Raw genomic sequence first — 71,172 nt, 5'->3', positions numbered from 1 at the left:
AAACTGTCTGTCTGACTGTCTTCAGCTATAATACATCCACAACAATGAATAGTGCATTACTGGGCTATTAGACTGGAAGAACTTGACTAGACTCTCTCTGTCAGTGTCGTCGTCCTCTGTTGTCATTATGTTCTTCCTCTCAGTGTTTCAGTGAGGACAGTCTCTGTTTCAGCCTCTGGGAAATCACTTCCGCTGTTTCCCATTGTCCCAGATGTCATAATTCTCTGTTTTTATGGCCATAATACCCAGGCCTCCATTTAGTTAATAGAGCTGGAATACCTTTCATGTTAAAAATGAAATTCTTAGGAAATTCAATGTGTTTAATTATATCAAGACTGGAGCACAATGTGTCCGTAACAATTAACTTCTGTCCTATAGGCTGAATCCATGCTACAGCCTACATCTGTAGACTACTACAGAGCCCAGTTATTGCTCTTTAGACCGCACTTCTCTCACATGTCCTTGTTAGTAGCTTTACTGACTGGATCGCTAAACAACCCACATTAAAAAGTAGCCTTATTCACAGCATTCTGTTCAAACCGATTAAAGTGAAGTGTTGACTCACTTAAATGTTTATTTTCTTTAAACCTGGAAGGCAGGGCTGTAGTTAGACTCAGACCAACATAGACAGACAGCGGAGCCAACAGAGCTACTCCCTAGTTGTTCTCCCTGCTGTATAACTGTGACCAATGCTGCATTGTCACATCAGTATTGTCAGTATAGAGCAATGTGTCTGCTGTAGCCCCAAAGCCTCACTGTTATGTGTAACTAGTTGTTGTCATGCTGATTTAAGACTGTGTGATAGGGAGGACATGACTAAAGGAAGCCTGACCCCATGGAGCCAGAGGCCCCCAGGCAGACCTCCAGCCTGATCCCCCCACTCCTAACCCTGTCCCAGCCTGACCCCCCTACTCCTACTCCTGTCCCAGCCTGACCCCCCTACTCCTACTCCTGTCCCAGCCTGACCCCCCTACTCCTACTCCTGTCCCAGCCTGACCCCCCTACTCCTACCTCTGTCCCAGGCTGACCCCCCCTACTCCTACCTCTGTCCCAGCCTGACCCCCCCCTACTCCTACCTCTGTCCCAGCCTGACCCCCTACTCCTACCTCTGTCCCAGCCTGACCCCCCTACTCCTACCTCTGTCCCAGCCTGACCCCCCCTTCTCCTACCTCTGTCCCAGCCTGACCCCCCCCTACTCCTACCTCTGTCCCAGCCTGACCCCCCCTACTCCTAACCCACTTCCCTGACCCCAGACTAACCTTCACTCCCTGCCCCAGCCACGGAGACCACTGACCCAGCCTTACACACTTCTGGAACCAGGCCTCTGACTCCTGCCTTTCACCTTTACAGCCAGGCAGACTCCCAGCCCTGACCCCCCCTACCCCTTCCCTTTTCCAGCCTAATTGAGCAGGTGGACTCCCAGCCCTGACCCCATGTAGCTCCAAACCCTGACTACCAGCCCTGACCCCATATTCGGACCATGCCCCATCTGAACTATCACAAACTACTGATTCAGACGATGCCTAGAAACCCCTCAGAGGGAAATGAGCCCATACTTTATTTGCCACTGCTCTGCTCTGTTCTGTTGACATCATGCCATTACAGCATGCAGGCCAGACAGTCAGACACTAATATGAATTCCAGCAGCATTTTGATAGTAACCTCATATTATAATGGTGACTGTGTTGGACTGAGTGGGACTGGGTCGCTGCTTTGCTGTTATGTAACAGTGTGGAACTGAGGGACAGTCTGAATGGGTTTGGGCCTAATGCTTTCTACAGCCTGACTGGATGAATTACACAAGAACAGGAAAACAGCTACAGAACTACTGGTATCTACAACAGAGACGTCTCAGACAGAAAAAGAAAGAAAGAAAGAAAGAGTCAGAGCTGGGACAGAGAACAGAGAAATAAAGGACACACACCCACCTGGCCCAGGCCCCTTTTAGCTCTGTAGGCCCCCAGGCAGACCTCCAGCCTGATCCCCCCTACTCCTACCCCTGTCCAACAGAATTTTGCCGGTAGCACTGTGTAGCTCAGTTGGTAGAGCATGGCGTTTGCAATGCCAGGGTTGTGGGTTCGATTCCCACGGGGGGGCAGTATGAAAAATGTATGCACTCACTAACTGTAAGTCGCTCTGGATAAGAGCGTCTGCTAAATGACTAAAATGTAAATGTAAATAATGGTGACTGTGTGGGACTGCCCCCCAACCCATCTGCATCTTCTCATTCTCAGCTGGATGTGGTTGTAGTGAAGAATGTTTTTGCCATGCACAATGCACAGAGCCAGGGTGGGTAACAGGTAAAAGTCTCACTTTCCATTGCAGATATAATTTTAGAGCTCCTTACATGTATATTCATTTGGACTATTCAAGATGTTACTGATACACTGTGAAAGTCACTCAAAATATTAAATGTTTTTTACGTTTCTAAAAGAATGAAAGGCTACACACAGTTATTTAAGATTTAGGAGTCTGTTTCAGAGTTTCACTTCTTAGTCTCCAGCACCGCCCCTCCTCAGCTCTCCTCCTCTCCTCTCCAAGCGTCACCCACTCAGACACCCTCCTCCCCAAATAGTTTTTACCATCCATTATTTCTTATCCCTTCCATTCCTTTCAGCTGCACAGGGGAACAATAGTGCTCTGTCGGAATACCAAGAACATTTTTATATATTCGTTATTTTATCCAAACAAATTAAAATATATATATTTTCACAAAAGCAAGGATTTTGACTTTTTTCGGATTGTTTTCACCTCTTATTTTCAATGGATAAAGTTGTAGCCTATTGAAACGTCAGTAACGTTTTGAATGCCAATAGTATATAATTAAACAAACCTGGAATTACATGAATGCGAAGGCGCCGAATCATCATTTGGATCAAAATGAGCACTTGAAGGGATTTTGTCTATAAAGAAATGAAGAATCTTGATATCGTCGGTTTGAAGGATTGCGAGGTAAATTGACAGTTATCATTCTGAGCTCCCAAATTAAATGCCTATCCTACTATTCATATTATGACGGGGGAAATTGCTGTGAAATTGCCGCCAGGTGCAAAAACGTTTTTCAACTAAGTATTTCCATGCAATGCAAAGTTGTAAAGTTGTATCATACATATTTAAGCACCGAGGAAAAAGTATGATTGTCTTCAATTTCATCACTCTCTGTGGCAGCTGGTTTAGCAGTCAGTCAAAGAATAGAGAAAGGTCAGTATCCGTATAGAGGTCAGTATCCGTATAGAGGGAGCTCAGTATCCGTATAGAGGTCAGAGGATGATCGTTAACTGCTCGCCTGTGGATTATTAAAGGACAGGTTCTATGAAGCAGATTCGCGCGCAAAACAATAGGAAACAGTTTTCGTAGCCGCTCGGATTTGATGCGTTAAATTCAGCCTATTAGTTGCTGACTTTAGATAACTCATTCTTCTCCTTTGTGAAGGATAACTTGAAATGTCAGAGCAATGTCAAAGATAGCGTGGTCGTTTTCACTGCTGGTCAGGACGTTAGAATAACCAGACTGAGACTGTAGCCTAATTTGCACGGGAATGTCAGCACAAGCCTTGAGAATGTGTATCAGTGCTGTGTGTGTCAGTGCCATCATGCCCTCTGTAGTACACTGGACAATTGAACACAATTATTGACCCAGTGTTTAGGAATGCAGAAACTATAGCTGCATTATAGTTGTTACTGCAGAGACTGTGTGTGTGTGTGTTTGTGTGTGTGTGTGTGGCATTCCATGCATGCATGCCTTTGTGTTTGTGTCACACTGATGTATATATTTCTATATCGGCAGTGAGGGTCCCTCCTATTGAAGATGGTTCCCAGTGTGTGTGGTGTGTCTCTTGCTGTGGTGGTGGTGTTGGTGACCCTGGTGTCTCCTGGTGGTGCCTGCCCTCGGCCCTGCTCCTGCTACCAGCCCACTGAACTACACTGCACCTTCAGGTCCCTGCTCACCATACCACAGCCTCTACCGCAACACACACTACACATCAACCTAGGGTAAGGCTTGCGCACAAATGCACACACACACACACACAGAGGCATTCCATTGGCTGATGCTGTTTCTCTCTGGTATCTGATAGGTTCAACAGTATCAACAGGATCCCAGACAGCTCATTGGCCGGTCTGAGGAGGCTGGAGCTGCTGATGCTTCATGGGAATGACATCTGTGAGATTCCTGATGAAGTGTTCCAAGATCTGTCCTCCCTTCAGGTACTGAGGCTTATAGAGTTGCCATGGAGAGGAGAGGGGTCGAATGAGCTAATAATTGGAAGCAAATGTCCATAGTTCTATTGAGCTTAGACACACTCTGCTATTGTATTGTGTTATTGTGTTCATTTGACTCACATTGATGTGTATGTAGGAGTGCTGGAGGAGTTTATACCATGTATTTTCAATTATCATACATCCCTCTCTTCCCCCCAGGTCCTGAAGCTGAGCTATAACAAGCTGAGGGAGATCTCAGCAGAGAGCTTCTCAGGCCTGTCCTCACTACTGCGCCTCCACCTGGATCACAACCGGCTGCAGTTCCTGCACCCCCAGGCCCTGCTCTGCCTCCCCAACCTCAGACTGATCCGACTGCAGGGGAACAGGCTCCACCAGCTGCACCCCCAGGCCTTCTGCACTCTATCCCTGCTGCAGACATTCTGCTACTCCACCCTCAGGTGGGTTTTCTTTTGCCTTAATTGTGCATTTATTAATCTATTCACTCTTAGTCTTAGGTCACACCTAACAGTAGTGCACTAGAGTAGTGCACTACTTAGGGAATAGGGTGTCATTTGTGACTGGACTATCCCTCTCCTCTCCCAAGGCATCTGGATGTGTCCAACAACAGTCTGACTATCCTGCCTAGAGACACACTGAGGACTGCCCCTCTTCTGGAGTCCCTGGCTCTGCAGGCCAACCCCTGGACCTGCGACTGCAGCATGGCTTGGCTGCAGGCCTGGAGCATCTCTCACCCAGGTGACTATCACACTACACTAACCCCTAATCCTACACAGAGTCTTAGGGATGTAACATTCACCAATATGCATCGGTCGCCAGTCATATTAGTCCGCGGGATCCCAAACCATAGCTGTGGGAAGATATTTGAGGATGGGGGTGCTACAGACGGCTATATTGACGCACTACAGATGGCTATATCGGTCCGCTAACATAGGACTAGTAAAAGCCAGTGCACTACTTTAGTCTTTTTATTTTTTGTATATATTTTTTTATTCCGATTTCTTAGTGGGTGCTGCAGCACCGTCAGCACCCCTACTTCCCACGGCTATGTCTCAAACCGATCCAAATGTAACATTTTTGCCTCAAATTACTTTCTTTCTACCTTCCGAAAAACCTCTCATCTTTTGTGACAACTGAGTCATTCCACCTCAAAAAGCACAAGAAAGAGGATTTCGACAACCACCATCTCAGATTGTTCTGGAATCATTTCTGTTAGAAAGAGAAGATTAGCATTCCTGAAACATTATTTTGTTTAAATATAATTTGATCTCTGAGAAATTAAGCTAATTGATTGCACCCAAATTCGCAATTTTAATTTAAAGGATTCATATCAGAGGAGGCTGGTGGGAGGAGCTATAGGAGGATGGGCTCATTGTAATGGTTGGAATGGAATTAATGGAACGGTATCAAACGTTTGACTCCGTTTCATTTATTCCATTCCAGTCATTACAATGAGCCCCTCATCCTATAGCTCCTCCCACCAGCCTCCTCTGTTTCACATACTCTTCAATAAATATAGAAGTAATCCCACCCTAACAAATCAAATCAAATCAAATTTTATTGGTCACATGCGCCGAATACAACAGGTGCAGACATTACAGTAAAATGCTTACTTACAGCCTTTAACCAACAGTGCATTTATTTTTAATAAATATAAAACAACAACAAAAAAAGTGTTGAGAAAAAAAGAGCAGAAGTAAAATAAAATAACAGTAGGGAGACTATATATACAGGGGGTACCGGTGCAGAGTCAATGTGCGGGGGCACCGGCTAGTTGAGGTAGTTGAGGTAATATGTACATGTGGGTAGAGTTAAAGTGACTATGCATAAATAATTAACAGAGTAGCAGCAGCGTAAAAAGGATGGGGTGGGGGGGGCAGTGCAAATAGTCCGGGTAGCCATGATTAGCTGTTCAGGAGTCTTATGGCTTGGGGGTAGAAGCTGTAGACTTGGCACTCCGGTACCGCTTGCCGTGCGGTAGCAGAGAGAACAGTCTATGACTAGGGTGGCTGGAGTCTTTGACAATTTTGAGGGCCTTCCTCTGACACCGCCTGGTATAGAGGTCCTGGATGGCAGGAAGCTTGGCCCCAGTGATGTACTGGGCCGTACGCACTACCCTCTTTAGTGGGTGATGGTGATTTCAGATCAAAAGTGGGGGGCACAGCTAAGGTGCCTACATACACCACAGACATATACATCATTTACACACATGCACGCACGCACGCATTTACATTTACATATACATCATTTACACACACACACACACATGCACGCACCCATTTACATTTACATCATTTAGCAGACGCTCTTATCCAGAATGACTTACAAATTGGAAAACACGCACACACACACACACACACACACACACACACACACACACACACACACACACACATAAGTCAGCTCAGACAGACTCCCAGCCCTGACCCCATATTCGGACCATGCCCAATATGAACTATCACAAACCACTGATTCAGACGATGCCCAGAAACCCCTCAGAGGGAAATGAGCCCATACTTTCTTTGCCACTGCTCTGCTCTGTTCTGTTGAATTCATGCCATTACAGCATGCAGGCCAGACAGTCATACACTAATATGAATTCCAGCAGCATTTTGGTGGTAACCTCATATACAGTGTATTCGGAAAGTATTCAGACCCCTTGACTTTTTCCACATTTTGTTATGTTAGTCTTATTCGAAAATTGATTAAATTGTTTTGTTTTTTTCTCATCAATCTACACACAATACCCATAATGACAAAGCAAAAACAGTTTTTTAGAATGTTTTGCAAATTTATAAATAAAATAAATAAACTGAAATATCACATTTACATAAGTATTCAGACCTTTTACTCAGTACTTTGTTGAAGCACCTTTGGCAGCGATTACAGCCTTGATTCTTCTTGGGGATAATGCTACAAGCTTGGCACCCCTGTATTTGGGGCGTTTCTCCCATTCTTCTCTGCAGAACCTCTCAAGCTCTGTCAGGTTGGATGGGGAGCATCACTGCACATTTATTTTCAGGTCTCTCAAGAGATGTTCGGTCGGGTTCAAGTCCGGGCTCTGGCTGGCCCACTCAAGGACATTCAGAGACTTGTCCCAAAGCCACTCTTGCATTGCCTTGGCTGTGTGCTTAGGGTCATTGTCCTGTTGGAAGGTCACCTTCGCCCCAGTCTGAGGTCCTGAGCTCTCTGGAGCAGGTTTTCATCAAGGATCTCTCTGTACTTTGCTCTGTTCATCTTTCCCGAGATCCTAACTAGTCTCCAGTCCCTGTCGCTGAAAAACATCCCCACAGCATGATGCTGCCACCATCATTCTTCACAGTAGGGATAGTGCCAGGTTTCCTCCAGACGTGACGCTTGGCATTCAGGCCAAAGAGTTCAATCTTGGTTTCATCAGACCAGAGAATCTTGTTTCTCGTGGTCTGAGAGTCCGTCTACCATAAAGGCCTGATTGGTGGAGTGCACTGTATCTGAGAGAGAGAGAGAGAGAGAGAGAGAGATAAAGAAAGGAGACACACCCACCCAGCCCTGAGAACAACAGCCGCTGTACATACAGTGAGGGAAAAAAGTATTTGATCCCCTGCTGATTTTGTACGTTTGCCCACTGACAAAGAAATGATCAGTCTATAATTTTCATGGTAGGCAGAATAACAAACAAAAAATCCAGAAAAACGCATGTCAAAAATTGTATAAATTGATTTGCATTTTAATGAGGGAAATAAGTATTTGACCCCCTCTCAATCAGAAAGATTTCTGGCTCCCAGGTGTCTTTTATACAGGTAACGAGCTGAGATTAGGAGCACACTCTTAAAGGGAGTGCTCCTAATCTCAGCTTGTTACCTGTATAAAAGACACCTGTCCACAGAAGCAATCAATCAATCAGATTCCAAACTCTCCACCATGGCCAAGACCAAAGAGCTCTCCAAGGATGTCAGGGACAAGATTGTAGACATACACAAGGCTGGAATGGGCTACAAGACCATCGCCAAGCAGCTTGGTGAGAAGGTGACAACAGTTGGTGCGATTATTCGTAAATGGAAGAAACACAAAAGAACTGTCAATCTCCCTCGGCCTGGGGCTCCATGCAAGATCTCACCTCGTGAAGTTGCAATGATCATTAGAACGGTGAGGAATCAGCCCAGAACTACACGGGAGGATCTTGTCAATGATCTCAAGGCAGCTGGGACCATAGTCACCAAGAAAACAATTGGTAACACACTACGCCGTGAAGGACTGAAATCCTGCAGCGACCGCAAGGTCCCCCTGCTCAAGAAAGCACATATACAGGCCCGTCTGAAGTTTGCCAATGAACATCTGAATGATTCAGAGGAGAACTGGGTGAAAGTGTTGTGGTCAGATGAGACCAAAATCAAGCTCTTTGGCATCAACTCAACTCGCCGTGTTTGGAGGAGGAGGAATGCTGCCTATGACCCCAAGAACACCATCCCCACCGTCAAACATGGAGGTGGAAACATTATGCTTTGGGGGTGTTTTTCTGCTAAGGGGACAGGACAACTTCACTGCATTAAAGGGATGATGGACGGGGCCATGTACCATCAAATCTTGGGTGAGAACCTCCTTCCCTCAGCCAGGGCATTGAAAATGGGTCGTGGATGGGTATTCCAGCATGATAATGACCCAAAACACACGGCCAAGGCCACAAAGGAGTGGCTCAAGAAGAAGAACATTAAGGTCCTGGAGTGGCCTAGCCAGTCTCCAGACCTTAATCCCATAGAAAATCTGTGGAAGGAGCTGAAGGTTCGAGTTGCCAAACGTCAGCCTCGAAACCTTAATGACTTGGAGAAGATCTGTAAAGAGTAGTGGGACAAAATCCCTCCTGAGATGTGTGCAAACCTGGTGGCCAACTACAAGAAACGTCTGACCTCTGTGATTGCCAACAAGGGTTTTGCCACCAAGTACTAAGTCATGTTTTGCAGAGGAGTCAAATACTTATTTCCCTCATTAAAATGCAAATCAATTTATAACATTTTTGACATGCGTTTTTCTGGATTTTTTTGTTGTTATTCTGTCTCTCACTGTTCAAATAAACCTACCATTAAAATTATAGACTGATCATTTCTTTGTCAGTGGGCAAACGTACAAAATCAGCAGGGGATCAAATACTTTTTTCCCTCACTGTAGAATCACTGGTCACTTTAATAATGGAACACTGGTAATGTTTACATACTGTTTTACTCATTTCATATGTACTGTATTCTAGTCAATGCCATCCCATTCAACTAACGCTGTATATATACTATTCTATCCTATGTATTCTACAGATATACTAAATATTCTATCCACATAATGTCTATACACACACACACACACAGAAGTCAGCTCAAACAGATCCAGCTCAGAGGCCCAGCTCATGACTTCCATCAGCAGCAGATTTGAATTTAGAATGGAAAATGAATGTGTTTATGCAAGAAATTTTTGTGCATCGAACTGTATCACATCAATCTGAATCACATCGATTCATTCCTCTAATCAAACCGAATCACACTGAATCGTTTGAAAATAAAACGTATCGTTCCTGTACCGTATCGGAGCCCATGTATCTAGATACTTGTAACGTATACGCAGGGAGTCAGGAAGCAGGTGCAGAAGGTGAGTTTAATAATAATAATCATCATCATCATCATCATGAAGATAATGCAAAACAGGAGACGCATACTGAACGTCACCAAAACCAATACTGCCTGATGACAGAGGCTACTGAGGGCTATATGAAGGGAGAGTAATCAGGGTGGTGATGAAGTCCAGGTGTGCGTAACGATGGGGAGCAGGCGTGCGCAATGACGGTTGCCAGGTGTGCAAAATGTGGGTTGCCAGGACCGGTGGTTAGTAGACCGGCGAAGTCAAAACGCCAGAGGGAGGGAGCCGGAGTAGGCGTGACAATACGTATCGAGTATTCATGAAAGGGAAAGATGCAAATCAAATTCAGACTTTTTATCCCCGTTTCGTTCCATTTGCTTCCATTTAAGAAACGTTTTTCAACAGAATCGGTGGAATGAATACACCTCTGATCACGTGTAAACACAGTTCACTTTCATAGCAGCCACGTTGTATTTCTTCTCGCATCTATGTGGTCTCCTCCTCTCACCTTTTCCCTTCGCTTGTGGACTTCAATGCACAACACATCAGCTGTATGTGACCAGGCGAAAAAACCTTTCTAAGCCAAACCATATCATAACCGCTACACACAGCCTACATCGTTGACACCATATTACCTAAAGAAACGTCATAGTCAACATAGCTAATAGAACTAACATGTTAGTAAACCCGCCACAATCATGCAGTAACGTTATAGTGTACAGTCAGTAAGCAGTTTAGCACTTACACCAGTGGGCCCCAGTGGCAATACATTTGTAAAACCAAAAGCTTACCTTGACTTGGAAGAGTTCCAGTGTTGTGTTGGATAGTCATAGCCAGCTAGCTAACATAGCATCCCTCTGTTTGAGCAGGGTGTTGGAGTAGGCTAAACTAGCTAGCTGCATTAGTGAAGTGAATCTCTTGCTTCTCCTTCATTTTGGAATAGATACATTTGTTCAAAACTGTTCAACTATTGTCTTTGTCTCTCTTTGAGTCAACTACTCACCACATTTTATGCACTGCAGTGCTAGCTAGCTGTAGCTTATGCTTTCAGTACTAGATTCATTCTCTGATCCTTTGATTGGGTGGACAACATGTCAGTTCATGCTGCAAGAGTTCTGATAGGTTGGAGGACGTCCTCTGGAAGTTGTCATAATTACTGTCTAAGTCTATGGAAGGGGGTGAGAACCTTGAGCCTCCTAGGTTTTGTACTGAAGTCAATGTACCCAGAGGAGGACGGAAGCTAGCTGTCCTTCGGCTACACCATGGTGCTACCCTACAGAGTGCTGTTGAGGCTACTGTAGACCTTCATTGCAAAACAGTGTGTTTTAATCAATTATTTGGTGAGGTGAATATATTTAGTATAGTTTTATCTAAAACTGATGTTAAATGTTTTACAATTTAAATTTTTATGGAATTCACTGAGGAGGATGGTCCTCCCCTTCCTCATCTGAGGAGCCTCCACTGCTACCTACTGAGTCTCAATCAGAATCAATTGAATTGGGATGCTTATTTGGGTGAGGAAATACTGATTCTTCTCTTCTCTCTCAGGGGTGTTGAAATGTCCGGGGCCGCAGTGCCCGGTCTGTGCCTCACCCAAACACATGAAGGGTTGTGGCCTTTTGCAGCAGAAAGACCTATCCTGCACCCCGCCTGTAATCTCCACCAATCCCAGAGCCTCATCTCAGGAGGATGGCGAAGTTCAACCAATAGAAACTTTTAGAGAAGCTTTAGGCGATGCCTCCCTGGGGATGTCCGACCAACAGGGGAATGCCGTTGATCTGAAGTGTAACATCACACACTCCTCACAGACTCCTGACATTACCTCACCACACCTTTCCTCCTCCTCCATCCCCCTCTCCCTCTCCCTCTCTCTCTCCCTCTCTCTGGACTGTGGGGTGGATGTGCACAGCTATGAGAGGCTGTGGAGGCTGCTGGCCTACTACAGTGAGACGCCTGTCAGGCTTCAGAGAGAAATCATGTTGAGTAAAGCCCCAAGACTTGCCTACAGGTATGAAAATACATAAACACACAAGACACAATCCTGTGTTATTATCCTCTTTACCTGTACAATTTTGTTTTAACCCTAACACATAGATCAAATATGTCCTTTCTTGTCCTTCAGGTACAGACAGACAGCAGAGAAGGAGGGCTACTACCATACAGGGGTCAAGGCCAATCTCCAAGCCCAGCCTGCCTGGTTACTGCAGCCCCATGTCAGTCTAGAGCTCAACAGAGCTCAGTCCAGTGCCCACAGGGTTAAACTGACCCTGTCCACCCTGGTATCTGCCCCCCCAGACCCCCCATCCCCACACTCCTGGGTCCTCATCCAGACCAACCACACCCACACAGCTTTTACTGCAGCTGCAGACAGCCAGATCCACCTGCCCTGCCCTGTCCTCAGTTCTATTGCAGACCTAAGCTCTCGAGACCCCAGGCTCCAATGGGTTTTCCCAGATGGTTCAACAGTCTCCTCTCCCTACCGCAGCTCAGATGGTAGGATCCGGGTGTCTGGCCAGGGGCTGGTCCTGCAGAGAGTGGATCACTCTGATGCTGGACTGTACTACTGCGTGGCCCGGGCGGGGGGAGATGTTGATGTTCTCCCCCTCCGTCTGGCGGTGGTAGAATCATCCAACCCTCCCCCAGGGGAGGAGCTTGGCCCTGCTGTGACTGGATTGGTTGGAGACCCTGTCAGTCTGCCGTGCGAGGCCTCTGGTACACCGAGGGTTGAGGTGAACTGGGTTCTTCCTGGCGGGAGAGTGGTAGGGAGTAGGAACGAGGGGAGGAGAAAGGGGGCGGCAGGGGTGAATGTCTTGGCCAACGGTACCCTGTCTCTCCCCCTCCCTGCGCTGGGAGACGCAGGCCTGTACCGGTGTGTAGCGGTGAACCTGCACGGTGTTGACTCTCTCTCCACCAGACTGACGCTCATCCCGCATCCTTCTGACACCTCATCACGCATGAGATATCCCATGAGGCCACAATCTGCGTTGGGGGTGTCCAACAGGGTACCAGCCCCTTTGAGTGAGGAGGTTGAAGAGGGGGGGTCAGGAGATGACGAGGGGGAGGAGGAGAACATGCTGCCCACCAGGGCAGGTTACAACAGGACACGGCGCCCCCCCATCAGATCCCACACGGTGAGGATGGAGGGAAGCAGACCACCCCAAAAGGGCAAGAGGCCCTTGAGGAGAGGCTTCCCTGTGGAGCAGAGGAGGAACAGGCTGGAGGGCCGGCGGAGCTTTAACCTGGCCAAGCACAAGATAGACCCTCAGAAATGGGCCGACCTGCTGGCTAAGATACGTGAAAGGACTGCCCCTAAAGACTCCCTGTATGTACCACCCCCAACGAGATCACATACTATCACCTCAGCCCCAACTGAAGCACAGACAACCACCCCAACTGAAGCACAGACAACCACCTCAACCCCAACTGAAGCACAGACAACCACCTCATCCCCAACTGAAGCACAGACAACCACCTCATCCCCAACTGAAGCACAGACAACCACCTCAACCCCAACTAGAGCACAGTCAACCAGAATACAGACAGATAGCAGACATATAGAAAGCAATGACACAACCAGAACGCAGACAACCAGAACAAATCCAGGCAGCACACAGCCAGAAAGTACACAGACAACCAGAAGAAAGCCAGGCAGCACACAGCCAGGCAGCACACAGCCAGACAGAATACAGACCGAGAGAATACAGACAACTAAAACACAGACAACCAGAATACAGCCAGACACCACACTACCAAACAGCACACCAGAGGTAACAGTGGGAAGAAACTCAGATCAACGTCCTGTATTGGACTCAGAGGCTGATTCCTCAAAGAGTTCTTCCATAGATGTCCCCAGTCTACAGGAAGAGGGGTTAAACGCCGTCCACACATCACTATTCCCAGACCTGCTAACAAAGGATAGAGTGGCCCCAGAGACACCAAACACTGCAGATCCGAGCAATAACTTCCCTCAGACCCCTCAGTCAAACACAGAAACAGAGACAGGGACAGAAACAGAGACAGAGAGTTCTCCTAAAAGCACAAAGCCAACCTACAATGTCAATGACATTAGCACAGAGGAAAGGAGACAGAGTGTTACTCCTGTAAGGACCACAGGGGAGGGGGAGAGGACTGGAACACCAAACTCTGGAAAGGTAATATTCTCCAATTCTGATCCGTCACGACCCAGAAGCCCCTGGAATGCCAGCAATAGGCCTGGCCAGAGGAGACGCATCAACAGACCCAGAGGACGACCCACGCCCCGCCAGAGCACCCCAGGTCCAACCTCCCCTCGCCAGAATACCCTAAGTCCCACTACCACCAGAGCAGCACTTACAAAGCCCAGCGAACTGCCAGTAGCTACTACTACCATTACTATAAGCACTATTACAACTACAACTACTACTCCATCCTCTACTAGGATCACTGCTCCATCAAGCACATCTGTCTCCCCCCCTGCCTCCCTTCCTGCCTTGCCCCCTTTGCCCCAGACACACACAGACAGGGTGACTCACTCAGCAAACACTGCTGCTCGGCTCCCTGACAGGTCCCAAACGACTGTCACACACACAGGCAAACATACACCCACAGTTACTCACAGTCACACAGAAAAACAGAGTTATGCTGAAACAGAGGGTCAGGTCGGGGCCACTCCAAAAGAGCAGGATCCATCTGTCTTCAACCAACACAACCCAGAGGATGTCAAAGCAACATCCCCTCGGTCTGGAACCACACCAGGTGGAACAACACCTACTGGTACTGAGAAAGAACCCAGTGAGATAGAATCCAGTGAGATAGAACCACTCTACCCAGAAACTGAGGAAGAACTCAGTGAGATAGAACCACCAGCAACTGATGAAGAAGAACCCAGTGAGATAGAACCACCAGCAACTGATGAAGAAGATCCCAGTGAGATAGAAACACCAGCAACTGATGAAGAAGAACCCAGTGAGATAGAACCACCAGCCTCTGAAGAAGAACCCAGTGAGATAGAACCACCAGCAACTGATGAAGAAGAACAAAGTGAGATAGAACCACCAGCAACTGATGAAGAACCCAGTGGGATAGAACCACCAGCAACTGATGAAGAACCCAGTGGGATAGAACCACCAGCAACTGATGAGGATCCCAGTGAGATAGAACCACTCTACCCAACCACTGATGAAGAACCCAGTGTAATAGAGGGTGTCAAAGCAACTCCCCCTCAGTCTAGAACAACCACACCAGGCAGAACAACACCTACTGGCACTGAGAAAGAACCCAGTGAGATAGAACCAGTCTACCCAGCCACTGAGGAAGAACCCAGTGAGATAGAACCACCAGCCATGGATGAAGAACCCAGTGAGATAGAACCACTAGCAACTGATGAAGAACCCAGTGCGATAGAACCACTAGCAACTGATGAAGAACCCAATGAGATAGAACCACCAGCAACTGATGAAGAAGAACCCAGTGAGATAGAACCACTAGCAACTGATGAAGAAGAACCCAGTGAGATAGAACCACCAGCAACTGATGAAGAACCCAGTGAGATAGAACCACCAGCAAGTGATGAAGAACCCAATGAGATAGAACCAGCAGCCACTGAAGAAGAACCCAGTGAGATAGAACCATCAGCATCTGATGAAGAACCCAGTGAGATAGAACCACTCTACCCAATCACTGAGGAAGAACCCAGTGAGATAGAACCAGTCTATCTAGCACCTGATGAACCAGAGGAGAGACAGCCAGAGTCAGACATAGACAGCTCTTTTTCATCTACAAAACAACTACTGCCCCCAACTACAGCTAATACAGCAGCTACCACGGCTTCAGCCATCACCTCCTCTACAGTCATCACCTTTATTAGAAGAACTACCACTATAACTATTCCTACAACTACAACTACTACCACTAGTCCTACAACTGCTACCACTATTCCTACAACTACTGCCACTATTCCTACAACAACTGTTTCTACAACTACCACTACTATTCCTACAACTACTACCACTATTTCTACAACTACTACTACTATACCTACAACTACTATTTCTACAACTACTACTACTACTACTACTATTCCTACTACTATTCCCACTACTACTACCACTCCTACTAGTACAACAGTCTGGAGGAAACCAGGAGTAAACTCCATCTCAGACTCACATGGTAGTCGCTACCGCCCCCCATCTTACCCCACCTACTCACAACACTCCAGCAGCCGGCACCCCTATGTCATCACTAGGCCTGACCCAGTCAGAACTCCACTTCAAACTCCACCCCCTATAAAACACGCACCCTCTCTACCACACCCTGTCAAGCCAAAACTTCTTCTCCCAGATGTTTTAGAGACCCCTTCCTCTGCAGTCCCCACCAACAGAGCTCCCTCCAGCCCCCCAAAGGCCTCCCCACCCACCACAGGCACTCAGGCTGGGCTCAACCCTGCCTCCACCCCTCCTCATTCCCTTCCAGCGTCTCCAGACCGTAGTATGACTGCCCAACGCCCCCCTCAGACCTCCGTCTTGCGTGTCCGGCCCCGTATCGCTCCCCCTCACATGCGCCCCATGTCTGTCCCAGCTGAGATTGATGCCCTCCTGCCCTGCGAGGCCATTGGACAGCCTCCTCCAACAATCACCTGGACCAAGGTCTCCACAGGTACGCTATACACTCTACTCTCAGTTATACACACAATACATGCTACTGTCACTCACATACACACAATATGTACTTTGTCATACACACACGTTACTCAATACACTCACTACTGTCACTCTTACACACAATATGTACTTTGTCATACACACACGTTACTCAATACACTCACTACTGTCACTCACATACACACAATATGTACTTTGTCATACACACGTTACTCAATACACTCACTACTGTCACTCACATACACACAATACGCCACTCAATATGTATTTCTGTCTGTCCTAGGAGCTGTGATGTCACTGGACTCCAAGGCAGAGCGTTTCCAGGTCCTACCCAACGGAACCTTTCTCATCCGGAGTGTGCAGGTCCAGGACCGGGGGACATATATCTGCAGCGCACAGAACTCTGTGGGCCTGGACCGTGCCATGGTGACCCTGGAGGTCTGGTCCCGCCCACCCCACATTCAGCTACCCAACCACAGAGATGCAACGGTGCACCAGGGGGGTGAGGTGAGGTTGGAGTGTCGGGCTCAGGGGGTGCCGGTCCCTCTGCTGTCCTGGGTGCTACCTGACCGCTCCGTCCTAACCCCCGACCCTAACCCCAACCCTGCCCTTGGCCCTCACTCCCGGGTGTCTATATTCCCTAATGGTACTCTGCGTATCTTGGTGGCCGGCCCAGCAGACAGAGGACTGTATCGCTGTGTAGCTTCCAACCCATCAGGGGCTGGCAGTCTGTCAGTCCGACTCCATGTGTCCTCCCTGCCTCCAGCCATCCAGCAGCCCAGAGAGGAGAGGATAACCCGGCCCGCTGGTATGCCTCTCTACGCCCAATGCTCTGCCCGGGGAGCCCCCGCTCCCTCCATCCGCTGGAGGACCCCTGACGGCACCCTTCTGCGCCCATCTCAATTCCTCAACGGGAACCTGTTTGTCCTCCCCAATGCCACCTTGCTGATACGCAAGCTGGCCACTAAGGACTCTGGGAGCTACGAGTGCCTGGCGACTAATGCGGTGGGTGGGGATAAGAGGACGGTGAGGGTGGAGGTGACTGGAGATGGAGGAGTAGGAGGAGGAGAAGTTGGCTCCACGGATAAAATGACCTTCTCTTCCATTAACAGTAACTTTGAGCTTCCCCCCTCCTCCCCTGTCCTTAACCCTCCCCTCCCACCCTCCTCCCCCCTCAGTAAGGCTAGGATTCTCTCCACCTCTCCATCCAGTTCTATAGTCATATATGGTGAATCTCTGCTCCTTCACTGTTCAGCAACCGGCAACCCAGAGCCTAGAGTGGTCTGGAGGACACCTGGCAAGAAACTAGTGGATGCCCACTACAGGTGTGTGTTTGTCCATATTGATTACTGATCTGTTTTTCTGACAAAACTATCGGTAGAGTTGAAAATGCGATGGAAACACATTGAACTTTAGATTGTTATTCGGTACATGAAAACTGAAGCGTAAAAGTATATTTTGTGTGCACTGTCATCACGCACTGATTTTTATCCGCAACAAGTCCATTTGGTGGAAACATGCCACTGCTGGGAAAATGTACATATTTTCTTTATGCGGATTCTAGAATATTTGCATGAAAATCTGTCGCCAATTGGATGGAAACCTAGCTACTGTCATGGAAAGAGCAGTTGTTCCTAATGTTTTGTACACTCAGTTTCTGTGTCTTGTGCTTATCTAACCTTATCCTCTCTGTGTTGTATTTACAGTTTTGACAAGAGGATGAAGGTGCACAGTAATGGAACCCTGTATATCCAGTCCGTGACGGAGAAAGACGGGGGGGGCTATTTATGTGTTGCGCGAAATAAGATGGCTGACGACTACCGCATCCTCCAGGTCACCGTGGTCACAAAGCCTGCTAAGATTAAGCCAAAGCAGCCATCCAATCAGAAGGTGGTATCGTATGGAGCAGCTCTAAAGGTAGACTGTCTGGCGACCGGCCAGCCCGACCCCGCGGTAAGATGGAGCCTGCCGAATGGAACCTCAGTGAAAAGTGTCCTGTTGCAGTTGGAAGAGAGAAGGGGGCGCAGTCGGCGACTGGTGGTGTTTGACAATGGAACACTGTACCTCCCCTCAGTGGAGATGGGGCAGGAGGGGGAGTATGTCTGCCATGCTGAGAACCATGGGGGTAGGGACACTATGAGGGTGATGGTCAAAGTCCTCACCTCACCCCCCTCCTTCCCCAGCACCAAATATGAGGTAATCAAGGTGCAACAAGGGGGCCAGGTGGCTCTGAACTGTGGGGCCAAAGGACAGCCTGTCCCTACGATCACATGGCTCTCTCCAATGAATCGTGTCCTCCCAGTGGAAGGATCAGGTCCGGTTGTGGTGCGGCAAGATGGGTCCTTGGTGATCCAGGGGGCTAGAGGGGCTGATGGAGGAAATTACACCTGCCGAGCCAGCAACGCTGCTGGGGAGAGGAGCAAGGTGATGGGGGTGGAGGTGATGGTGACCCCACCCAGCTTTACTCTGAATGGGGCTGGGGGTGGGATCAATGGGGCAGACAGACAGACAGCTGTTGTTAGTGGTAGTGGACTCAGTGCTGTGATCTCCATCAGTCAGTCTGCAGGGAGGGATCATAGGGTCAGTGCAGGTAATTGTGTCAATAATAATGGAGACAGGAATGTAGGGGACCAAAGGGTCTCAGCAGTTAGAGGCCAGACAGTTCTTCTGCCATGTCCATCCCAGGGCTTCCCTCCACCCCGCCTGGCCTGGTTGCTGCCCGGTAACGGGGTTCTCCCGGTGCCCTACTATGGCAGCAGACTCACCGTGCACCGCAATGGAACCCTGGAGCTGAGGGGGGTGAGGGCAAGCGACGCCGGCATGTTGGTGTGTGTCAATCGCAGTGAGAGGGGCGAGGCTCGGATAATGGTACACCTGGAGGTCTCAGACACAAAGGACACACCTCACTCCAGAGGCTCAGTGACCACCGAGAAACCTTGCCCTGTAGGCCCAGTCAGCACAGAGCAACTTCGCACAGGAGGCCCAGACACAGAGGAGACACCAAGCCCCAGAGGCCCAGTGACCACAGAGAAATCTCGCCAGGAGACACCTCGCCCCACAGGTCCAGTCACCACTGAGAAACCTCGCCCCAGAGGCCCAGTGCCAGAGGCAGGAAGGAGTGTCGTCCTGGAAAGGAAGCCTGTGGTCACCAGCATATCAGGCTCTCTGGTCAGCATCATCAACGGAGAAAATCTACAGCTACCCTGCCCCCAGACAGACAGCCCCAGTCAGGGCTCCAGCCAGACACAGTCTCTGACCTGGAAGTTGCCCAGCGGGGTGGTCGTGTCTCGGGGCCAGACAGCAGGGACGGGTCGGTACTCAGTCCTGGATGACGGGACTCTGACGGTGCAGCAGGTGTCTGTGTTCGACAGGGGGACCTACTCCTGCCGATCCACCAATCAGGACACGTCGTCTATCCTGACAGTTCCAGTGATTGTCATCGCCTACCCCCCTCGCATCACCAATGGCCCCCCTCCCCTCACCTACACCCGTCCCGGGGTTGACGTTCAGCTAACCTGCTACGTCATAGCAACCCCCCGAGCGACCATCACCTGGGAGATGCCAGACCAATCCCAGCTCAGGGTCACAGGTCAGGCCCGTCTCTATGGCAACCGGTACCTGAGTCCCCAGGGTTCCCTGGTGATCCAGAACCCGACCAGCAGAGACACAGGGTTCTACCGTTGTTCTGCATGGAACGTCATTGGAGCCGACACCAAGGCCACTTATCTACATGTGATCTAACAGAACACACACACACACACACATCATTTTTGCCCAAAGAAACTGCAAAGTTGAGTGCAAAAAATACTGTTAAACTAAAGACTGAAGTGTTGATAAAAGGTTGTAAATAGAGAATTTAAAAAACACATGCATCTTATAGCCAGAGTGTGTTAAAGTTGGAAAAGCAATCAGCAGCTCTGAGAAGCACCAGCATCCATCAGTAATAAATAACAGTGTCAACACATACTATATCAGGCAGTAATAACATCAGCTGTTGAAATACACATCATGCAATACAACATATTCAGCTCTGTATTACAACCTGTATGTTTATGTGAACCTTTACCTCCATAATATCTTAAAGCGGCCTAATTTATCTTGCTGTATAGTTGTGTATTGATGAGCAGAGCAAATGTATGACAGTGGTCACAGAACTCCTCCAGTGATAGTTCTGTGGAGCCACAGGAGTCTGCAGTGCTCTGTTTCTGCAGCGCTCTGTGTCTGCAGCGCTCTGTGTCTGCAGCACTCTGTGTCTGCAGCTCTCTGTGTCTGCAGCTCTCTGTGTCTGCAGCTCTCCAACCCTGCAGGCTCGACCACTCCTCCAGCCATAGGCTGTACATACATCCCAGATCATGTCAAATAAACACAACAGATGCCAAGTCTTTGAAGATGGTATTTGTAGTAATTACATATGTTTAATATACAGTAGCAAAGATTTGTGTGTGGCTCCAGTGTCACATCAAGCATGTGTAATATCCATGTGAAAGCTGATATCATTCATGTTTTTATAAACACTCCTTTTGTGTTTTCATTTCATTTAAATTATTTGTCTTGTAAAGACTGTGATGTAAAGTTGTTATGTTGTGCTTCTAGTCATAAAGAGAGAGATGTACTGTATATCTAATCTCTCACTAGCCTTTTTTAAATTATGCTTTATTTTCAACTGCTTTATTTTACGCTCATCAAAGCGTGGTCTGTTGGGTGTGTGTGTGTTTGTGTGTATGTGTTTGTGTGTGTCCTGGGGGGGGACAGAAACAGTGGGTTTGTTTGGGAACATCAGGCTTTGTATCCCATGACTCTCAGCAGAAAAAACAGGAAATGGGTCTTAAGGACAGATAAGTCGTGCTTGTGACATCATCACACCTACGCTTCCCTGGGAGCCCATTTTCCAAAACACAGTTGCTTCCTATTCCAACTCCATTACTCTCTTATTAGACATGTATTAACTCCATTACACCGGTATTATAGAGATATTTTCTTTATTTCAAACAGTCTAAAATCTTTATCAAAAATCGCTATCTGTGTTCCTCTCACAGGACATTGCAGCTGCATTATAATACTAGTGCAATGCTGTTTCACCTATAGACAATATGTTACACTTATCTACATATTTGATGGGAAGGGTCTGTAGACATGACAAATGTAGATGTAACCAAATCAATCCAGGTGGATGAAAGTTTTTCATCAGTTTTGATAATTTCAGTCAGCAAGTGGTTTCAGACAGTCGGTCCACTAGACTTGACTCAGTCACCATGGGAACCCAGACGATGACTGAAACGATCCAAACATACCAAAGTCTATTGAATCCCATATAGCACTGATACCAAAACAGAGGAGTGAGAGGGTTGGAGGTGGTGGAGTGGGGGGATTTAGGGAAAACACACACACGCACACAGTGAGACCTGGTCCTGCTTCTCCTTGTGTCTGATTGAGGTGGATGATTCCGGACCCTCCCTGACCCTGATGTCTCCCAGTGCTGGACTGTGTGGAGTGTGGTGCGTGCGTCCATGTGAGCGTATGTCTGTGTGCATGCTTGCGCACCTGTGTGTGTGTGTGTGTGTGTGTGCATGTGTGTTGTGTGTCTGTGAAATGTTATATAAAATCTAGGATGTAACATATATGTGCAATATAAGACAGCCGGGTTGCATTATTCTACATCAAAACATGAGGATGTTTCACAACACCTGGGCCTTCTATAAGGAGGGTTCTGCTGTTGTTCTGGTATGGGGAGAGCAGCACACTGGGTTCTCACTGAATGGGCCAGGAGAAGACAACACCATCTCCACCATCTAAACCTCTAACACTTAGTTTAGGAAGAGATGGGTTAGTTAGGAGGAAATGGGTTAGTTTAGGAGTAGATGGGTTAGTTAGGAGGAAATTGGTTAGTTTAGGAGGAGATGGGTTAGTCAGGAGGAGATGGGTTAGTTTAGGAGGAGATGGGTTCATTTAGGAAGAGATGGGTTAGTTTGGGAGGAGATGGGTTAGTGTAGGAGGAGATGGGTTAGTTAGGAGAAGATGGGTTCATTTTGAAAGAGATGGGTTAGTTAGTAGGAGATGGGTTAGTTTAGGAGGAGGTGGATTAGTTTAGGAGATGGATTAGTTAGGAGAAGATGGGTTAGTTTAGGAGGAAATAGGTTAGTTAGGAGGAGATGGGTTAGTTTAAGGGGAGATGGGTTAGTTAGGGGATTAGTTGGGTTTAGTTGAAGAGGGTTAGGTATGTGACTGGGCTGTAGGATGAGGACATAGACACACACACACACACACACACACACACACACACACACACACACACACACACACACACACACAGGGATAGTTTAGTATGTGGGTCAGGCAGGGGTGGGGCGTTACAGTTGGACAGGCAGATAGAACCGATACAGTCAAGGCTCTGGGAGTTATTACTGTATTATTACCGTGCATGTGAGTGTGTGTGTGTGTGTGTCATGGCTCTGCTAGTTATTACTGTATCACTGTCGTCCCCTCAGCTCCATAGAAACATCTGGAGACAACTGGAGAAACTTCCCCCCTGGACAGAGGGCCGAGGTTACTAGATACAGCCTACAGCTTTTTCACTATAATACTGGATTACAGATGTAATAGTGCACATCTCTGACATTACCACTGAACAACTTAAAATATCTATTGATCTAAATGTGCATTTCATATTCATGTATGACATTTACGACACTATAGATCTCTTCAAAAATGTGGTGAGTAACCAACATATTTTATTTACTGCAAAAACATATGGACCATCTCAACCCCATAATCTAAGTTATGATTTCCCTGTAAACAGCTGGTTTGGCAGAGAGAGTAACCCATAGACCCTTCTCCACTCTCAGAGACAGTAATCCATAGTCACCTCTCCACTCTCAGAGACAGTAACCTCTCCCTTCTCAGAGAGATTCTATTTGGGCCTGGGGCAGAGCCTTGGTTGGCTTGGCTTTCCTGTGGAATCTGCTCAGCGGCCATGTTTATGTTACCTATCAATTCAATTAATCTACCGTTTCTGAAGCAGATCCCATGTGAAGACATCCAGCCCCAGGAATAATATTAAGGCAGGGGACCATAACCTTATAGGAACTCCTGATGAATAAGTAGCTACTGTTTAACCTGCTTGGAGAGGAGAGGAAAGAAGAGGAGAGGAGAGGAGCCAGTACAGTCAGGAGAGGAGAGGAGCCAGTACAGTCAGGAGAGGAGACAGTACTGTCAGGAGAGGAGCCAGTACAGTCAGGAGAGGAGAGGAGCCAGTACAGTCAGGAGAGGAGACAGTACAGTCAGGAGAGGAGCCAGTACAGTCAGGAGAGGACACAGTACAGTCAGTAGAGGACACAGTACAGTCAGGAGAGGAGACAGTACAGTCAGGAGAGGAGACAGTAGTCAGGAGAAGAGTCAGTACAGTCAGGAGAAGAGAAAGTACAGTCAGGAGAGGAGACAGTACAGTCAGGAGAGGAGAGGAGCCAGTACAGTCAGTAGAGGAGAGGAGACAGTACAGTCAGGAGAGGAGACAGTACTGTCAGGAGAGGAGGAGTAGAGTCAGGAGAGGACACAGTACAGTCAGTAGAGGAGCAGGTACAGTCAGGAGAGGACACAGTACAGTCAGGAGAGGAGCAGGTACAGTCAGGAGAGGAGACAGTACAGTCAGGAGAGGAGAAAGTACAGTCAGGAGAGGAGACAGTACAGTCAGGAGAGTAGACAGTACAGTCAGGAGAGGAGTCAGTACAGTCACGAGAGGAGACAGTACGGTCAGGAGAGGAGAGGAGACAGTACAGTCAGGAGAGGAAACAGTACAGTCACGAGAGGAGACAGTACGGTCAGGAGAGGAGAGGCGACAGTACAGTCAGGAGAGGCGACAGTACAGTCAGGAGAGGAGTGGGTACAGTCAGGAGAGGAGAGGAGAGAGTACAGTCAGGAGAGGATACAGTACAGTCAGGAGAGGAGACAGTGCAGTCAGGAGAGGAGACAGTACAGTCAGGAGAGGATACAGTACAGTCAGGAGAGGCGACAGTACAGTCAGGAGAGGAGTGGGTACAGTCAGGAGAGGAGAGGAGAGGGTACAGTCAGGAGAGGAGACAGTACAGTCAGGAGAGGAGACAGTACAGTCAGGAGAGGCGACAGTACAGTCAGGAGAGGAGACAGTACAGTCAGGAGAGGCGACAGTACAGTCAGGAGAGGAGAAGGTACAGTCAGGAGAGGTGAGGAGACAGTACAGTCAGGAAAGGAGAGGAAACAGTTCAGTCAGGAGAGGAGAAAGTACAGTCAGGAGAGGAGAGGAGAGAGTACAGTCAGGAGAGGAGACAGTACAGTCAGGAGAGGAGAAGATACAGTCAGGAGAGGTGAGGAGACAGTACAGTCAGGAAAGGAGAGGAAACAGTTCAGTCAGGAGAGGAGAAAGTACAGTCAGGAGAGGAGAGGAGAGAGTACAGTCAGGAGAGGAGACAGTACAGTCAGTAGAGGAGAAAGTACAGTCAGGAGAGGAGACAGTACAGTCAGTAGAGGAGACAGTGCAGTCAGGAGAGGAGAAAGTACAGTCAGGAGAGGAGAGGAGACAGTTCAGTCAGGAGAGGAGAAAGTACAGTCAGGAGAGGAGAGGAGAGAGTACAGTCAGGAGAGGAGTCAGTACAGTCAGTAGAGGAGACAGTGCAGTCAGGAGAGGAGAAAGTACAGTCAGGAGAGGAGAGGAGACAGTTCAGTCAGGAGAGGAGAAAGTACAGTCAGGAGAGGAGAGGAGAAAGTACAGTCAGGAGAGGAGAGGAGAGAGTACAGTCAGGAGAGGAGACAGTACAGTCAGTAGAGGAGCCATTACAGTCAGGAGAGGAGAGGAGAGGAGAGAGTACAGTCAGGAGAGGAGACAGTACAGTCAGTAGAGGAGAAAGTACAGTCAGGAGAGGAGACAGTACAGTCAGTAGAGGAGACAGTGCAGTCAGGAGAGGATGTCATCAGCCGGTCTGTCTTTCATTTGACATGCCTGTATCCTCATCCTACTTCCTCTCCTCATCTCAGAGCCTCCCCTGTCCTCACTGTCACTCCATCACACCTCTCCACCGCTCCCTCCCATTTTCAATCTCCTCCAGTCTCATCCACCCACCTGGAATCAATCTGATTTTTTGTGAGAATATTATATTGTGTGACGTCCTCTCAAACTGCTGGTAAAGGCTTCAACTAGTAGACAGAGCAGTCCTACCAACCCTCTCTGTTCAGTTGGTTCATCTTCACATGGGTTACTGTTACTGACAAGTGGCCACCCACTCTCCCCTTCTCCCCATATAGTGACCCCCCTGCAGATGTTGTTATGCACTGATTCCCAGAAACACAACCCACGACCCAGAACCTCTCTCTCAACCTTTCCATCTCTCAATGTCTTTATGTTTCTCCTGCTCTGTTCTTCCCTCTCAAACCTGTGGTCATTCATGATAGAAACAGGGTTGAACACACTCACACACACACATGCATGCATGTGCACACACTCACACTCACACACCCACACGCACACCCACACGCACGCACACACACACACACACACACACACACACACACACACACACACACACACACACACACACACACACACACGTACACAAACACACACACACAAATACTCACACAAAGACAGAGACAGGCATGGGGTAGTAGGTAGAAGTGGCCCATAAGGAACCCCTACAGGAAACTTTTTCCATTGACTATTTCCAGGATGTTACCTATTGGACACCGTTCCTGATGACATCATGGTCGCTGACAGGGCTTTGATATCTGGGGGTTATGGAGAGAAGAGGAGGAGGGGATCGCTGCATAAAGAAATCACTGGCTGATTAGCAATAGCATATGTGGGGACCAAGAAGAGAGGGGGGGGGATAAAAACAGAACTGTAATTTTTTTATTTACATTCTGAAGCATCAGCACTTAGCGTTGAGTGGATTTAAATGTGGTTTGACCATAGTGGTTGTACTATGTGCTAAAGCTATAAAAACGAAGAAAGGGAAGAACTAGAGATGTGGCTGAGGCTGCTTAGACACCGTAATTTGCTTTGAAGGATTTCCTGTGGCTGACTGCGTTGTATTCTCACACCCATAGTGCACATCTTTCCCCTGTAGAACACTGGCCAATTGAACACAATTATTGACCCAGCGTATTTAGGAATGTAGAAACTGTATAGCTGCATTATGGCTGTGTTACTGCGGGAGACTGTGTGTATGTGTGTGTTTGTGTGTGTGTGTGTGTTTGTGCATACATGCGTTAAAGCCAGACCAGTGTAGTTATCTGTCTTTCATCAGGCCCCACCTCTGTAAATACTTCATGTGTGTTTCTAATAAACTCAGTAAGCTGTGTGGGGTGAGAGCATGGTAGTTCATCAATGTGCATGTGTGTGTTTGTGTGTGTGTGTGCTTGTGTGTAACTGTGTGTCTGTGGAATATGGGACGTGTAAGCAGACGGGGTACTGCTTTGACGGGGTACTGCCTGTCTCCCAATACAACAACACAACAGATCATCACATCACCACATACGGGGTACTGCCTGTCTCCCAATACAACAACACAACAGATCATCACATCACCACATCACGGGTACTGCCTGTCTCCCAATACAACAACACAACAGATCATCACATCACCACATACGGGTACTGCCTGTCTCCCAATACAACAACACAACAGATCATCACATCACCACATACGGGGTACTGCCTGTCTCCCAATACAACAACACAACAGATCATCACATCACCACATACGGGGTACTGCCTGTCTCCCAATACAACAACACAACAGATCATCACATCACCACATCACGGGGTACTGCCTGTCTCCCAATACAACAACACAACAGATCATCACATCACCACATACGGGGTACTGCCTGTCTCCCAATACAACAACACAACAGATCATCACATCACCACATACGGGGTACTGCCTGTCTCCCAATACAACAACACAACAGATCATCACATCACCACATACAGGGTACTGCCTGTCTCCCAATACAACAACACAGCAGATCATCACATCACCACATATCATATCACATCACAATATTTAACCACATGTATTCTCACAACTGCATGCAAAGTTAAATCCCTAAAATCAACACACACACAAATACATACAGAGAGGGATTGAGAAGGACTGAGAGGGACTCTGGGGAAAAGGGAGGTAGGGAAAAAGAGGATGAGAACAAGAGAGAGAATCAGAGGGAGGAAGGTATTGATGGGAAGGGAGAGAGAGAGGAAGAGGGGAGAAAGGGATGTCTCTGAAAGCACTGAACGATCATATAAACCCAGCGAAGCCACAGGGATTGTTGTGAGTTAGAACAGAAACTAAAGAAGAGAAACACACACACACTGGGGTGAACTAGGGGTACAGAATGAAAGCTCTCCAGCTGAGTGTTTCAGTGGTCTAACCCTGGAGCATTCTCACACAGGAACCTTTTAGCCTGGACCAACACAGAAAGCTGTGCTAACTCCACCATCCTTACAACCATAAATTGACAGAAGAGTTCAATTTATTAAACAGCACTGACAAACTACAATATAACATATTCAGATGCATTTAGTGCAATGCACTACACTTATCCGGTGTGTGACAATAAAACCTACACATTTTTATGGAATGGACTGTCATCCATTGGAATAGTTCCACCAAACTAAGAGGGGGTTGGCTACACTCTGGGTACAGAGACACAGTCTTTCTTTCCTATCCCCCCTCCCTCCCTCTCTCCCCCACCCCCTTTCTTACCTCTCTCTCCCCGTCAGAAGGACATGGTGTCAGCATTTCCACTGAAGTCAGGCCTTACAGTCGATCCTCAGAGTACAGACATGTCATCATCACTCTGGTTAAGGGGACTGGGTGCAGGATACAGTATATGGAGAGGCATAGGACAAATCATACAGTAGGGCTCTGGCCAAAAGTCCTGCACTGCACTGTATAGGGAATAGGAAGCCGTAGCCAGTAGACAATGGTCTGACTGTAGTAATTTATACTGAGTCCATCTGAAGTGCCAGAGTCCAGTAATACACTACATCACTGAATGACTCCACCCAGGCACTGACTAAAAGCCATCTATGTGGATTTGGCTGACTGTTTGGTTATTGACCATTTGGCAGAACATTTCTGAGTCCACAGCAGATTTTTGACTGAACTCTCTCACTCCTGATGCCATGGCAGACTAGGGTGGCAGGTGGAGGATGGGGGAGGGAGGGAAGGATGGGGGAGGGAGGGGAGATTAAGGGATGTTGGAAGAGTCCAGGGGAGAGAGGGTTGAGTGCAGTTTAGGTGAGTTGTCAGTATATAAATTCAGGGCCAGAGATCCATATGGAAGCAGCCCTGTGAAATTACAACCATGAAACACTTTAGCTTAAACTTGCTCCATTATCTCAAACAACACTGGAACACTGCCCAAAAGCAAGGAAGACAAATGATTCCATATAGTGTGTGTGTACGCACCTGCGTGTGTGTGTGCGTGCATGCATGTGCGTGATTAGTTTTGCAGGTGGCATGGAAGCCATTGCTGTGGGTCTATCAGGCCTAAGTGGGCTCCATCCATCCCTCTTTAGAACACATGGCAGTTGGCATGATGGAGGAGTTGTTTTGAAAGAGACAAACTGGTTTAACTGTCTGCAATAAAATGCCTGTGTTTCCCTTGATCCTGTGTCTGGTTTGGTTGAAGCCATGTCTTAAAGCCACTCAAATGTTATTGTGATAGCCTTCAGCTGCTCTGCTATTATTCAGTCACTCCTCTCATTCTATATTGATTACTTTACAAAACTCTGGTCTCTGACTCCAGCCAGAGTTACAGAGACCTTTAGAAGCCGCAGTACCACTGAACTCTGCTGTCAAACATTTATTTCTCACTGGAACGAACCCTAAGCCTCCTGTGCTGGATGTATGGAAGTGAGTTCCTTCCTGTGGCTCTCCTGCCACAGCCTTTCTCTTTCTATAGAGCAGCCAGAGCTGGAAAACACACCAGTAAAGATGCTTTATGGTTTCAAGCATTTAAAGGGCCAGTGACCTTAAAGACAGCAGATAGAACCAGTGGTTGCGGTGGGCTTGTGCTGACAGAGGGGTTTCGTCCAGTCCAGGTCAGACTAGGCGAGGCTAGAGAAATATGTTCATGAAGCACTGAGTCACACCACTGGCCAGTGATCTGTTCTGCCAGGCTTGACCCAATGACCACAGGGCTGATTCATGAACAACACGGTGACTGAGGATGACAACTGACCAGGGAGCAACAATAGACAGGAGACAGCCTGGCTGGCCAGAGACACAGAGACCATAACTATACTCTATAAGAGCCCTAGACTCTACAGGAGGCCTACACACTCTTAACTCTAACCATGTCTTCTAGTATAGCTTCACAATGACTGCTGTCTGTCTATTTAGATAAGACCAGTCTTGGCCCGTGACTGAGGTAGAGAGCTATTCATGTCAGTGTGATTTAGAACACTCAAAGAATCCTGAAATAATCCTTTAATACAGAACAGAAAATAACTTGAAGGATTAACAGAATCGAGATGAGGTTTTAATCTTATCAGAAGAAAAAGATCCTTAGACAGTAGAGTAGGCTGAAACACTTGAGGTCAGCCACCACAACAATATCAGATCCGATATCAGATGCACTGTCCTGCATCCATCACTTTAATAAGAAACACACACCACTGATCAGTTGGAAGTCAGTGGGTCCACACAATACCACAGATGAAACATTATCCTACTGAACCTGGGTGTGCTGTCCAGCATGCGCATTGTACTGACGTCTATGATGCTGTTGGTCTCTGATACACATGGCTGCAGGGCCACCTGGTGGTATTATGATCCACCTACACTCCCAGAGCACAGCTCTCACAGGCCATAACTAACCATAACCTTGCCTAACTCAGTAACCCTGGCCTGTAATAGCAAAGTAACTGTGATTCAGTGGAGTGTCAGACACTCCAGACTGCTAGGAGCTAATCCAGCACAGTTTCAGGTAAACATAGATGCAGCTGAATTAGATAAAAAACAGGAGACAGCATACATGTACTGCAGCAGAAAGGAATGTTTATTCCAGGGAGGTGGCTCCACCCTGTGGTGAAGAGTAGTAACTGACAGGTGCATGCTGTACAGTCACAAACTTCCAAGAAAAAATAAATAAACAGCTTTTTCAGAATGCTTAGGTTTTAATTGTTTTAAATCAAAATCAATATTGCAAATTACAAGATTGGTCCAGATATCAAAACAACAGATAACTTATCTTTGAGCAAATTATTACCATCTTTCATATAGCTATGTACAACTGTCTAGAAGTCATAGAAAAATTATACGGTCTGAAAAATATTATAACAATTAAAAAAGCAGTTGATCCATTCAAAGTTCTTCATATTTCCCTTCACATTTCTCCGCCATCGAGGAGTGTGTGTTAGGCTAGTGTAGACGTAATGTTCTCTGTACAGCCACAGAAGGGGAATGTTCCACAGCAGGGCTGCAGCCATGGACGCCACAGAATCTTCTCCCACGTCAGCTGGTTGGGGACAGGCTCGGACCGGGGAGTGTGTGTGTCTGGTTGGGTGTGTGAGGGATGTGTGTGTGTGAGGGTGGCACTGTGCTGCTCCACGGCCTTGGCAGTCTGCTGTATAACTTCCTGGTAGCGTGGCTCAGTGTCTGGGGTCAGGGGGCGGGACTCCGAGGGGTCGGTGTGAAGGTCAAAGATGATGGGGGGGTTGTGGTGTGTCACATGACTTCCGTGACATAAACAAACCTTGGTGTCATAGCAACCGCCAGCGCCCGGTGGGGAGAAGTTAGGGGTAAAGAAGTGGACCTTATAGACGGACTCACCTGGGGAGACACACACATGTAATGAGATGATGGTGTGTGTTGTAGTGTATAGTAGTGTGTGTATGTGTGTGTGTGTACTCACTCCCAGGTGGGTGCCAGCGTACTGCGTTGAGGTAAACACCACAATAGTGGAACATGAACTCATGCTGCGACCGCTCTGTCCTCCCCTCTAAAACAGGCATCAGATCATAGCCATCTAACAACCTGGAATATCCAGACATGAGGATAGGCAGACACACACAACAAGTACACACACACACAACAAGTACACACACACACACGTACCTGTCGCTGTGTGTTGCACTGGCCAGGTGTGTGAGTGTGGGGTAGAGGTCCATGAGACTGGTGGGTGTGTCAAACACTCTGCCTGCTGGTAGCCTGCCAGGCCAACGGAATATACCTGGCACCCTGATACCTCCCTCCCATCCACCCATCGCCTTCCCACCTGTATGAGAGGAGAGGACACGACAATCAGAATGTTTTTCACGTCCGTTTCCTGTTTTCTGATTGCTCAAATGGCTCTATTTGATTGGTTGTTACCCCTGTACAGGCCTGTGATTGGTCGTTACCTTTGTAGATTCCATTCCAGCCTCCTTTCTGTCCTTGTTCATCTGCGTCTTCAATATGGCCTCCGTGGTCAGAGGTGAAATACATCATTGTGTTGTTGGCCAGACCCAACCTGTCCACTGTCTCAGTCATACGACCTGACAGAAGATCAATCATTAATACATATCAGAAACATAACTCATTCTAATCCAACAGTGTTGATGGCTAGACCCAACCTGTCCACTGCTTGTCATACAACCTGAGAGCATATAAAATCATAGTAAGATCATTAATACACATCGTAAACATAATAAAACATTCTAATCTATCAGTGTTATTGGTCAGAGCTATCACACGCACACACACAAACCGCTCACCGATCATATAGTCCACTTCCTCTACGTTGTCTCCATAGAGACCATGGCGACTCTTCCCAGCGAAGCCAGGAGAGGAGAACAGAGGAGTGTGTACGTGGGCCAGAGACAGGAACAGGAGGAACGGCCTGCCAGCATTCCTATCGAACACACACACAAACAAGCTTTGAACTCTCGCCCAATACTGACCCCTAGCCTTTACCCTGAACGTACTAGATAGGTATAGCCAATGTGGGGAAAATCTATAAAAATGTAATGATTGATTGAGTGACTGATTGACTGTTCTGACCTCTCTATGAAGCCCTGGGCCTCTCCCAGTAGTCTTTGTGATAACGTGTCTAGGTCCATGGGCTGCTCCACCACTTCCTGGTTCCTCATGATGATGCAGTTCCAGGTCATCAGGAGTTCAAACGGCACGAACCACACACTGAACGCCAGCAGACACAGACAGGTCACCGCCACGATGACAGACACACTCACCTCAAGCAGACCACACACACGCACACACACCTACAGACAGGGAGAGAGGAGTTAGACAAACCTGCAAAACTATCAAAATACGCCATTAGATGGCCTTGTTTCATAAAACCATGTGAATCATTATCATCAAGGCCAGTTAACTGTTTGAGGCTCTCAGATAGAGATTAAGTATGTAGAACAGACATGACACTGTCATGTGGAATAGGGAGTCATTGGACCCTACCAGGCTGAACAGGGCCAGGGACCCCAGCAGTGTTAGTTGCCACAGTCTGTTCTGTAGGTCAGCTAGTACATCCGTCCCCTCCCCTGGTCTACAGTCATTGAACAGGGTGAAAGGCAGGCCGTAGAAGTAGCTGAAGCCGTGTGTGTTGGGGTGGTGGCAGTGGTCCCCTCGACGCTCACAGTTCACACCCAGGTGCCATTTTCCTACAGGTACACATCAGTGTGTTAGTGTGTGTGTGTGTGTGTGGGGGGGGTGTCTTACCCACTAGTCCGGTGGTGTATCCCTGCTCCTGTAGTCTCTTAGCGAAGGTGGTCTCAGTGGGGGGTAGACCCCCAGAACCTCCCAGAAACAACAACACCTGCACACGCCCTGTACTGCCCAGACCTACACACACATTATAATAGAAAGACACACAAAGACATTCCATTAATTCCAATAATGCTTCCAATATTGTCTTTGTACGTGAGTGTGTGCGTGTTACTTGTGTGTGTTACCTGAGCGCAGTGCGTAGCGTCCTGTGTGGAAGGCAGCTCTACTGGGTGTACAGAGAGGAGCGGCAGCTATATGCTGAGTCAACTTCACTCCCTCTGCTGCTAAACGGTCGATATTAGGAGTCCTGAGAGAGAGAGAGAGAGAGAGAGAGAGAGAGAGAGAGAGAGAGAGAGAGAGAGAGAGAAACTCAGACTGCAGTATTTGGGACGGCTGCAGATTGCCTGGTTGCCTCTGTTACCTGATGGAGTCATTGCCGTAACAACCGATGTCCCCAATGCCGAGGTCGTCCACCATCATCAGGACGAAGTTGGGCTTCCTGTCCTCCTCTGACGCTGTGACATCCCTTCCTGTGGCCAGGCACAGCAACAGGGCCAGCAAGCAGAGCCTGGGGGTCAGGGGTTAGGGTTAGAGGTCAGGAGGGAGCAGTTTTACAGAACGTTCACATAGATCGGTAGTATGTATCATGTAGAACTGATGTGATCATCTGTTAGTCAGCTAAATTAATTGTGTTTCTATCTGTAACGGTTCTAAACATTTCACCTCATGGAACACCAGGGGGACAGCCTGATGGAGAGATAGATCATACCTTAAGAGACAAATGGTGCTCTATAACCTTCCTATTGACATCAATTACCTATCTGTCTGGGGTATGTGTGAAGTCAGCATTAACTTATCTCAGTGATCTACAACTTGAGGTATGTTCAGGAGTGTGAAACGGTACAGAACGTTAGTTTTGTGAACAACATATACGATTGTCCTCTTATCTTCCTCTGATCTACACAAGTAGCCGACCGACTGACTGATATCTCCTCATGCTTGTCTCTCCGTAGCTCCACGCAGATAAAGACAAAAAGTAGACTATAGCCTAATATAGTCTGAAAAATAAGTTATTTCAGCAAAACGTACACTTTTTTTCGCGTAAGGAAACAGTCACGCATTAACTTCAGTGTTGTGTAACAGTGCGAGGACTTGCTTTAGAGTTTATGGGTGAACGTCTTAGTTTATGACTGTCCAGAAGGTCAAACCATACAGTAAAAGAACCTGATAGAAACACCGGTTGAACGTTTCGAAACAAAACCAAGCCATACGGTTTATCGAGTTGCATCTACACACTTATAGATCGCTATAGGTTATAACCAATGAAAAGCATTAATGGTGCTTTTAGAAATGATGCGCTCAAGCCATACCGTCTGCCACATCACCAACTCTTACCTCATCCTGAAACACAACAACGCGATTGATTCAAGTTGCGAAAATGTAACACTCTTGTCCAACTCTCCCCCATTTACCGTAGATACATGAGTATGAGCGCTATTACACTACCGGTGTGTTGGTATTAAATGCAAAGCAGTGGGTCTGATGGGGGCAGCTGCTCAGTTGCTTGCAGAACTACAGAATCTAAAGCCTTGTTCACACTGGCAATTTTTTTTGCATATCCTTTTCGAATCTTGCTGTCTGAACAGCCAAAAAGCACATGGAATCGGATATTTCAATACAAAATCTGAATCCTGGCCATGCAACGGATAAATCAGGTTTATTATAAGTGGTTTTTAGACTGATATCTGGCATATCTTGTTGCTTGCTTGCTAGCTAACTTGCTTGTTAATTAGTGAATGTGCTTAACATATAACCTAGCTAGCTAGTTGAGGCTTTAAAAGTGTTCTTACACTACACTCTTTGAAAAAAATAAGCTACACTATATATACAAAAGTATGTGGACACCCTTCAAATTAGTGGATTCGGCTATTTCAGCCACACCCGTTGCTGACAGGTGTATAAAATCGAGCACACAGCCATGCAATCTCCATAGTTGGATCTGACTCTCAGATCCACCTCTACGCAGACGACACCATTTTGTATACATCTGGCCCTTCATTGGACACTGTGTTAACAAACCTCCAAACGAGCTTCAATGCCATACAGCACTCCTTCTGTAGCCTCCAACTGCTCTTAAACTAAATGCATGCTCTTCAATCGAACGCTGCTTGCACCCGCCCACCCGACTAGAATCACTACTCTCGGCTGGTCTGATTTAGAATATGTGGACAACTACAAATACCTAGGTGTCTGGTTAGACCGTAAACTCTCCTTCCAGACTCACATCGAGCATCTCCAATCCAAAGTTAAATCTAGAATTGGCTTCCTATTTCGCAACAAAGCCTTCTTCACTCATGCTGCCAAACATGCCCTCGTAAAACTGACTATCCTACCGATCCTTGACTTCGGCGATGTCATTTACAAAATAGCCTCCAACACTCTACTCAGCAAATTGGATGTAGTCTATCACAGTGCCATCTGTTTTGTCACCAAAGCCCCATATACTACCCACCATTGTGACCTGTACGCTCTCGTTGGCTGGCCCTCACTACATATTCGTCGCCAAACCCACTGGCTCCAGGTCATCTATAAATCACTGCTAGGCAAATCTCCGCCTTATCTTAGCTCATTGGTCACCATAGCAACACCTAGCTCATTGGTCACCATAGCAACACCCACCCCTAGTATGCACTCCAGCAGGTATATCTCACTGGTCATCCCCAAAGCCAACACCTCCTTTGGCTGCCATTCCTTCCAATTCTCTGCCGCCAATGACTGGAACGAACTGCAAAAATCTCTGAAGCTGGAGACTTATAACTCCCTCACTAACTTTAAGAATCAGTTGTCAGAGCAGTTTACCGATCACTGCACCTGTTCACAGCCAATCTGTAATTAGCCCACCCAACTACCTCATCCCCATATTGTTATTTATTTTGCTCATTTGCACCGCAGTATCTCTATTTGCACATCATCTTCTACACATCTATCATTCCAGTGTTAATACTAAATTGTAATTATTTTGCACTATGGCCTATTTATTGCCTTAGTTCCATAACTTACTACATTTGCACACACTGTATATAGATTTTCTATTGCGTTATTGACTGTACGTTGTGTTTATCCCATATGTAACTCTGTGTTGTTGTTGTTTTTATCGCACTGCTTTGCTTTATCTTGGCCAGGTCGCAGTTGTAAATGAGAACTTGTTCTCAACTGGCTTACCTGGTTAAATAAAGGTGAAATACATTTTAAGAAATAGACAAAAATTGGCAGTAGAATGGCCTTACTGAAGAGCTCAGTGACTGTCAACGTGGCACCGTCATAGGATGACACCTTTCCAACAAGTCAGTTCATCAAATTTCTGCCCTGCTAGAGCTGCCCCGGTCAACTGCAAGTGCTGTTATTGTGAAATGGAAACGTCTAGGAGCAACAACGTAAAAATCGTCTGTCCTTGGTTGCAATACTCACTACCGAGTTCCAAACTGCCTCTAGAAGCAACATCAGCACAATAACTGTTCGTAGGGAGCTTCATGAAATGGCTTTCCATGACCGAGCAGCCTCACACAAGCTTAAGATCACCATGCGCAATGCCAAGCGTCGGCTGGAGTGGTGTAAAGCTCACCGCCATTGGACTCTGGAGCAGTGGAAACGTGTTCTCTGGAGTGATGAATCACGCTTTACCATCTGGCAGTCTGATGGACGAATCTGGGTTTGGCAGATGCCAGGAGTAAGCTACCGGCCCGAATGCATAGTGCCAACTGTAAAGTCTGGTGGAGGAGGAACAGTGGTCTGGGGCTGTTTTTCAATTTGTGAATCGGAGGTGCCGGAACAAAAACTGAGCACTAGAAGGGGGTGACCTGGGGAGCTCTGAGGTACCAGAAAATCACCTTTATATTAAAGCATTGCATGCATATCATTACATTTTCATAGTGGTCTAGACTAGAGCAGTAGAGTAGAGGCACTTGCAGATTGATTTTTGTAGCCTAGGGCCCGAAAAAATGTGGCCTTTTATAAACGCATTTCATGCAATTCTATGTAATTTTGACATGACTGGAGACTGTAGCCGAATATTTTGTAATACCTCACCAATGGTTTAAATGTCAGGCTATTTTGACATTGACAAACTGAGAATATGAGATCATTAAAAACGACCTCGTCTTGAATCCATCAATAGCATAGGTTTAGGTGTGTGGAGGAGACACATATTGTACAATATGAGGAGGAAATTATAGTCCTAAAAAAGCTTTCCAGTTTCAATGACTCAACCAATGATGCGCAGCTCACTATCTCTCTCGGTTTAGTTTGTAATAATAATATGCCATTTAGCAGACGCTTTTATCCAAAGCGACTTACAGTCATGCGTGCATACATTTTTGTGTATGGGTGGTCCCGGGGATCGAACCCACTACCTTGGCGTTACAAGCGCCGTGCTCTACCAGTTGAGCTACAGAGGACCACAAGCGTCGTAAAACAATGTAAAAACAATGCTGTTCACTCAGTAGGCCTATTTGGAAGTTGATACAATACAGAGAGATACGTATTTTTGTTTCAGCAGGAGGCATTTGCCTTCAAACCTGTGCTATCCCATGACTGTATTTGAAATATTGAGAAAGGCCTGTTTTGGCTGCATGCTGTTCACTGACAGATTTACCACGCGTTCCCGACTGTAGGCAATGCCTTGTGACTGGGCTACACACAATCCAAGCTAGGCAAAAACAAAACCTATTGATCATCGGTGGATAAATTATAGGCCTACTCCTGGTGTAGTATTCTGAATTATTTCATTTATTTCTGAACAGATGGCAGTAATTCTATAACTTTGGCAAATGTATTTCAATTTATCAGCGGTGCTGCAGCACCACCAGCACCCTTCCCATGGTTATGATTCTATAAGAAAATGATTACGAACAACTCTGGAGAGATGGTATTTGCAGGCTCATGTCTATCAGAGCAGAGAGAGGGAAAGAGATCATAGAAAGTGAATCTCATTCTGGTTCTGAGAGAGATACAGGCACACTTCTCTCTCCCACCACTGCAACTGCCAGGAGTTGGTCTCTAGGGTACAATGTTGCACAAATCATAAACCCGGGCTGGCCCAACCCGAATCAATTCTTAGAATATCTAAGTTTTCACATAGGCTACGTTTTTTTTAGGGTGCAGGAGAATTACAGAGGAGGCAACTCTGATCGCTTTTATTCAAATATCTACATTGAAAATTATGTTTGATGCCACGAGAGGTACCGGATCCTGGCAAATAGGTTCCGGAAAGAAACAGTCCAAAACTTAGAGGTGCTGGATCCTGTTCCGGCAGGATCCGGCTCAAATTAAGCACTGAGTGAAGGGAAATCTTAACGCTACAGCATACAATGACATTCTAGAAGATTCTGTGCTTCCAACTTTGTGGCAACAGTTTGGGGAAGCCCCTTTCCTGTTTCAGCATGACAATGCCCCTGTGCACAAAGAGAGGTCCATACAGAAATGGTTTGTCGAGTTCGGTGTGGAAGAACTTGACTGGCCTGCGCAGAGCTCTGACCTCAACCCCAGCGAATGCCTTTGGGATGAATTGGAACACGGACTGCGAGCCGGGCCTAATTGCCCAACATCAGTGCCCGACCTCACTAATGCTCTTGTGGCTGAATGGAAGCAAGTCCCCGCAGCAATGTTCCAAAATCTAGTGGAAAGCCTTCCCAGAAGAGTGGAGGCTGTTATAGCAGCAAAGGGGGGACCAACTCTATATTAATACCCATGATTTTGGAATGAGATGTTCGACGAACAGGTGTCAACATACTTTTGGTCATGTAGTGTATCTAGAACCTAAAAGGGTTCTTTGGCTGTCCCTATTGAAAACCCCTTTTTGGTTCCAGGTAGAACCCTTTTGGGTTCCATGTAGAACCCTTTCCACAGAGGGTTCTACATGAAACCCAAAATGGTTCTATGTGGAACCAAAAAGGGTTCAGCCAATGAACCCTTTTGGAACCCTTTTTTCTAAGAGTGTATGATTTTGAACATTCAAAGCAACTGAAAAATGTCCATGGCAGGCATTGTTGTTACCGACCATAGCTTTCTACCCGACTTCTGAGTGATGGAAAGCAGGAACTACAGCCTACACCACTACGCACACATCCGTCATTACTATAACAACTAGCGTAGCAATGTCAGCAATTGACTGCTGTCTGAACACACACAAATCTGATTTTGTCACTTGTAACTTGCTGTTTGGACCGTCAGTATTCCAAAATGCATAAAAATATAAAAATAATGATTTGAGGCCTGCAGTTTGAACAAGGCAAGTGCTTTTAATACCAAATCTATGCCACCATATAAAGATGCCCTCCTTGATTGATAAAATCAAATGAATCATTATCATCAAGACCAGTGAACTGTTTGGCACTCCTTCACAGAATATGTAGTTTGGCACTCCTTCACAGACAGACACACTTCTTTGTCATGTGGAATAGGGAATCTTGTCAGTTCTACAGCAGACCTTCCTCCAGCACAAAGGTCAATGCCAGGCGCTAAGGATGGATTAGAGTTGAGGATAGGTTAGGATAGTTGACTGCAAATATTTATACGTACAATACACATGAATACATTTGAATAATAGATATTAAGATGGCAGTGAGTCTAGCCAACAGCACATTCTGACATTTCAGCTCTAATTCATTCATGTATTGGCCCAATTTAATACAATAGCCTCGATTTTCAATATTTATTACCATCACCTGTCTTGTCCTGAACTACTAAAGTGTATTAGTCTGTCGTGACACCAATTAACATATTTGTTTCTGGGTGCCGTGATCACAAGTTTATTGTCCACTTGACTTACAATCAAATATTCCAAAACACCAATGCCATTGTGCACTTGCTGATCTAATTAGCTGGCAATGGCATATGGATGATATGATGATGATATGCAGCTGTAAGGTGAGAAGTTATTCAGCGCAGGTTCCCACATATACCTGTAGTAACGCACCTGATGCCCCAGGCCTTGCTTTATGTGCCTGTCACTATCAATCACTACAACGTTGTGTGTGTGTGTGTCCGCCCTCTGATGATGAATACCTGACATATCAAGCTGTCCTGGTCATGTCTGATTCATACAGGCAGCTCTGCCTCTAAAAGCACTGATCCATATGTTACTTATTGGGTTTGAACCCGGGTTGCCTGCATGCCCCAAGACTTTGACACACCCTTCACACACAACAGACACATGTCACATAGTTCCCCCTTAACAGCTCCTTTATTCCGGTCTCCAACATTATTCACATAATTAAAAAAGAAAAACAAATAAGTGCTGAAAGATTAAAATCACACAATTCTTAAACACAAGATAAAGACAGATTCATTAAATAGAAGAGCGTAGTACTCTGTATACCAACGTGTATCATCATTACTCAAAACATGAACAGATTGGGAAAGTACTTCACCAAAAGAGGTCTTGTTGAGACAATGATATTCAGAAGAGTTAGTTGGCTAAAGTACACACAAATCATGGGACCAGGCTAATCAGAAAGTGCTTCTCCAGTTTTAGTCTTCGACTGTGAAGTGGAACATTCTTACAGTGCGTTCAGCAGTGAGCATCACCCAGGCTGACTCCTGCCCAGAGCTATACTGCATACAGTCGTATACCCTTTTCAAACTACTGAGCCAAATCAAGCTGTACTGGGCTGGCCTGGTTACGCATCCACCATAGTTGCTGGAGCCTTGTTGGAAAGGACAATATGAAAAGGAAATATGCTAGTCAGCACAGTACTGTTCGGGTCGGCCCTATAGTGTGAAGCAGGCACTGGGTTCTCCAATTCTGATCTTAGAGAGCTGCTGGGTGTGCAGGCTTTTGTTCAGACCTACGTTAACAGCACAGTACACCCAGTAGCTCTCCAGGACAAACGTTATAGACCCCTGACAGTCTCCATGGGGATGTGTGTGAAGAATGTGACAGTCCTGCCTAAGTCTAAAGCTATGTCCAAAATGGCACCCTATTACTTTTATAGCAGGGCTCCAAAAGTATTCCACTATAGAGGGAATAGGGTACCATTTCAGACTGGCACTAGTAGTGAGATAGAATCGTGATAAGGCTTGCAAGGTGAACCATCTAATGTAAGGCTCTTACAGAGCAGAACAGCATTATATTGTAATACAGACTATTTGAACAGAGCTCTTTGACCTGCATTGTTGTCACTCGGAGCATAAGAATTTCACTGTACCCTGCGATTACATCTGCGACCCTGTGCATGGGACTAATAAACTCTGATTTGATTTGATAAATGTTCACATACTTTGTTGCATTTTAGACAACCCGCCGGTAAAGGTCTCCAAGCCCCCCGAATACCAAGCAAACACACAACAGGGCGACATCTTCTGTCCTCTTACCAGCTCTCACACAGCTTCCTCTAACCAGATTTCACAGTGAACAACACTACTAGTCAGGTGGTCCAGTCTGTTGCTGCTTTAGCCAACTCCTCTCTGAGTTCCTTAATTGTCACACAAAATGTGTATGGCTTGACAATAATAGAAGAGTTTGCTACCTTCATTATGGGACCAGGCTAAAAGATTGGGCTACAGCATATTCAACATGGGACCAGGCTAAATCATTGCAAAGAACCCAACAACAAACAAAGGTAACATTTCAAATAGAGTAGCCATTTTATCCAAAATAATCTAGGAACTAATAATCATGAGCTGTGCCTATACACATTGTTTATGTTAGATCCATAAAAATTGTGCTGCCTTCTCATAGACAACATAGAATGAGGTTCTACTGATTGGTCTCACACTCTAATGTGGTGCTGAAGGTTCATAACCCCACACAACTATCTCACAGTTTTACAGCTATATCAGTTTAAGGCCTAAAGATTGAGATTAATCTGTGTTTGAGTGTGTGCGCGTGCGTGTGTGTGTGTGCGTGTGTTATGGGACTCTGCCGCTGGTCCTGTTTATTTTCCAGTAGAATCTCAGATGATCTAGGATGAATTAGTCAGCAAGTTGCTGAGAACTGCAACCAGAAAAGGACAGGCTGGATTAACCACAGACAAACACAACACCGGCAGACTAGTGGGTGATTTATTAAGACATTACGTACCCTGGGGATCCGACTGGGTCACAGCCTCCTCCTTAGGGGCACTCTCTACGTCCCCTGACGGAGAGACAGGGAATTAATTAATCTCTCTCTCTCTCTCTCTCTCTCTCTCTCTCTCTCTCTCTCTCTCTCTCTCTCTCTCTCTCTCTCTCTCTCTCTCTCTCTCTCTCTCTCTCTCTCTCTCTCTCTCTCTCTCTCTCTCTCTCTCTCTCTCTCTCTCTCTCTCTCTCTCTCTCTCTCTCTCTCTCTCTCACTCTCTGTGTGTGTGTGTGAGTATAGCTACATTAGCAGGCTGTACATTATGTAGTTGATGGTATCTCACCTCCACTGTTCTTGAAACAGAGCTTCTTCTTCTGATAGGCGAAGTATCCGGTGGCAGCTCCAACGATCGCCACGCCGATAGCACACAGAATGCCCACAACCGAGCCAGAGCTAGCCGCTATAGAGACAACAGTACACTGGTTATAACACTGCCTTTAATGCATGGTTCTATTAGGTGGTTTTGTACAGTATTTTCACAGCAGATATGCAATACTGTATTTCGTAACAAGTAGTGCAGTGTGATGCTGTTTCATTCATTCACACATAAAGAAAAGTTTGTTCATCAAATGTATTTATTCATTAGATTGATTGATTTCTTTTCATGTTATGTTTGATGTGAAGGGGAGCAACAAAAACTGCACTGTAGTGTAATTCAGAGAAGTTTATCATGTGATGTCATGTGTGTATAGATCTACATGGCTTGTGTCTGTGTATAGATGTACATAGTTGAATTATTAAGCGGGAAAACAGCTTCTCTGTCCTATTGGACTATTAATACTAGGGGTCATATAGAGCCTGGAGCTGTATCTGTCATCACTCTGTAATACACACAGAGACGGAGGACAGCGAAAGAGAGGGAGACATAGGGAGCGAGAAAGCGACAGAGAGGGAGAGAGAGAGAGAGAGAGAGAGACAGAGAGGAACGTGCTAAGTAGTGTCTCAGAGGACACCGTGTCCCTGCGATGAGCAGAGTTGACACACACGCACACACACACCTACACACATGCATGCAGACACACACACACACATCCAAACACACACACATACATGGTGGAAATGGAATGTGGGGGAGAGAACCCTCTGAGACAAGAAGGGACAGGTAAGACACACACATTGCACAGTATTGACACATCCAGAACACACTCAAGGGGAGAAAAAGACAGAGAGGGAGGGAGCAGGACTTACCTTGCGCTTCCGCTGCGCCTGTTCAGAAGAGAATAGAAAGAAACACACAATTATTTACATAACACACACACAACTAAAACACACCCACACTAACACACCCACGATTATTCACATAATATATCATTAAGGGAAGCAAGGCTCTTACCGTCTGCTTCTGCGGTATGGGCTGGAAAGAGGGGGGGAGAGTGTTATTCAAACCCAGTCTGTGATGTAGTTGATGCCCTGAGGCTATTACTGCTATAGAGTTTCTGCTCTAACCAGTTCGGAGAGGACCAGATCTACATGCAAACACACACACACGCACATTCACACACATACTTAACTAACATTTATATTTGCATATGGATCATAGTGAATGTGAGCCATTCATGACTGGAGCTCTCTGTAAGCTGCAGTACATGAAGGCTCCAGGGCCACTCTGTCTTTGGTTCTTATACAAGTTGGAGCATGATAAACCACCTGCATGTGACTCATTCATTACTGTATATTAGTCACTTTATTGTTCATAGAACACAATGAGCCCTGAGCTTTTAATATATTTTAATAGAGACTCCATATGTAGCTGCACATCAGAGTGTATTCAACAGGACACAGCATAATGATGTAGGAATGTTCACACTGAGTAGATCAAGTTCAAGTTTCAGTTAACAGCCTCTGTAGCTCAGCTGGTAGAGCACGGCGCTTGTAACGCCAAGGTAGTGGGTTCGATCCCTGGGACCACCCATACACAAAATTGTATGCACGCATGACTGGAAGTCGCTTTGGATAAAAGCGTCTGCTAAATGGCATATTATTATATTATTTGTCTGGTTCCATACTGTGCATTAGCCAGCTCTTTTAGCCTGTCTGGTTCCATACTGTGCTTTAGCCAGCTCTTCTAGCCTGCCTGGTTCCATACTGTGCTTTAGCCAGCTCTTTTAGCCTGTCTGGTTCCATACTGTGCTTTAGCCAGCTCTTCTAGCCTGCCTGGTTCCATACTGTGCTTTAGCCAGCTCTTCTAGCCTGCCTGGTTCCATACTGTGCTTTAGCCAGCTCTTTTAGCCTGTCTGGTTCCATACTGTGCTTTAGCCAGCTCTTCTAGCCTGCCTGGTTCCATACTGTGCTTTAGCCAGCTCTTTTAGCCTGTCTGGTTCCATACTGTGCTTTAGCCAGCTCTTCTAGCCTGGCAGGTTCCATACTGTGCTTTAGCCAGCTCTTTTAGCCTGGCTGGTTGCATATTGTATGTGTTGTAGCCACGACCACCAGTATAAGATACTAACCAAGTGAGCCCCCTCTGCGGCTCTTCCCTCCCGTGGGTGTCTCCTCCTTTGTGGGCTCGCTCTCCGCTTGTGCTTCAGGCTCGGCTTCTGTAAAAGAAAGGAGGGAGGAGAGGTGAGACAGGTGTTGTCAGGGAGGAGGGAGGAGAGGTGAGACAGGTGTTGTCAGGGAGGAGGGAGGAGAGGTGAGACAGGTGTTGTCAGGGATGAGGGAAGAGAGGTGAGACAGGTGTTGTCAGGGAGGAGGGAGGAGAGGTGAGACAGATGTTGTCAGGGAGGAGGGAGGAGAGGTGAGACAGGTGTTGTCAGGGCGGAGGGAGGAGAGGTGAGACAGGTGTTGTCAGGGTGGAGGGAGGAGAGGTGAGACAGGTGTTGTCAGGGAGGAGGGAGGAGAGGTGAGACAGGTGTTGTCAGGGAGGAGGCAGGAGAGGTGAGACAGGTGTTGTCAGGGAGGAGGGAGGAGAGGTGAGACAGGTGTTGTCTGGGAGAAGGGAGGAGAGGTGAGACAGGTGTTGTCAGGGAGGAGGGAGGAGAGGTGAGACAGGTGTTGTCAGGGAGGAGGGAGGAGAGGCACCTTAGTGATGGCATAGAAACACACGGCGATATTCAGATAAAGAACCATATTATTTTTTTGATTGTCTTAACGATGGAGGATTGGTTGATTTCCAGTTTTTAAGTACATGTTTTTTCAAGACAATTGACAAAAAGAGTATCAGCCAACCCATCAGGTATCTCACTGCCTGCTCATATGATTTTCTAACTCCGCCGATAACTTTTGGACTTTATAGCATTCCCAGAAGGCATTGATTATTGAGTTATTGTTAGTTTTACACTTTATACATGACTCTGTCGTTGTGCTGTAGAATTTGTGAGTTATGTATCTTGTATAATAAATTCTATACATTAGTTTATACTGGATTAAGCGTACATTTTCTTTACCTGTAATTTCGTTAGTTATGTTCCAACATTCCCTCCATCTTGTGCCAATATCAGTACTTTTTAAGTCTTGGTTCCAATAGTTTAAGATGTTGTCAGTTGGATAGGCTCTCTGCAAGGTTTTGTATATCTTACCTATCATATGAATATAATTTTCTGACTCAAATAGGATTCCCTCAAGATTGCTCTGATGTCCAAAAGATTTCAAATAGAAATTCCGTAACATTAAACTTTTAGGTTGCAAAATTGCTTTTTAATTCTGTCATGGAAATAAAAGTATTTCCTATTATCAAGTCATTTACGATTTCTATGCCTTTAGTTTTCCATGCGGACCAATTTATCGGTGCATTCTGAAAAGCTATCCAAGGATTCTTCCATAGGGTTGTGTTTTTTGGGCATTATTGTCACGATCGTTGACTGATGAAGAGACGGACCAAGACGCAGCGTGATAAGCGTACATTCTTTATTTAGTACACACACGAACCAAAACAACAAACGAAACGATACGTGAAGTCCTAGGTTATACACAAAACCTTACGGAACAAGATCCCACAAAGACTAGTGCAAAACAGGCTGCCTAAGTATGGTCCCCAATCAGAGACAACGAGCTACAGCTCCAGTGTTTTGGAGAGGTTTTTCGCACATGTTAGTGCGCCGTTTGTTTGACGCCTGTGTGCGCCGTGATTTCGCCTTCGGGCTTATTGTGCTTATTTTCTACGTGAATATTGCACTAAAGTCTTTTGGACTGAGCTTCTGCGTCCTGCGCTTGATTCATGCACCACACCCACCTTCAGCACCCCTTGACAGAATCACACACCAGAATGGAATCAGCAGGATCTGCAGTTACGCCTGAGTCGCTCGAGGAGCATGTCCGCGGCCAAGATGACCAGATACGACAACTGGGGACCGCTCTACAGGACGTCATCAACACCTTGCACCGATGGGAGGCCAGCAGGGTACCCACACCTCCACCTACCCTGCCAACCCCATCGGCCGGTCCACCAGTCCCAGGTCCGGAACCCAGGGGGATTCGGCTCTCGCTCCCGAGGGCGTATGACGGAACAGCTGCCGGGTGTCAGGGGTTCCTCCTGCAGGTGGAGCTCTACCTGGCCACTGTACACCCGGTGCCCTCGGGACACGAGCGTTTCCGCCCTCATCTCCTGTCTCACGGGCAAGGCGTTGGAGTGGGCTAACGCCGAGTGGAGGAAGATGGACGCCAACACCATCTCCTACGCCCGAGTTCTCCCCGTCGCTTCAAGGCCGTGTTCGACCATCCACCTGAGGGCAAAGCGGCGGGGAGCGTCTAGTCCACTTGAGACAGGGGAGGAGGAGCGCACAGGCGTTTGCTCTAGAGTTCCGGACTCTAGCGGCGGACGCAGGGTGGAATGAACGGGCCCTCATCTACCATTTTCGATGTAGCCTACGGGAGGACGTTCAACGTGAGTTGGCCTGCAGGGATACCCATCTTATCTTCGACCAGTTGGTCGATATGTCCATCCATCTGGACACCCTGCTGGCCACCCGTGGACGTCCCGAGGGGGGTCCGTCCATTCCGCCCTCCGGCACCTCCGAGCCGTGCCCTATGGAGCTCGGGGGTGCCGGCGCTAGAGAAAGGAGGAGGAGGAGCCCGAGGGGGCCTGTCTCCTGCACCAAGTGCGGTCGTGGAGGGCACACTGCGGCCAGGTGCTGGGGAGGGTTCTCCGGGGGAGAAGACAACAGGCCACGCACTGGGGGGGACTCCCAGGTGAGTAGACGTCCCACTTACCCAGAGCTTTCTGTTGCGCACTTTTGTATACCTGTTTGTTTTCCACAGGTTGCACCTCATTCCCAGCATAAGGCGCTAGTAGATTCAGGCGCAGCTGGGAATTTTGTTGATCAGAAGTTTTGTTTAGATTTAGGGATCCCTCTCCTACCTGTTGACAAACCTTTTCCCGTTCATGCCTTAGATAGCCGCCCGTTGGGGTCGGGGTTGATTAGGGAGATCACAGCGCCACTTAGGATGTGTGCGCAGGGGGGTCATGAAGAGACTATACAGCTGTATCTGATCGACTCTCCTGCGTACCCATGGTGCTGGGAATTCCCTGGTTAAGCACCCATAACCCTGCTATTTCGTGGCAACAGAGGGCTCTCGATGGGTGGTCTGCTCAGTGCGAGGGGCGATGTCTGGGTGTTTCCGTGGGGCGACTTCGGTGGAAAGTCCAAACCAAGTGCCCGCACTGCACATTCCGCCTGAATATGGGGATTTAGCTCTCGTGTTTAGCAAAACTAGGGCGACGCAGTTGCCTCATCATAGACAGGGGGATTGTGCGATTGATCTCCAGGCAGGAGCAGCGCTCCCACGGAGCCATGTGTATCCTTTGTCTCAAGAGGAGAGAAAAGCTATGGAGACTTACATAGCCGAATCTTTGAGACAGGGATACATTCGGCCCTCCACTTCTCCCGCCTCCTCGAGCTTCTTTTTTGTGAAAAAGAAAGATGGAGGGTTGCGCCCGTGCATTGATTACCGTGGTCTCAATCAGATTACTGTGAAATACAGTTATCCACTCCCTCTGATTGTGACCATGACGGAGTCATTGCATGGAGCGCGGTTTTTCACAAAACTGGATCTCAGGAGCGCGTATAACTTGGTGCGCATTAGGGAGGGCGACGAATGGAAGACAGCGTTTAGTACCACGTCAGGTCATTTCGAGTATCTTGTCATGCCATATGGGTTGATGAATGCTCCATCAGTCTTCCAATCCTTCGTAGATGACATTTTCCGGGATATGCAGGGACAAGGGGTGGTCGTGTACATTGATGATATTCTGGTGTACTCGCCTACCCGAGCCGAGCATGTAACCCTGGTGCGTCGTGTATTGAGGAGGCTGTTGGAGCACGACCTATATGTCAAGGCAGAGAAATGTCTGTTTTTCCAGGAGTCGGTCTCCTTTTTGGGTTATCGGTTGTCCGCGTCAGGGGTGAGAATGGAGGTGGATCGTGTGTCCGCTGTGCGTAATTGGCAAACCCCAACCACTGTAAAAGAGGTGCAGCAGTTCTTGGGCTTTGCGAATTACTACCGGAGGTTTATCCGGGGTTTTGGACAGGTGGCAGCTCCCATCATGTCCCTTCTGAAAGGGGGTCCGGTGCGCCTGCAGTGGTCAGCTGATGCGGACAGGGCCTTTGGGAGACTGAAGGACCTGTTTACGTCGGCTCCGGTGCTGGCGCATCCGGATCCCGCATTACCCTTTCAGGTTGAGGTGGACGCGTCTGAGGCCGGTATAGGGGCCGTTCTCTCTCAACGGTCCGGCTCGCCACCTAAACTCCACCCCTGTGCTTTTTACTCAAAAAAGCTCAGCCCGGCGGAGCGTAACTATGACGTTGGGGACAGGGAGCTGTTAGCTGTAGTTCAAGCCCTTAAGGTGTGGAGGCATTGGCTTGAGGGGGCTCAACACCCTTTCCTCATTTTGACTGACCATCGGAACCTGGAGTACATCCGGGCAGCGAGGAGACTGAACCCTCGCCAGGCTCGATGGAGTATGTTTCTCACCAGGTTCGTATTTAAAATCACGTACATCCCTGGGTCCCAGAATGGTAAGGCAGATGCACTGTCCCGGCGGTATGACACGGAGGAGAGGTCCGTTGAGCCTACTCCCATACTACCGGAGTCTTGCCTTGTGGCACCGGTGGTGTGGGAGGTCGATGCCGAAATCGAGCGAGCGTTGCGTACCGACCCCAGCCCTCCACAGTGTCCTGAGGGTCGGAAGTACGTTCCGCTCGAGATTCGGGATCGACTCATTTACTGGGCTCACACGTCACCCTCCTCTGGACATCCGGGTATTGGGTGGACAGTGCATTGCCTTAGCACTAAATACTGGTGGCCTACTTTGGCTAGGGATGTGAGGGTTTATGTCTCCTCCTGCTCGGTGTGCGCCCAGTGTAAGGCGCCCCGACATCTGCCCAGGGGTAAGTTACAACCCCTGCCCGTTCCACAACGACCATGGTCCCACCTCTCGGTGGATTTTGTGACAGACCTTCCCCTCTCTCAGGGGAATACCACCATCCTGGTCGTTGTGGACCGGTTCTCTAAGGCCTGTCGTCTTCTCCCTATGTCGGGTCTTCCTACTGCCCTACAGACCCCTGAGGCCCTATTTACCCACGTCTTCCGGCATTACGGGGTACCCGAGGATATAGTGTCTGATCGAGGCCCCCCAGTTTACCTCCCGTGTTTGGAGAGCGTTCATGGAGCGTTTGGGGGTCTCGGTTAGCCTTACCTCAGGGTACCACCCGGAGAGTAACGGGCAGGTAGAACGTGTCAACCAGGATGTGGGTAGGTTTCTGAGGTCGTATTGCCAGGACCGGCCTGAGGAGTGGGCACGGTACATTCCCTGGGCCGAGATGGCCCAGAACTCTCTCCGCCACTCCTCTACCAACCTAACCCCCTTCCAATGTGTGTTAGGTTACCAGCCGGTTCTGGCACCGTGGCAGCAGAGCCAGATCGAGGCCCCTGCGGTGGATGATTGGATGAGGCGCGCGGAAGAGACGTGGAACGCTGCCCACGTCCACCTGCAGCGGGCCGTCCTTCGTCACAAGGCGAGCGCCGATCTCCACCGCAGTGAGGGGCCGGTGTACGCACCCGGAGATCGAGTCTGGCTCTCTACCAGAAACCTACCCCTCCGCCTGCCCTGCCGGAAGCTGGGTCGGCGGTTTGTGGGCCCCCTTTAAAGTCCTGAGAAGATTGAACGAGGTGTGTTATAGGTTACATCTACCTGTTGAGTATAAGAATATTAACCCCTCGTTCCATGTGTCTCTTCTCAGGCCGGTGGTAGCTGGTCCACTCCAGGACAATGAGATGGGAGAGAATCCTCCGCCCCCACTGGACATCGAGGGGGCTCCGGCGTACACCGTTCGGTCCATCTTGGACTCCAGACGCCGGATGGGGGGGTCTCCAGTATCTCGTGGAGTGGGAGGGGTACGGCCCGGAGGAGCGGTGCTGGGTGCCGCGGAGGGACATCCTAGACCCATCTCTCCTGTCGGAGTTCCACCGGGACCATCCCGCGCGCCCTGCTCCGCGTCCTCCTGGTCGTCTCCGAGGCCGGGGTCGGCGCACGGCTGGAGCCGCGCGTCAAGGGGGGTGGGGTACTGTCACGGTTTCAGCCGAGGCTGCTCCTCCTCCTGGTTCGGGCAGGCTTCGGCGGTCGTCGTCCCCGGAGTACTAGCTACCACCGATCTATGTTTCATGTTCGTTTGGTTTTGTCTTTATGTTGTACACCTGTGTCTTGTTAGTCCTCGTTAGTGTCCTATTTAGTTCTCGTTGGTTGTGTTTGTCTTTGTGTGTGATTGCTCTTCTGTTTTCGTGTTGGAGCTACGTACTTCCCTCCAGTGTTTTGGAGAGGTTTTTCGCACATGTTAGTGCGCCGTTTGTTTGACGCCTGTGTGCGCCGTGATTTCGCCTTCGGGCTTATTGTGCTTATTTTCTACGTGAATATTGCACTAAAGTCTTTTGGACTGAGCTTCTGCGTCCTGCGCTTGATTCATGCACCACACCCACCTTCAGCACCCCTTGACAGTGACAATTATAGTGGTTCTTGTAGAATCCGTTTAATTTTCTTCCATACAGTTACAGTGAGGGAAAAAATATTTGATCTGCTGATTTTGTACGTTTGCCCACTGACAAAGAAATGATCAGTCTATAATTTTAATGGTAGGTTTATTTGAACAGTGAGAGACAGAATAACAACAAAAAAATCCAGAAAATCGCATGTCAAAAATGTTATAAATTGATTTGCATTTTAATGAAGGAAATAAGTATTTGACCCCCTCTCAATCAGAAAGATTTCTGGCTCCCAGGTGTCTTTTATACAGGTAACGAGCTGAGATTAGCTTGTTACCTGTATAAAAGACACCTGTCCACAGAAGCAATCAATCAATCAGATTCCAAACTCTCCACCATGGCCAAGACCAAAGAGCTCTCCAAGGATGTTAGCGACAAGATTGTAGACCTACACAAGGCTGGAAAGTGCTACAAGACCATCGCCAAGCAGCTTGGTGAGAAGGTGACAACAGTTGGTGGGATTATTCGCAAATGGAAGAAACACTAAATAACTGCCAATCTCCCTCGGCCTAGGGCTCCATGCAAGATCCCACCTGGTGGAGTTGCAATGATCATGAGAACGGTGAGGAATCAGCCCAGAACTACACGGGAGGATCTTGTCAATGATCTCAAGGCAGCTGGGACCATAGTCACCAAGAAAACAATTGGTAACACACTACGCCATGAAGGACTGAAATCCTGCAGCACCTGCAAGGTCCCCCTGCTCAAGAAAGTACATATACAGGCCCGTCTGAAGTTTGCCAATGAACATCTGAATGATTCAGAGGAGAACTGGGTGAAAGTGTTGTGGTCAGATGAGACCGAAATTGAGCTCTTTGGCATCAACTCAACTCGCCGTGTTTGGAGGAGGAAGAATGCTGCCTATGACCCCAAGAACACCATCCCTACCGTCAAACATGGAAGTGGAAACATTATGCTTTGGGGGTGTTTTTCTGCTAAGGGGACAGGACAACTTCACAGAATCAAAGGGACGATGGACGGGGCCATGTACCGTCAAATCTTGGGTGAGAATCTCCTTCCCTCAGCCAGGGCATTGAAAATTGGTTGTGGATGGGTATTCCAGCATGACAATGACCCAAAACACACGGCCATGGCAACAAAGGAGTGGCTCAAGAAGAAGAAGAAGCACATTAAGGTCCTGGAGTGGCCTAGCCAGTCTCCAGACCTTAATCCCATAGAAAATCTGTGGAGGGAGCTGAAGGTTCGAGTTGCCAAACGTCAGCCTCGAAACCTTAATGACTTGGAGAAAATCTGCAAAGAGGAGTGGAACAAAATCCCTCCTGAGATGTGTACTTTTTCAATGTAGAGCCCCCAGTCCTGCTCAACCTGTCATGTTTTGCAGAGGGGTCAAATACTTATTTCCCTCATTAAAATGCAAATCAATTTATAAAAATTTTGACATTCGTTTTTCTGGATTTTTGTTGTTATTATTCTGTCTCTCACTGTTCAGATAAACCTACCATTAAAATGATAGACTGATCATGTCTTTGTCAGTGGGCAAACGTACAAAATCAGCCAGGGATCAAATACTTTTTTCCCTCACTGTATAGTGCTCTTAACTATGAAGTTGTTAATGTTCTTAGCTTTATCCTTTGAAAATAGACACGTGAAAATATTATGGGGGTTAGTATGCGCATCTTCAATATGTACGCATTGTTCGTCTTTAGTGCATTTAACAATATGTTTCAAGTACAAGCCCTGGGTGGTGAGTTGATACAATTCCAAGTCTAGGAGGTTAAAACCACCGTCTGACTTAGGAAGATGTAAAACGTCCCTTTTTATTCTATGTGTTTTATTTGCCCACATAAAGTGTGAGGACAGACGCTGGGAGACGAGAAGCAGGTACAGGGAGTGAATATTTAATATAAAAAGACATGAAACAAAACACGGACAGCGTCTGGACAGGGGAAACATAACAACATTAATGCTGACACGGGGATCACAACTGAGGAACAGACAGATATAGGGGAGGTAATTAAACAGTGATGAAGTCCAGGTGAGTCCAATGAAGTGCAGATGTGCGTAATGATGGTGACAGGTGTGCGTAAGGATGGGCAGCCTGGCGCCCTCGAGCGCCTGGGAGGTGGAGCGGGAGCAGGCGTGACAGTACCCCCCCCCCCCCTCCAGGGACACCTGGGCGAGCCTGATGGGCTGGTCGGGGCACGGGAGCCTGACGAGCCGGCCGAGGTGCGGGAATCTGTCGAGCCTGATGGGCCAGCCATGGCATGGGAGCCTCATGAGCCGGCCGAGGCAGGGGAACCTGTCGAGCCTGATGGGCCAGCCAAGGCATGGGAGCCTCATGAGCCAGCCGAGGCAGGGGAACCTGTCGAGCATGACGGGCCAGCCGAGGTATGGGAGCCTCACGAGCCGGCCGAGGCGCAGGAACCTGTCGAGCCTGACGGACCGGCCGAGGCGTGGGAGACTGATGAGCCAGCTGAGGCGTGGAAGCCTGACGAGCCGGCTGAGGCATGGAATCCTGATGAGCTGGCTGAGGTGTGGGAGCTTGACAAGCCGGCTGAGGTGTGGAAGTCTGACGAGCCGGCTGAGGTGTGGAAGTCTGACGAGCCGGCTGAGGCGTGGGGGCCTTCCTCAAACTGTTGCCACTAAATTGGAAGCAAAGAATCGTCTAGAATGTCATTGTATGCTGTAGCTGCTCGAGAGTCCAATGGCGGCGAGCTTTACACCACTCCAGCAGACGCTTGGCATGGTGTATGGTAATATTAGGCTTGTGTGCGGCTGCTCGGCCATGGAAACACATTTCATGAAGCTCCCAACAAACAGTTATTGCGTTTATGTTGCTTCCAGAGGCAGTTTGGAACTCTGTAGTGAGTGTTGCAACCGAGGACAGACGATTTTTACACAGCAATCCTGTTCTGTGAGCTTGTGTGGCCTACCACTTTGCGGCTGAGCCGTTGTTGCTCCTAGACGCTTCCACTTCACAATAACAGCACTTACAGTTGAACGGGGCAGCTCTAGCAGGGCAGAAATTTGACGAACTGACTTGTTGGAAAGGTGGCATCCTATGATGGTGCCACGTTGAAAGACACGGAGCTCTTCAGTAAGACCATTCTACTGCCAATGTTTGTCTATGGAGATTGCATGTCTGTGTGCTCGATTTTATACACCTGTCAGCAATGGGTGTGGCTGAAATAGCCGAATCCACTAATTTGAAGGGGTGTCCACATACTTTTGTATATAGTGTAACTTCGATTAATAAACTATTTTGAGGGTGAAGTGGTAGTGGCTATGTTGTTGCTTCTGGGATTCAAGAGGGACAAACAACAATAACTGCCAAGGCACTATATTGATCCTAGCACACCCACATCGAACCACACCCCAAGACACAAATCACATTTTTCTTAATGAGCAGCAGCAAACCTAGGAGCAAGCCCAGGCAAAAACGGTGAGTTCAGCCGCCCTTTAAAGGCTATGTTCCCATGTTCGACTGCATTTCAGCATTTACTGTGAATGCAGTCTCTGTGAACATGGGGATGGCTGAGCTCATATTGTGTTGGCTCAATCGTAAATTACCTTTAAATGTCAAGTGCGCTATAAAGTGGATCTTCCACGGTCCGGATTGAATCTAGGCATTAAACACACATTTCATGATAAAGTGTGATTTTACTAATAATACCATTTTAGGTGCAGTCTAACAAGCCATAACCTTACACTGTAAGAACATGACTAACACATAAAGCCGTACTTATGTCTCTGGTATTACCTGAGGCTGTAATGAGATGTATGAAACAGATTATAATGTACCGACTAAAATAAATAATAAGACATGAACATGATGTTTAAATTAAACAAGTTGAGACACTTCCAACACAGTCTCACTCATTACTACACAGGCCATATAGATGATCTCACTCCTAACAAACCTGTCAGTAACTACAGAGAGGGGGAGAGGTGTGTGGGTGTGAGTGTGTACGCCAGCGTGTGTTTTGAAGCAGAAAACTAATATCAATTCATTTGAATTTACACCGTTAGAGGATAGTGAATTGAGGCCTACACACTGGCAGAATCACAGTATCAATGTATTTGGATATACAGTTTGAGTTCAACAGTTTAAGACTGTTTTGAGGACACTTTCGCTGACCTTGCATTCCAACATATATTCTGTCTATAATAGAACTTCTAAAGTGTCCTATGGGAACTCGGAAAGGTCATCGGCTAGAATGTCAAGTTCTGTTGCTGTGGTTGGCTGTTGACTCTCTCAGTCAGAGTCCTCAGAAGGCAAACTAAATTGCACTTGACTCTCCCCACCGACTTCACCTGAACCTCCAGCCCCCTCCACTTTAGATTCCCAAAAGTAAGGACAAACGGATCCAAGAACTCGTTCATACCCAACACTACCATACAGCTAAATAAATGGAAACTGGTCTCATACACTTAACATACATGCAAAGGTCATGAATGTACTGTAGTTATATGGGGTGTCTGACCTGCAGCTTCCTCTTCTACAGCAGGTTCCTCTGCTTCTGGTTCTGCCGCCTCCGCTTCTAAACACAACAATAACCATTAACAACTGTGTGTGTGTATATGTGTATGTATGTGTGTGTGTGTGTGTGTGTGTGTGTGTGGCTCACCTGGTTCTGCCTCAGCTTCAGGGGCCACCTCTACTTCCACTGTTGGTTCTTCTACTACTTCTGTGTCCTCTGTCGGAGCCTCTCCTTCTGCAGCTGCAGCCTCTTGGTCTGTAGCCGGAGCCTCCCCTTCTGCAGCTGCAGCCTCTTGGTCTGTAGCCGGAGCCTCCCCTTCTGCAGCTGCAGCCTCTTGGTCTGTAGCCGGAGCCTCCCCTTCTGCAGCTGCAGCCTCTTGGTCTGTAGCCGGAGCCTCCCCTTCTGCAGCTGTAGCCTCTTGGTCTGTAGCCGGAGCCTCCCCTTCTGCAGCTGCAGCCTCTTGGTCTGTAGCCGGAGCCTCCCCTTCTGCAGCTGCAGCCTCTTGGTCTGTAGCCGGAGCCTCCTCAGAACTTGCAGCCTCCTCCTCTGCAGCCTCCTCCTCTTCTGCAGCCTCCTCCTCTTCTTCTGCCGGAGCCTCCTCAGCAGCTGGGGCCTCCTCGGCAGCTACTTCCTCTGCTGGGGCCTCGGGCTCTGCTGCTTCTGCTTCTGGTTCCTTTGTTTCTGGCTCAGCAGCAGGGTCTTCTGGAGAGAGGAACAGACTTTTCCTTTAGCAGACAGCAATGTATGGTAGTCATGCTAAGTGTCCCCCATCACATTTTATATCATCATCAATAAATATTCAGACACACCTCGACTTTCAGTTGGCAGGTCTACTCTAGTGTGTGTGTGTGTGTGTGTGTGTGTGTGTGTGTGTGTGTGTTGCAATCATAGGGGGCTGTGACATTCCCCTACTGTATGTAAGGTGCAGCAGTGTGCCAGAGAGTATAGAGGCAAAACAGCAGGCTACTTTCTCACTCCAACCCTCTTATTTCTCTCAACCAGGCATGGCCAGCTGGTCCTGGAGGGGCGCAGTGTGTGCAGGCTCTTGTTTCAGCCCTGCTCCTGATCCACCTTCTGATTTAACGGGCCACACTGAACCAGTTGAATGAGGTGTTCGAGCTGGGTTGGAACAAAGGTCTACACACTCTATGGCCCTCAGAGACTGGAGTTGCCCATCCCTGTTCTAAAGAACAGAATCAATAGTCCTGAAACACAATCCATCAACAATGACCAAGGCAGACACACTGGCAATACTGTATTGTATGTGGGAGTTTGGTCAGGAAAAGAGAGACAGGGACTTAAGACTACTGTACCTTAAGACCACTGTACCTTAAGACTACTGTACCTTAACCATACAGCATGTGGGTGGGGGATCCACATACAACTATACAACGCGTTGCTGTTCTCATCTGATGTTAGAGCTTTTCTGAGCTGTAGGACTCATGCACACACAATGTACATACAAAGACCCCACCATGAGACTGAGGCAGTTAAAGTTGCTGAAGTGGAGTGCCTGTATGAATGCAAATGCATAGGTCCCATGTGTGTGAATAAATGACAAGGCAGTGGAACATAGGAACATAGGCTTCCTTCTATGTTATGTTCTATCTGTGTGTGTGTGTGTATGTGTGTGTGTGTTTGTGCATGCGTGCGTGCGAGTATGTGTTAAATAGAGACCGCCCCCATATATTCCACGTGTGTGGGGTAAATAGAGACAGCCCCCCCCCAGTACTCCATGTGTGTGGGGTAAATAGAGACAGCCCCCCCCATATTCCATGTGTGTGTTAAGAGGAAGTGTGGAACAGAGGGGAGAGAAGAGAACAGAATGTTTGTGTTTGGAAGTTCCACAACATTACAGAGCGAGGGCTTCCCCTATAGGAACTATAGGAGGCTGGCTGACACTGGCCGAGTTACACACACACACACACACACACACACACACACTTAGAGTCAAGAGAATGACAGAGAGCAGACCCTCCCCTACACAGTGCTGTAGTAATATCAGGGCAAACTACAACTCAAGGAGTTTAACTACCGAAAAGAGAAAATCACTACAATTTTTTTTACATTTACATTTTAGTAATTTAGCAGACGCTCTTATCCAGAGCGACTTACAGTTAGTGAGTGCATACATTTTTCATACTGGGAAACCCTGAGTTAGAACAATGTGTTCTCAGGTATTTATATTGTGTGGAAGCGTAGAGGGACCCCTGCTGTTGTTTCTCCCTGTTTCAGCTGGCCAACAGGATAATGACAACAGGATAATGCACTGTGGGGAATAGCGTTCCTTTTCAGATGGACCAGTTGTTTTGATTAACTGGAGGGTCACAGTAGAATCCAGGTGGCTCAAAGCACAGAACCCCTGATCTAGAAAATTCTACGGAACCACTGATCTAGAACATGTAGGAATACCCATACTTGCGTTCTAAATAGAAGCCATTTTTGGTATGTAAAAACGGAACATTTTATAGTATGTTGAGCGCAGTGCTCAATCCACCTGCAGTAACTGGAGGTAGAACTGCAAGCATTGCAATGTGCTGCATTTGCCTCTGTCATTTGGAAATGGGTGGTCTCATCATTGAATGTCAATTTGCCTGTGAAATTGTGAAAATTATGATAAAGCCCTTTTAGTGTAAGAGCTGTTTGAAAAGACCGCCTGAAAGTTTTGCCTGTTTTGGTGGGATGGAGTTTTGGCCTTCGATGGTGACATCACCATGGAGTACATTTGTTAATAGGCTGATAAGAAAGATAGTTCCAAACCTCTCTGCCAATAACAGCTAATTTTCAGTTTTCCTCTCCCCACAGACCACTCCCAGACAGTCCTAGCTAAATTATTGCTTGAGAAATTGCTCTTTGCTAAGAAGCTTTTTTTTCTTCATTTTAATTGAAAACAATCACGGTAAGGTACTTAATTGTTACCCAGAAATGATTTGATATTGAGATAAAATGGATGCATTTAACCTTTAACGAACTGGCTTCAGATCCCAGCCAGAGTCTACCAAGGGGTGGGTGTGGCAACCAGGAATAATAATAATGTAGTGGGTGCTTATATTTGTCCTATTTCACACATGTACAGTTGTACATGTACACAAGTGTGTATTAATAGCATGTGTGAATTGGAAATGTTTTTTTTTGCATATCCCAACTCTCCCTGACAACCCTTGGAGAGTGGGGCCTCTCTCTCTGTGGACAACAACACTTACCAACAACAACTATTATGTCACAACATTCACCAACATGACTAAAGCCAGGTGAGACTAATAACTCAGCAGTTGTCACAAAATGCTTTATTAAACACATTTCTACCAGTGTCCACACACTATAGAATAGATACATGCAGTAGGAAAATACCATAGATGCAGTAGGCCACAACCTATAGGACTATATACAGTGCCTTCGGAAAGAATTCAGACCCCTTGACTTTTTCCACACTTTGTTAGGCTACAGCCTTATTATAAAATTGATAAAATTGTTTTCTTTCCTCATCAATCTACACACAATACCCCATAATGACAAAGCAAAAAGAGGTTTATAGAAATGTTTGCTAATTTATAAAAAAAAAAAAACGGAAATCACACTTACATAAGTATTCAGACCCTTTACTCAGTACTTTGTTGAAACACCTTTGGTAGCGATTACAGCCTCAAGTCTTCTTGGGTATGACACTACAAGCTTGGCTCACCTGTATTTGGGGAGTTTCTCCCATTCTTCTCTGCAGATCCTCTCAAGCTCTGTCAGGTTGGATGGGGAGCGTTGCTGCACAGCTATTTTCAGGTCTCTCCAGAGATGTTAGATCGGGTTCAAGTCCGGGCTCTGGCTGGGCCACTCAAGGACATTCAGAGACTTGTCCCGAAGCAACTCCTGCGTTGTCTTGGCTGTGTGCTTAGGGTCGTTGTCCTGTTGGAAGGTGAAACTTCGCCCCAGTCTGAGGTCCTGAGCGCTTTGGAGCAGGTTTTTATCAAGGAGTTCTCTGTACTTTGCTCCGTTCATCTTTGCCTCGATCCTGACTAGTCTCCCAGTCCCTGCCGCTGAAAAACATCCCCACAGCATGATGCTGCCACCACCATGCTTCACCGTAGGGATGGTGCCAGGTTTCCTCCAGATGTGACGCTTGGCATTCAGGCCAAATAGTTCAATCTTGGTTTCATCAGACAGAGAATCTTGTTTCTCATGGTCTGAGAGTCTTTAGGTGCCTTTTGGCAAACTCCACATGGGCTGTCATGTGCCTTTTACTGAGGAGTGGCTTCCGTCTGGTCACTCTACCATAAAGGCCTGATTGGTGGAGTGCTGCAGAGATTGTTGTCCTTCTGGAATGTTCTCCCATCTCCACAGAGGAACTAGAGCTCTGTCAGAGTGACCATCAGGTTCTTGGTCACCTCCCTGACCAAGGCCCTTCTCCCCCGATTGCTCAGTTTGGTCAGGCGGCCAGCTCTAGGAAGAGTCTTGGTGGTTCCAAACTTCTTCCATTTAAGAATGATGGAGGCCACTGTGCTTTTGGGCCCTTCAATGCTGCAGACATTTTTGGTACCCTTTCCCAGATCTATGCCTCGACACAATCCTGTCTCTGAGCTCTACAGACAATTCCTTTGACCTCTTGGCTTGGTTTTTGCTCTGACATGCACTGTCAACTGTGGGACCTTATATAGACAGGTGTGTGCCTTTCCAAATCATGATCAATCAGTTGAATTTACCACAGGTAGACTCCAATCAAGTCGTATCAACAACTCAAGGATGATCAATGGAAACAGGATGCAGCTGAGCGCAATTTCGAGTGTCATAGCAAAGGATCTGAAAAATTTATAAATAACGGTTTTCGCTTTGTCATTATGGGATATTGTGTGTAGATTGCTGAGGATTTTTATTTATTTAATACATTTTAGAATGAGGCTGTAACGTAACAAAATGTGGAAAAAGTCAAGGGGTCTGAATACTTTCCTAAGGCACTGTATATACAGTATAACACATCTATACACCAGCATCATATCTGAGTAAATAATGTTTTACATAAATAAATGTTCATATCTGACACATAGCCTACAGTGTGTATATAATGATAAATCAGAGCAGGTTTATAAACATTTATTTATTTAGTCTGCATTTCAGCCTCAGGTACAGATAGACAGAGAGGATGTACTTGAAGTAGCGGGTGTAAAAGGTGAGTACTTGTCATGCCGGTCAGCTGCTCCACTCCAGTGCCAGAGCAGTCCGCTCCACCGGTGCCCAGTCCAGCTCCGGTCAGCTGCTCCACTCCAGTGCCAGAGCAGTCCGCTCCACCGGTGCCCAGTCCAGCTCCGGTCAGCTGCTCCACTCCAGTGCCAGAGCAGTCCGCTCCACCGGGGTCCAGTTCAGCTCCGGTCAGTGGCTCCACTCCAGAACCAGACGTCAACCCCTCTCCAGGGTCGGGGCCTCCCACACCAGGGTCCAGATAGGGCTTGGTGCATCGCGGGGGGATTGCCGGTCCAGGCCCAGACGTCGGCCCCTCTCCAGGGTCGGGGCCTCCCACACCAGGGTCCAGACAGGGCTTGGTGCATCGTGGGAGGACTGAGAGGGGAAGCATCGCGCCGAGGTCCAGACCGGACCAGGGGTACAACGGGGAGGCAGTAAGGGAGAGGACGTCACGCCCGGAGCCGGAGCCACCACCGAGGCTAGATGCCCACCCGGACCTACCCCTGTTAGGTTTTGCGGCCGGAGTCCGCACCTTTGGGGGGGGGGGGGTACTGTCACGCCCTGACATAGAGTTCGCTAGTTGGTTTGGTCAGGGTGTGAGTATCTATGTAATGTGTATATCTATGTGTCAATCTATGTGGTGTATTTCTATGTTGGCCGGGTGTGGTTCCCAATCAGAGGCAGCTGTCGATCGTTGTCTCTGATTGGGGATCATACTTAGGTAGCCTGGTTGCCTACCTTAGTTGTGGGGTCTTGACTCTTGTTTGGCTTGTTTGTGTGTAGCCATTGTGAGCTTCACGTTACGTTGCTTTTGTTGTTTTGTAGTGTGTTAAATTCGTTAATAAACATGTATGCATTCCACGCTGCACCTTGGTGCAATCCTGGATGTGACAGTACTTAAAGGCCCAGTGAATTCCAACATTTTCCTGTGTTTTATATACACTGAGTGTACAAAACATTAGGAACACCTTCCTAATATTGGGTTGCACCACCTTTTGCCCTCAGAACAGCCTAAATCTTTCAGGGCATGGACTCTATAAGGCGTCCAAAGTGTTCCACAGGGATGCTGGCCCATGTTGACTCCAATGCTTCCCACAGTTGTGTCAAGTTGGCTGGATGTCCTTTGGGTGGTGGGCCATTCTTGATACACATGGGAAACTGTTTAGCATGAAAAACCCAGCAGTGTTGCAGTTCTTGACACTCAAACCGGTGCGCTTGGCACATACTACTATACCCCATTCAAAGGCACTTAAATATTTTGTCTTGCCCATTCACCCTCTGAATGGCACACATACACAATCCATGTCTCAATTGTCTCAAGGCTTAAAAATCCTTCTTTAACCTGTCTCCTACCCTTCAACTACACTGACTGAAGTGGATTTAACAAGTGACATCAATAAGGGATCATAGCTTTCACCTGTATTCACCTGGTCAGCCTATGTCATGGAAAGAGCAGATGTTCTTAATGTTTTGTACACTCAGTGTATATTTCCACACTATGAGGTTGGAATGATACTGTGAAATTGTGAACATTATGATAATGCCCTTTTAGTGTAGGGGAGAGTAGAGTAAATTCAGCCATCTTTTACATTCAGCATCACTCCGTGAAGGGAAATATAGTATTCTTTCTAACAAAGATAACAACATATAACTAGAATGCAATGGTATAGAAATACTTTAAAGTACTACTTAAGTAGTTTTTTGGGGGTATCTGTACTTCACTTTACTATTTACAGTACCAGTCAAAGGTTTGGACACACCTACTCATTCCAGGGTTTTTCTATATTTTTATACAGAAGATAGCCCGATTTGGTAAAATACCAAGTCCATATTATTGCAAGAACAGCTCAAATAAGCAAAGAGAAACGACAGTCCATCATCATTACTTTAAGACATGAAGGTCAGTCAATACGGGAAATTTCAGTCGCAAAAACCATTAAGCGCTATGATGACACTGGCTATCATGAGGACCGCGACAGGAATGGAAGACCCAGAGTTAACTCTGCTGCAGAGGATAAGTTCATTATTGTTACCAGCCTCAGAAATTGCAGCCCAAATAAATGCTTCACAGAGTTCAAGTAACAGACACATCTCAACATCAACTGTTCAGAGGGGACTATGTGAATCAGGCCTTCATGGTCGAATTGCTGCAAAGAAACAACTACTAAAGGACACCAATAAGAAGAAGAGACCTGCTTGGGCCAAGAAACACGAGCGATGGACATTAGACCGGTGGAAATGTGTTCTTTGGTCTGGAGTCCAAATTTGAGATTTTTGGTTCCAACCGCCGTGTCTTTGTGAGACGGATGATCTCCGCATGTGTATTTCCCACCATAAAGCATGGATGAGGAGGTGTTATGGTGTGGGGGTGCTTTGCTGGTGACACTGTCTGTGATTTATTTAGAATTCAAGACACACTTAACCAGCATGGCTTCCACAGCATTCTACAGCGATACGCCATCCCATCTGGTTTGGCCTTAGTGGGACTATCATTTGTTTTTCAGCAGGACAATGACTCAACACACTTCAAGGCTGTATAATGGCTATTTGACCAAGAAGGAGAGTGATGGAGTGCTGCATCAGATGACCTGGCCTCCACAATCCCCCGACCTCAACCCAATTTAGATGGTTTGGGATGAGTCGGACCGCAGAGTGAAGGAAAAGCAGCCAACAAGTGCTCAGCATATGTGGGAACTCCTTCAAGACTGTTGGAAAAGCATTCCAGGTGAAGCTGGTTGAGCGAATGCCAAGAGTGTGCAAAGCTGTCATCAAGGTCAAGGGTGTCTATTTGAAGAATCTCAAATATAAAATATATTTTGATTTGTTTAACACTTTTTAGTTTACTACATGATTCCATATGTGTTATTTCATAGTTTTGATGTCTTCACTATTATTCTACAATGTAAAAAATATAAAAAATTAACCCTTGAATGAGTAGGTGTGTCCAAACTTTTGACTGGTAGTTTATATTTTTGACTACTTTTAATTTTACTTCACTGTCACGGAATCAGCCGAGGCTTCTCCTCCTCCTTGCTCGGGCAGGCTTCGGCGTTCGTCGTCCCCGGAGTACTAGCTGCCACCGATCTATGTTTCTGTGTTTGACTTGTTTTGTCTTGATTGTGTACACCTGTTTCCTATTATGTTGTATTGTATTCCCTATTTAACCCTCTGTCGTTCATTGTGTGTTGTGTGTGATTGTTCTCGTCATTTTCGGCAGTTGCTAGTGTGCGGGTATTCCCCTCCCTGTTTGGAGGTTGTTTTGTATTCTGGTTACTTTGTTAGTAAAGTATCGTTTCCAGTAGCTCGGTGTCCTGCGTTTGACTTCGCCTACCGCATTCACGTCGCAATCTGACAGAATCACACACCTCTCATGGAGTCAGCAGGAGAGGCGGTGCCAGCTGGATCTATGGAGGCACGCATTGAACACCAAGCGGTCATGATCCAGGCTCTCGGCACCGCCATGGAACGGGTGGTGAACACCATTGAGTGATGGGAAAGAGGGGGTCTACCTATACCCCCTCCAACGATACCACCACCATCGGCGATGCCCATCGTTTCACCTCCGGGGTCCAGTGGGATTCGGCTCTCGCTCTCGAGGGCTTATGATGGCACAGCGGCCGGGTGCCAGGGTTTCCTACTCCAGGTTGAACTCTACCTAGCAACCATTCACCCGGCGCCCTCGGGATACGAGAGCGTGTCCGCCCTCATCTCCTGTCTGTCCAGCAAGGCGCTGGAGTGGGCCAACGCCGAGTGGGGTGGGATAGACGCCGCTACGGTCAGCTATGCAGAGTTCACCCGCCGCTTCCAGGCAGTATTCGATCATCCACCAGAGGGTAAAGCGGCGGGTGAGGGTCTATTCCACCTTAGACAGGGGAGGAGAAGCGCGCAGGAGTTCGCGCTGGACTTCCAGACGCTGGCTGCCAACACCACTATAGATGTAGCCTGAGGGAGGACGTGCGTCGGAAATTGGCCTGCAGGGACACCAACCTCAGCTTTGATCAACTGGTGGACATGTCGATTCGCCTGGATACCCTGTTGGCTACCCGCGGACGTCCAGATTCGGGGCCGTCCATTCCAGCACTTCCGAGCCGACCCCTATGGAGCTCGGGGGTGCTGGTGCTAGGGAGACCAGGAGGGAGGCCGTCCCCTGCACCAACTGTGGCCGCAGAGGACCCACTGCTGGTCGGTGCTGGGGAGGGTCTCCTAGGAATCGAGGCAGTGGGCGACGCACTGATGAGTCATTCCAGGTGAGTAGGCATCCAACTCACCCAGAGCTCTCTGTTGATCATATGTGTATTAAAGTGGTGTTTCCCGAGGTTTCTCCTCACTCCCAGCATAAGGTGCTAGTAGATTCAGGCGCAGCTAGGAATTTTATCGATCGCCAGTTCACCTATAAGTTAGGGATTCCTATCGTACCTGTTGATGTGCCCTTCCCTATTCATGCCCTAGATAGCCGCCCTTTGGGGTCAGGATTGATTAGGGAGGTCACGGCGCCTCTCCGGATGAAAACGCAGGAGGGTCATGAGGAGATATTACGTTTTTATTTGATTGACTCTCCTGCGTTTCCCGTGGTGTTGGGGCTTCCCTGGGCGGTGTGTAGGCATTTCCGTAGGGGCAACGACGGTGGAAAGCCCGAACCAAGTTCCCACCTTGCACATTCCACCTGAGTATGCCGATTTGGCACTCGCCTTCAGTAAGAAGAAGGCGACTCAATTACCACCTCATCAACAGGGGGATTGTGCGATAGACCTCCAAGTAGGCGCTGCGCTTCCACGTAGTCACGTGTATCCTCTGTCTCAGGAGGAGGAGACGGCCGCTATGGAGACCTACGTCACCGAATCTCTGAGACAGGGTTACATACGGCCGTCCACTTCCCCTGCGTCCTCAAGTTTCTTTTTTGTGAAGAAGAAGGATGGGGGTTTACGCCCGTGTATTGATTACCGTGGTCTAAATCAGATCACAATCAAATACAGATATCCTCTCCCTCTGATTGCTAGTATGACGGAGTCATTACACGGGGCGCGATTCTTCACAAAATTGGATCTCAGGAGCGCGTACAACCTGGTGCGCATTAGGGAGGGAGATGAGTGGAAGACAGCATTCAGTACCACCTCGGGTCACTATGAGTACCTCGAAATGCCATACGGTTTAATGAATGTTCCTTCAGTCTTCCAATCATTTGTGGATGAAATTTTCCGGGACTTGCATGGACAGGGTGTTGTGGTGTATATTGATGACATTCTAATATACTCCGCTGCACGAGCCGAGCATGTGTCCCTGGTGCGTCGAGTGCGTGGTAGACTGTTGGAGCATGACCTGTATGCAAAGGTGGAGAAATGTCTGTTCTTCCAGGAGTCCATCTCCTTACTGGGACATCGGTTGTCCGCGTCAGGGGTAGAGATGGAGATTGACCGCGTTTCTGCCGTGCGTAATTGGCAGATTCCCACCACGGTAAAGGAGGTGCAGCGCTTCTTGGGTTTTGCCAATTACTACCGGAGGTTTATCCGGGGCTTTGGACAGGTAGCAGCTCCCATTACCTCTCTGCTAAAGGGGGGTCCGGTGCGCCTGCAGTGGTCAGCTGAGGCGAACAGGGCGTTTAAACGTCTGAAGGACCTGTTTACCTCGGCTCCGGTGCTGGCGCATCCGGATCCCTCTTTGGCATTCCAGGTGGAGGTGGACGCTTCCGAGGATCAGCGCTGTGCTGTCTCAGCGCTCGGGTACGCCACCTAAACTCCGCCCCTGTGCTTTCTATTCTAAGAAGCTCGGTCCGGCGGAGCGCAATTATGACGTGGGAGACAGGGAGCTGCTAGCTGTGGTTCAAGCCCTGAAGGTGTGGAGACATTGGCTTGAGGGGGCTAAACACCCTTTTCTCATTCTGACTGACCATCGTAACCTGGAGTACATCCGGGCAGCGAGGAGGCTGAACCCTCGCCAGGCAAGGTGGTCTATGTTTCTCTCCCGCTTTGTATTTAAGCTCACCTATAGACCAGGGTCCCAAAACGCTAAGGCAGACGCCCTGTCCCGACTATATGACACAGAGGAGACGTCCATTGAGCCCACTCCCATACTCCCGGAGTCTTGTCTGGTGGCACCGGTGGTGTGGGAGGTTGATGCGGAAATCGAGCGGGCGTTACGTTCCGATCCTACTCCTCCACAGTGTCCAGAGGGTCGGAGGTACGTGCCGCTCGAGGTTCGCGATCGTTTGATATACTGGGCTCACACGTCACCCTTGTCTGGTCATCTGGGTATTGGTCGGACAGTACACTGTCTTAGTGGGAAGTACTGGTGGCCAACTTTAGCGAAGGACGTGAGGGTTTATGTTTCCTCCTGCTCGGTGTGCGCCCAGTGTAAGGCACCTAGACACCTGCCCAGGGGGAAGTTACAACCCCTACCCGTTCCACAACGGCCGTGGTCTCACCTATCGGTGGATTTTTGTCACGGACCTTCCCCCCTCCCAGGGGAACACTACGATCTTGGTCGTTGTGAATCGGTTTTCTAAAGCCTGCCGTCTCATTCCCCTGCCAGGTCTCCCTACTGCCCTACAAACTGCTGAGGCCCTGTTTACACACGTCTTCCGGCACTATGGGGTGCCTGAGGATATAGTGTCTGATCGGGGTCCCCAGTTCACCTCTAGAGTCTGGAGGGCGTTTATGGAACGTCTGGGGGTCTCGATTAGCCTTAACTCAGGTTTTCACCCCGAGAGTAATGGGCAGGTGGAGAGAGTGAACCAGGATGTGGGTAGGTTTCTGAGGTCGTATTGCCAGGACCGGCAAGAGGAGTTTTCAGTGTGTGCTAGGTTATCAGCCGGTTCTGGCACCTTGGCATCAGAGCCAGACCGAAGCCCCTGCGGTGGACGAGTGGTTTCGGCGCTCGGAAGAAACTTGGAACGCTGCGCATGTCCATCTGCAGCGGGCTATCAGGCGGAAAAAGGCGAGCGCCGATCGCCACCGCAGTGAGGCTCCGGTGTATGCACCGGGAGATCGGGTCTGGCTCTCGACCCGAAACCTGCCCCTTCGCCTGCCCTGCCGGATGCTGGGTCGGCGGTTTGTGGGGCCATTTAAAGTCCTGAGGAGATTGAACGAGGTATGCTATAGGTTACAACTGCCCATTAATTACTGCATTAACCCCTCGTTCCATGTGTCTCTCCTCAGGCCGGTGGTGGCTGGTCCACTCCAGGAGAGTGAGGTACGAGAGGCTCCTCCGCCCCCGTTGGACATCGAGGGGGCTCCGGCGTACTCAGTCCGTTCCATCTTGGATTCGAGGCGTCGGACGGGGGGCCTGCAGTATCTCGTGGAGTGGGAGGGGTACGGTCCGGAGGAACGGTGCTGGGTCCCCAGGAGGGACATCCTAGATCCCTCCATGTTGAGGGACTTCCACCGAAGTGATCCGACTCGCCCTGCTCCGCGTCCTCCTGGCCGTCCCCAAGGCCGGGGTCGGCGCACGGCTGGAGCCGCGCGTCAAGGGGGGGGGGGGTACTGTCACGGAATCAGCCGAGGCTGCTCCTCCTCCTTGCTCGGGCAGGCTTCGGCGTTCGTCGTCCCCTGAGTACTAGCTGCCACCGATCTATGTTTCTGTGTTTGAGATGTTTTGTCTTGATTGTGTACACCTGTTTCCTATTATGTTGTATTGTATTCCCTATTTAACCCTCTGTCGTTCATTGTGTGTGATTGTTCTCGTCATTTTCGGCAGTTGCTAGTGTGCGGGTATTCCCCTCCTTGTTTGGAGGTTGTTTTGTATTCTGGTTACTTTGTTAGTAAAGTATCGTTTCCAGTAGCTCGGTGTCCTGCGTTTGACTTCGCCTACCGCATTCACGTCGCAATCTGACATTCACTTCATTCCTAAAGAAAATAATGTATTTTTTGCTCCATACATTTTCCCTGACACCCAAAACTACTTGTTACATGTTGAATGCTTAGCAGGACAGGGAAATTGTCCAATTCACGCACTTATCAAGAGAACACATGGTCATCCCTACTGCCTCTGATCTGGCAGACTCACTAAACACAAATGCATCGTTTGTAAATTATATCTGATTGTTGGAGTGTTCCCCTGACTATCCGTCCATTTTAAAAACAAGAAAATGGTGCCATCTGCTTTGCTTAAAATAAGGAATTTGAAATGATATACTTTTACTTTTGATACTTAAGTATGTCTTAGCAAGTACATTTGCTTTTGATACTTAAGTATATTTATAATTTTAGTATTTTACTGGTTGACTTTCACTTTTACTTTAGTAACTTTCTATTAAGGTATCTGTACTTTTACTCAAGTGCTTTTTCCACCACTGTCAGAAGTCATGTAAACATTACAGTTTTTGAAACATAACAAGTGTTCTCTTGGCACAACTTCTTGAGCCGCGGGACAGGGTATGTTAAGCCGCCTACAAATATGTGTACTGAATACAATATTACAACTAACTTTTTTAAACGATGTTTATCTTTATTTCCCAAACACAATTCAACACAATAGCTTTTTTGACTCTTAATCATTTTAAGCATCTTTTAACACAGGCTTACACCTAACAAACACTCTGTACTTTTTAAAACACACTTTTTGTTGTTGTTGGTATTTTACCCCCTTTTTCGTGGTATCTAATTGGTAGTTACAGTCTTGTCCCATCGCTGCAACTCCCGTACGGACACGGGAGAGCCGAAGGTTGAGAGTCATGCGTCCTCCGAAACACAACCCAACCGAGCCGCACTGCTTCTTGAAACAGTGCCCGCCTAACCCGGAAGCTAGCCGCACCAATGTGTCGGAGGAAACACTGTACACCTGGCGACCAAGTCAGCGTGCACTGAGCCTGGCCCACCACAGGAGTCGCTAGTGCGCGATGGGACAAGAACATCCCTGCCGGCCAAACCCTCCCCTACCCTGGACGACGCTGGGCCAATTGTGTGCCACCCCATGGGTCTCCAGGTCGCGGCTGGCTGCGACAGAGCCTGTACTTGCCACTCGGGAAGCCCCTAAAATAATTTTAACATAGGCCAGGCCCTGTTGTTACCTCACATCCCAGAGATAATGCCTTGCATTATGCCTTGGAAGAAAACACTTCAATTTGCTCAACTTGCCATTGGCCCATCCATTGGCTCAACTTACACCAAGGCAAACATTTTGACTATATTAGCCCACAGAGCTACAAGGATGCATTTTCATGCTAGGTTTAGGACCTCGTATTGAAGCTTATAGACCCCAACTGATGTATAGAACTAACTTGCTTACCACTTTTTCCATGTGGACCTCTTCCTAAACATTTTGTCAAATGATCAATTTTGTGTATGGTTTCCTAGAAGAAAGGGTGGCTCAACTTACCCCTTTGACTTAACTTACCCCACTCTCCCCTAAGAGCTTTTTGAAAAGACTGCCTGAAATGTCAGCCTGTTTTGGTGGGATGGAGTTTTGGCCTGCCTGGTGGCATCACCAGGCAGTAAATTAGTTAATAGACCAATAAGAAAGAGAGTTCCAAACCTCTCTGCCAATAAGAGCTAGTTTTCAGTTTCCCCCACTCAGACCACTCCCAGATAGTCCTAGCTAAATTCTTGCTTGAGAAATTGCTCTTTGCTAAGAAACTATTTTTGTGTTTTTTTGACCATTTTAATTGAAAACAATCACAGTAAGGTACTTAATTGTTACCCAGAAATGATTTGATATTGAGATAAAAATGGCTGCATTGGGCCTTTAACTAACTTGTCTCAAGTAGAAACAGAACCATAAAGCACCATAAAACTAGTTGTAAAAGCACATTAGAGGATGTAAAAGTGCTTACCTTGTGTCTTGGCTCCAATCACCAAACTGCCCAGCAGGAGAATCCACAGGTATGACATCATGGGAACAATGTGCTGAATTACAAAACTGGAGTTTTAGACTTCTCTGTTGAATGGTGAGAATAAAATAATAAAAGTAGCAATGATGATGGAGATGATGTTTCTGGTAATGTAGACCAGCTATGTGTATGATGTGGTGTGCGATGGCTATATTATCATGTTGCCTTCTCCTCTGCTGCAGCTCCAATCTTCTCATGCATTCTTTTGTCTCTACATGGACCCAACTTTAGGGGGTGTGTCTTTGTCCCAGCCACACCCCAGACAGAGTAACTGATAGCTGAGTGGGCTAATCCCATCAAGCCTTTTCATATACTGTCCAGACTGTATATAAAGGAAAGGCGTCATGCCCATAGGGGTCACAGGGGCACGTGCCCGCTTAGATTTTTCCTGTAATTTTTTTTTGTTTAACATTTTGTTTCTCTGTAATACTACTAGCCACCTATCAATTGTATGAAGTTGCCTTTAG

The 71,172-nt window shown here is 47.6% G+C and overlaps 3 protein-coding genes across 8 annotated transcripts; 1 reads left to right on the top strand and 2 right to left on the bottom strand.

The window, feature by feature from the left end:
* The first annotated feature begins 10,015 nt into the window (after nt 1-10,015).
* On the top strand, nt 10,016-21,055 carry LOC121572531 (matrix-remodeling-associated protein 5-like). Its single transcript, XM_041884584.2, has 5 exons — nt 10,016-10,029; nt 11,938-16,448; nt 16,737-17,509; nt 17,636-17,778; nt 18,160-21,055. Exons 1-5 carry the CDS (start codon nt 10,016-10,018, stop codon nt 20,192-20,194), a joined length of 7,476 nt encoding a protein of 2,491 aa, XP_041740518.1. The 3' UTR covers nt 20,195-21,055.
* A 9,414-nt stretch (nt 21,056-30,469) lies between these two features.
* On the bottom strand, nt 30,470-34,683 carry arsh (arylsulfatase H). Of its 2 annotated transcripts, none has more exons than XM_041883386.1 (11): nt 34,588-34,683; nt 33,614-33,760; nt 33,378-33,499; nt 33,145-33,267; nt 32,884-33,086; nt 32,470-32,690; nt 32,184-32,320; nt 31,830-31,964; nt 31,546-31,705; nt 31,343-31,464; nt 30,470-31,260 (listed from the first exon to the last, which is right to left on the bottom strand). In XM_041883386.1, exons 1-11 carry the CDS (start codon nt 34,590-34,592, stop codon nt 30,845-30,847), a joined length of 1,791 nt encoding a protein of 596 aa, XP_041739320.1. In that variant the 5' UTR covers nt 34,593-34,683; the 3' UTR covers nt 30,470-30,844. The 2 variants fall into 2 exon arrangements, with proteins under 2 accessions (XP_041739320.1, XP_041739319.1); XM_041883385.1 differs by lacking the exon at nt 34,588-34,683 and adding an exon at nt 34,282-34,328.
* A 4,827-nt stretch (nt 34,684-39,510) lies between these two features.
* Nucleotides 39,511-70,907, bottom strand: LOC121571734 (skin secretory protein xP2-like). Of its 5 annotated transcripts, none has more exons than XM_041883379.1 (9): nt 70,649-70,907; nt 55,867-56,421; nt 55,723-55,779; nt 44,755-44,841; nt 43,641-43,661; nt 43,496-43,513; nt 42,591-42,707; nt 42,272-42,325; nt 39,511-39,707 (listed from the first exon to the last, which is right to left on the bottom strand). In XM_041883379.1, the coding sequence occupies exons 1-9, from the start codon at nt 70,707-70,709 to the stop codon at nt 39,559-39,561; spliced, it is 1,119 nt and encodes a 372-aa protein (XP_041739313.1). In that variant the 5' UTR covers nt 70,710-70,907; the 3' UTR covers nt 39,511-39,558. The 5 variants fall into 5 exon arrangements, with proteins under 5 accessions (XP_041739313.1, XP_041739314.1, XP_041739315.1 ...); XM_041883380.1 differs by having other exon boundaries at nt 42,272-42,316; XM_041883382.2 differs by lacking the exon at nt 39,511-39,707 and adding an exon at nt 40,409-42,184.
* Nucleotides 70,908-71,172: the final 265 nt, after the last annotated feature.

The sequence above is a fragment of the Coregonus clupeaformis genome, chromosome 29 (assembly GCF_020615455.1).
Source record: "Coregonus clupeaformis isolate EN_2021a chromosome 29, ASM2061545v1, whole genome shotgun sequence".
Taxonomy (NCBI): Eukaryota; Metazoa; Chordata; class Actinopteri; order Salmoniformes; family Salmonidae; genus Coregonus; species Coregonus clupeaformis.
This window is presented reverse-complemented; position numbering and strand designations above follow the sequence as displayed.

What these genes read in the sequence shown, in the direction of transcription:
- LOC121571734 (XM_041883379.1), bottom strand. Translation starts at nt 70,709, where the DNA reads ATGATGTCATACCTGTGGATTCTCCTGCTGGGCAGTTTGGTGATTGGA. An exon ending in TGAAGCTGAGGCAGAACCAG is followed by an intron (nt 55,780 to 55,866) that starts GTGAGCCACACA and finishes TGTTGTGTTTAG; the next exon opens with AAGCGGAGGCGGCAGAACCA. An exon ending in CTGTTTCAAGAACAGTGGAG is followed by an intron (nt 42,326 to 42,590) that starts GTGAGATACCAT and finishes TCTCTCCGTCAG; the next exon opens with GGGACGTAGAGAGTGCCCCT.
- LOC121572531 (XM_041884584.2), top strand. An exon ending in CTGGACCAAGGTCTCCACAG is followed by an intron (nt 16,449 to 16,736) that starts GTACGCTATACA and finishes TGTCTGTCCTAG; the next exon opens with GAGCTGTGATGTCACTGGAC. An exon ending in AGGTGACTGGAGATGGAGGA is followed by an intron (nt 17,510 to 17,635) that starts GTAGGAGGAGGA and finishes CCCCTCAGTAAG; the next exon opens with GCTAGGATTCTCTCCACCTC.
- arsh (XM_041883385.1), bottom strand. Translation starts at nt 34,313, where the DNA reads ATGCGTGACTGTTTCCTTACGCGAAAAAAAGT. An exon ending in TACGGCAATGACTCCATCAG is followed by an intron (nt 33,500 to 33,613) that starts GTAACAGAGGCA and finishes TCTCTCTCTCAG; the next exon opens with GACTCCTAATATCGACCGTT. An exon ending in AGTGCAACACACAGCGACAG is followed by an intron (nt 31,465 to 31,545) that starts GTACGTGTGTGT and finishes TGGATATTCCAG; the next exon opens with GTTGTTAGATGGCTATGATC.